Genomic DNA, 72089 nt, shown 5'->3' with positions numbered 1-72089 from the left:
GAACTCCCAAAAATCAAAATCATATGGAGTCACAAAGCCAAAGGGATAAAGAATGAATCACAAAGTCGGAAGCAAAAAAACAAAACGAGATTCTTCTCTAGTTACAAATATCCTGAAGACCCAATTTCTCAACTTATCATAGTTTGTTTCCCCTTTCTTTTTATTTCTAAACCATTACCTTAGCACAGTAATTCCTAATAAAAGACCTCTAACTCAACTAGGAATAGGATGGTGTGATAGTAAGTGGATATTGTGATCAATCGACCCAGTTTCTTTGGAAGTCATTCGAGTATGTGAGGAATATAAGTGCCCTCTACACTTGAGAAAATAAAACTTAAGTGAATCTATCAGAGAGTTGTGATTGCAACACACCCCTGTGAGAACCCAACTTAAGGACGCTCTCTAAAAGTTTTGAAAACGAATCTGCTTTTGCATTTCACCGCTAATGTTTGCACGTTTATCTTTAGATGATTAAATTACTATATATATATATATATATATATTATATATATATATATTATTCTAAGTTCAAATGAGCTTTTCTTTATTCCCCCGATAATGAGATATATAAACCTCTGAGAATAAATAAGGAAATGAGACCCTTTGTACTAAATAGAGGAAGTTTGTGAGTACCTTCTCTAGAAAACTCTCACGGGGATTAAGCTCATCCACTATGGAATTCCTAGTGGTTTAAGGTCTTGATACATATGGTCAATGCAATCGCACTCCATGAAACGAAACTAGTATAATAAATCACACATTTGTGATCTTAGTTTTTCTCTCTCATCTTTGCTTGAGGACAAGCAAAATGCTCTTTGGGGGTAGTTGATCAGTCCCCAAATACATTTTATTATCTTTATAATACTTCAATTATGCCCTTCTTATGTTTAATAAACAGACAACTTATAGCTTTTGCTATCGTTTGCAAGATACAGGCCATTTAGGACGTATATTCCTAATATGTGCATTTTAGCGCAAAAAGGATTGCTATTGACGCTGCTTGGGAAGATTTCAGCTTAGGAGCAAAAGTGCCAAAAAATCAAAGTCAACTCTCAAGGACTCAGGACTAAAATATGAAGACTCAAGGACTTGAGACTAAAGCTGAAGAATTAAGGACTTAAAGCCAAAATCAAGAATGCAATTGTATGGGCTTAGGTCAAAAGCCCACAAAGCTTAAAGGTTGTTTCTAGAAGAAAGGGCAAATATATAATTGGTGTCCTATATAAACCAAATAGATGTAGAGAATTAACCATCCAATGTATTAGGGTCCAAACCATTTGGCTTGTTAGGAGTAGAGACCTAGAGCTAATCTTTGGTCATTAGGAGAAGATAAAATGTTTTAATTTAATAGTATATTTTGTTATTTCTTTGTTTTCCATTTTTATGTTCTGCTTTAGTGTTTAAACCAAGTTCTTAATCTTTTCAATACAAGTTTCCATCTTCTTTTCAATACAAGTTTTCATTACTTTTCTATTCTTGATTCAATCCCACAAACACAAGTCATACTCATTTGACAAGTTCAAATAAGTATAACTTTGTGAGTAAGATGATAAATGCAAATTTATGTAGACTAACTATCTATGCGTAAACACAAATAATCAATGACATAAACAAGTGCTTAAATCAATATTCCTACTCTCAATTCATTATACAATATAGAGAGTCAAGATTCGTTCCACTCTTAATCTGTCAAGACTAAACGAATTCAATTAATCAAACACAAGGAAACAATAGTGAGAACAATGAGAGTAGTGTTATGATTTATTTAAACTAAAACTAATTATAAATTATTTAAACTAACAATGCAATAAACTAATTATAAATTAAACTAATTTAAACTAAGCAATTAAAAAGTGAATTTAATGAATTAGAAGAACATAGAGGAAGGATTAATCCATCTATGTGAAGCGATGATTATTCTAACTAGTTTCTCATGTTTTAATCTTAACCTTTATTAATCTACACAAGGTAAAATAACAAAAGCCACAATTTATTATTGATCCCTAACCAATCCTAGCAATCTCTGTACTAAGATATGATTAGCATAAGAGAAATTCTCCTCCACAAATCTCTTTGTGAAGTTTCCTTTCTCTAGTTCAACTTCTATAATCTCTATCTCTAGACAACTATAAAACTTAAACTTGAAGCACATAAGACAATAAGAAAACTAAAGAAGAACAATCATAGCCCTCACATAGACTTCATAAAACTCCTCTAATGGAGTTTTTAGCCTAGTTTCATTGGGTTCATTAACAATAAATAATAATAATAAAACATAATTAAATTAAACTAAACTTGATTAAAATACTTGAATTCGAATTTGAAGATTGAAATATAAACTAAGTATTTTATCCTAAGATTCAAAACTTGTTCTAACAACTAATAGAATTGACAACTAACTAGATTAATCTATATAAACTAATTTAATGAATTAAAACTAACTATTTGATCTAGACTAAGTAAAGCTAAGTAAAAACTAACTATTGGATTATTGGCTAACTAAAAACTAAGTATAAAACTAACTAAAAATTAAGTACTTATTGTTCTAAAACCAATTTTTATAAAGTAAAACTAAGTAACTTAAGAGCTAAGCTTTTGTCTCTTGATATAGAAGAGACAAGATCCACAAATTCGTGCATGGGCTGAGGAGCCATGTTTTGGGCCGGAAAATCGAGCCCAAAACCTCATTACTTCAGTCCACAAAGCGGTTTTCAGCTAGAAATGACTTCAACAACTTTTTCATCCATTTTTACCCCTCTGATTGGGTCAGGGCTTGGACCATTAGAAAGCTCTTTCCGAGCCGGTCGTTTTGACATAAGGTAGGCCCAATTTTGAGGTCTGAATCCAAAGATACAGCCTTCGGAAGTTCTGCTGACTTTTATATATTGTTTCTGCCCGCGTTGACTTTCACTTTTCAGCTTTGATCGGGCTTTAAAAAGGTTTTTTCTCCTTGAATCTTGGCAATTTATCATGGAACTTCTTAGCAACCAACCCTTGTTCCTTTATCTCGTAAAAGGGGCGCATTTCTACACATATTTGACTCCAATGCCTGAAATACATAAGAACACGATAACAGTACTAACTCTTACTTATTAATCACATAATTGGTCAAAAGTGATATTGTTAAAAGGGTTAAAACTACAGTTTTGGGCTTTTATCACAAGATAACCATCAAAACCAATTTCATTCCATGTTTGCAATCAAATCAATAGTTTATTCAAGAATTAACCCCATTCTAGATAAATAACTAGTGTTCCTACCATTAAAACTAAGTAAGAGAGACTAGAAAATAGTAGAGAGAGAGTTTTCCACCATCAAATCAATCCTCCAACCTAAGAATTTAGGATGAACAACAACAAAACTCACACCACTATTCTATAAAAGTCAATGGGCATCATGAAAAATAGTAGGCCAATAAAAACCGCATTAAAGAACTTTGGTGACACTTTTCATTCTACTAAACCCCACATGATTGTTCATGGCAGAAGGATAAGACTTCATTGTGCTCCCACTGGGGAATACAACGACGAATTATCTGATCCACACAATATTTAAAAAGATAGGGTTCATCCCAGTAGTAAAACTTAACTTTTGCCAAAAATCTCTTGCGTTCACTCTTGGACGATGTATCAAGAATGATCTCAGACACTAAAAAGTTAACAATGTCCGCATACCATGGTGCAAAAAAAATTGAATAAAGATGCTCATCCGAAAAAGAGTCATATATTGATTCGGAATCACTGTCATCCTCATTAGTTAACCTAGATAAATGATCTGCAACTACATTTTCAACCCCTTTCTTATCCTTAATTTCTAAGGTAAACTCTTATAGGAAAAGAATCCAACGGATCAATCTCTGTTTAGCATTCTTCTTCGCGAGAAGGTACCTAAGTGCTGCATGGTCTGTGTAGGCGATGGTCATAGAACCAACCAAGTAAGGATGAAACTTATCTAAGGCATAGACAACAGCTAGAAATTCCTTTTCAGTAGTATTGTAATTACGTTGAGCATCATTTAAGGTTTTACTAGCATAAAAAATTACGATGGACTTCTCATCTAACTTCTGTCCTAGCATAGCACCAACGGCATAATCACTAGCATCACACATAAGTTTGAAAGGTTTATACTAGTCTAGTGGTTGTATGATAGGTGTAGAGGTTAAAGTGGCTTTCAAAGTCTCAAAAGCCTGTTTACAATCATAATTAAAATCAAAAACATCATCTTTTAAGAGCAAATTTGTTAACGGTCTAGCTGTTTTGAAAAAATCTTTTATGAAACGTCTATAAAAACCTGCATGGCCTAAAAAGGCCCTAATTTCACATACAGCTCGTGGTATAAGCAAAGATGCTATCTTATCTAATTTATCATTGTCTACTTCTGTTCTATCTTTAGATATAATATGACCTAATATTATGCCTCTAGTGACCATAAAATGATATTTTTCCCAATTTAAGACTAGGTTCTTTTCTTGACACCGTGTCAAAACCTTTGAGAGGTTTGACAGAAAATCTTCAAAGGAGCGACCATGAATGGAAAAATCATCCATGAACACTTCTATGAATTTCTCCACCATGTCACTAAAAATATGAAACATACAACGCTGGAAAGTACCAGGTGCGTTACAAAGGCCAAATGGCATTCGTTTATATACATACGTACCAAAAGAACATGTGAATGTAGTCTTCTCTTGGTCGTCAGGGTCAATAACAATATGAAAATAACCAGAGTAGCCATCTAAGGAACAGTAGTAAGCATGGCCGGATAGACGTTCAAGCATCTGGTCTATAAATGGTAAAGGAAAGTGATCGTTATGTGTCATGGCATTTAACCTCCTATAATCAATACAAATCCGTCACGTTATAGGAACTCGGGTGGAAACTAACTCTCCATCAGTATTACGAATGACTGTAACACCTGATTTCTTATGGACTATATGAACTGGGCTCACCCATTCACTATCATAGATAGGGTATATAATACCAGCATAGATTAATCTCAAAACTTCCACTCTAATTACCTCTTTTATGGCAGGGTTCAAATGACGTTGTGGCTCACAGGAGGTTTTCGCATTATCCTCCAAATGTATACAATGTTTGCATACACTAGTGCCAATCCCTTTAATGTCGTCTAGAGACCAACCAATAGCATAACGATGTTCATGAATCACCCTAATCAAATTTACCTCTTCAGTAGTAGATAACTGAGATGAGATGATAATTGGATGAGTGCCATCCGGATCAAGATTAATGGGCTTTAACTCAGCGGGAAGAGGTTTAAGCTTAGGGGTGGGAGGAGTGGGTAGGAGGGGCTCGGGAGGTTCTTCCTCCTCAAAAATGCAAATTTGTTTAGGAATGAGTTCTTCAAACTCAAGAGCTAGATATACTGAGGGGTCATGGATAGGAGTAGACTCTAAAAGGGCATGTACTTCTTGGATGTAGGAATCATCAGGTACTGCCAAAGGAAAGGAATTGGTGCATCTGGTTTTCTAGAAACGTTTTGTTGAAATAATCTTGAGCTAGGCTCTCAATCATTCTAACTTTTCCACCTATAGTACAGTTTGGTGTCTGTTGCATCATCTTAAAAATATTTACCTCAACAGCAATGTTTCCAAATGAAATGGACACCGAACCATCACAGCAATTAATAAGGGCGTTGGCAGTTGCCAAGAAAGGATGCCTTAAGATAATAGGAACAGATTCATGAACGACTTCTATGTCGAGAATGACGAAGTCGGATGGATAGTAGAAGACTTGAACTTTAACAATAATGTTTTCAACTATGCCCCTAGGATACTTAATCGAGCGATCGGCTAACTGCAAAGTCATTTTTATTGGTTTGAGTTCATGTAAACCTAGTTGTTTATAAAGGTAAAACGGGAGTAAGTTAACACTCGCCCCCAGGTCTAGAAAAGCAATTGTGCTGAAAGTATCGCCTAAGGTGCATTGTACAGTAGAACGACTAGGGTCCTTGTACTTAACGATTCTGTTGTGTTTAGATAAAGAGGGAAACTTTTATGTTAAAAAGGCTTCCTTAGGTATGTTCATTTTCCTCTTTGTGATGCATAAATCTTTAAGAAACTTAGCGTGTTATGGAAGACATTTAATGGCATCGAAGAAAGGTAGGTTTATAGTTAGATTTTTGAAAACTTCTCTAATCTCTTCAAAATTATCGTTTTTCTTTATCATGGCTAGTCTCTAGGGAAACGGGGGTTTTTCCCTATACTTAGCATAAGGGTCAATAGGAGTATTGCCCTTGTCTTTAACTTTTTATGATTTCCCTTTCAGTTGAGGTTTAACTGGTACTTCTACAGTTGTAGGATCTTCAGTTTCAATTACGGTATCTAGTAAGGTTCAATTATCTTTTTCAGTTTGTGGGGAATCTTCTGGCATGATCACTTTGTTGTCAACCACTCTCCCCGAACAAAGAGTAGTTACGGCCTTTAATTCACCCTGGATTATATTTTCATTACTAGGATTACCGGTTACTTCGAAGGCTGTGTTTGTTGATTTTGAATTAGGTACGGGTTGACCTAGAAACACATCTTTTTATTGGGTCTTTTCTTAGACTAACTGTTGGATGGATTGTTGAATGGATAGTAATATCTGTTGTTGAGCTTGCATGTAGGCATCTAATCTATCAGATGGGAAGGTGGCCACGGGTTGTGTAATAGGAACTATCTCACGTTGATTATTAACTGGTGGATTATGATAGTTGTTATTTATCCGGACGAGACTTCTATTATCATTATAATTACATTACCCTTCTCCTTGCCTTAGTTGAAATTGGTTGTAGTTGTTGGTGGACCTAATATTTTGATTACTAAAACCTGGACGTGCGGCTTAATGGTGATTATTTTGCCAACTAAAATTGGGATTTTGTCTCCAAGGTGCGTTAGGGATATTAAAAGTGTAGACATCTTCTGGCTGTGGTGATGGTTGTTCATAAGCAAAAGGACAATAAAAATCTGAATGCTCAAGACTAAAACAAAAATTACAACGAGGAGAGTTGATTTTCATGACTGGAGTGGGTTTTGCTTCTTGTTTATGCACAGAGAGGGCTTCGACCTTTCGAGTGAGGGATTCAATTAAAGTTCTAAGTTCAAGATTTAGTTTTACCTCAAACATACTAGCTACCTTAGCTGTAGAAGAAGAAGGGGTGGAGCGGGAGTAATCGTTACCTCCCCAATTGTTGCTTTTCTTGGATTGATTATCTAAGAAGTTATAAGCATCTGTGGCTCCTTTCTTTAAGAAATTACCTCCGTTTATGATGTCTAACGTCTCCTTATGGTGTTGAGATAGACCTTTGAAAAAGGCACAAACGAGTGTGTCTTTTCCAAGGTTATGATGGGGACATTCTACTAGAAGATCAATGAAACGATTTCAAGCCTTAGAAAATGATTTTTGAGGTTTTTGGCGGAAGAAGTTAATATTTTGAAGCATTTTGTCAGTCTTCTGTGGTAGGTAGAATTGTTCCATAAATAATTCAACAAGTTTTTCCCATGTGTCGACAGAGTTTGGCTTTTGTGTTGTTAGCCAAGCAGCCGCTTTGTCAGCTAGGGTGAAAGGAAACACCCTAAGTTTTATTTGTTCCGGTCTTACGTTAGGATGATGAAATGTAGTAAGAACTTGTTGTGTCCTACGTAAGTGTTGATAAGGCTTCTCATGGTCTAAACCATGGAAAACTGGCAGCAGATTAAATATATTAGGGGGGATTCTAAAATCTCCCATAGTATCTACAAGAATGAAAATCTCTCGTAGTATCTACAAGAATGATGCAGGACTCAGGTCCATCGTTCAAAGCTTTATAAAAATCAAATAGGGGTTTCTCTGCTATTTCTTCACCCATTGCTACAAATGTAGTGTTGGTAGGTGTAGGTGGTGTGTGTGAATCTCTAGATAGGCGATTATTTTTTCGTATACGATAAACTAATAAGAAAGGTTTATGCGTACCAAATCTTAATCTCATACAAATTTTAAGTCTAATATGCAATTCCTAACGAGCATACAAAAATAGCCTGATTATTGCTAGATATATAATCCTCTTACAATAGATTCGAGAATGTAAAGAGGTGTTACCTGGAGCGACCTTGCTACCCGTATAAATAGTGCCTTCAATAGCCTTAAAGCATGTTTATAGTTACTTGAACAATTATACGAGTACTGGTCCAGGTTCACGAGGTAGATTGTAAAGTCCTGTAAAAAGTTTAACCTGATTAGTGCTAGAGATTAAGAATAAGGTTCAGGCTTATTACTATGGGCTTTGTGTTGGGCCTGGATGTCAGGCCTATGAAACGGGCTTTGGTAGTGGGTGGGCTTACTAATTTAACTACTAATCTTTTCAAACCAAAGGCCAGGCCACTTAAGAATTGAGGGAGGTTGTCCGTGCGTGCACGTTTCTTAATTAGATAACCCCAATTCTTTAAGTTTTATAGACACCGTATAGTATGAAAATTTAATTATAAAATACTGTAGTTGGTGGGCATACAAGTATTGTACTGTTCTCATGAGAAAATATTGCAATTATTATAAAAAAAAATATATATTCTACTTAAACTAGGGCGCGGGCGCGCTTGGGCTTTAAACATAGAACTCTCTCAGCAATTATCTTGACTTGTTTTCCATGTAAAATGGTCTCTTTAGTCACCTAATCAGCTTCAAGTCCTGAAATACACAAAAACACGTAAACAGTACTTACTCTCATTCATTGTAAACATAATTGGCCTAAACATAATACTATTAAAGGGTTAAAACTACAGTTTTGGGTGCTTATCAGTGCTCATTGGGGAAGGAATCACAAATAGGGCTAGAATCACTATCAGCATCACTTATGAGTCTTGATAAATGGTCGGCAATAACATTTTCGCAACCTTTTTTATCTCTGATTTTGAGAGTAAATTCGTGCAAGAGAAGGATCCAGCGGATCAATCTCTGTTTCGCATTTTTTTTCGCGAGTAGGTACCGACGTGCTGCATGGTCAGTATATTGAAGAACCAACTAGGTATGGAGGAAACTTATCCAAGGCATATACCATAGCTATGAACTCCTTCTCAGTGGTGGTATAGTTATGTTGAGCTTCATTAAGAGTTTTACTAGCTAGCATAGTAAATGACAATGGGATTGTCATCTCGACGTTGACCTAGGACAGCTCCAATAGCATAGTCACTAGCGTCACACATAAGTTCAAATGGTTTAGACCAATTAGGTGGTTGAATTATAGGAGTTATAGTCAAGGCGGTTTTCAAAGTCTCAAAAGCTTGTTTGCAATTGAAATTGAAGTCGAAGACGACATCTTTAATCAGGAGATTTGTTAAAGGTCGAGCAACCTTGGAGAAATCTTAAATGAATCTCGTATAGAATTTGGCGTGGCCTAAAAAGGCACGTATGTCTCGAACCGTTCGTGGTATAGGGGAGAGATGCAATCTTTTCAATCTTTGCTTTATCAACCACTATTCCATCCTTGGAAACAATATGTCCTAGAATGATTCCTTTGGTAACCATAAAATGGCATTTTTCCCAGTTAAGGACTAGATTTTTCTCTTCACAACGCGCAAAAACCTGGGAAAGATTTGATAGGCATTTATTGAATGAGTTACCATATATGGAGAAATCATCCATGAAAACTTCCATAAAACGTTCAACCATATCACTGAAAATGTGAAGCATACAACATTGGAATGTACCAGGGGCATTACAAAGGCCGAAAGGCATTCGTTTATATGCAAAGGTGCTAAAGGGACAAGTGAACGTTGTTTTCTCTTGATCAGCAGGATCGATGACAATTTGAAAATAGCCTGAATATCCATCAAGAAAGCAGTAATATGCATAACCCGCTAAATGTTCAAGCATCTGGTCAACGAAGGGAATAAGGAAATGATCTTTTCATGTGACCGTATTAAGTTTGTGATAGTCAATGCAAATTCTCTATTTCACTGGGATGCAAGTGGAGATGCATTAATCCTTATCATTTTGCACAACTGTAATGCCAGATTTCTTGGGGATAACGTGGACTGGACTTACCCAAACACTATTAGAGATAGGGTATATAATACCCGCATCAATTAACTTTAAAACTTCCTCCCGCACCACATCTTTCAGGGTGGGGTTCAGATGATGTTGCATTACACGCGACGTCTTTGCTCCTTTTTCAAGATGTATGCGATGGGTGCACACACTAGGGTCAATACCCTTAATGTCATCTAAAAACCATCCTATTGCAGACCGGTGTTCTGAAATGACATGAATTAAATAGACTTCTTGATCGGCAGTCAATTTAGATGAAATGATAATTGGATGACTGCCATCTGGATCAAGATGCATGTACTTCAAATCCGAAGGAAGGGGCTTTAAATCAGGAGTGGGAGGAGTGGCAATCAATGATTCATGAGAAAAGTCGTCTTCCACAAAGAAAATGGATTTATGTTATTCAAAATTGTTAGTCATCACGATAGTAGGGTCAAATAGTATTACTAACTCTAATAACGTGTTGGCATCATTACTGTATGAGGCAACATCAAATTCGGAAACACCAAAAGAAATAAATTGGTGCACTTCGTTATCAAGAAAAGAGTTTGTTAAATACTCTTCTGCAAGACTGTCAACCATATTAATCTCACCATCAATGTTAGCATCTAGAATTTGTTTCATTAACTTGAAGACATTGACCTCGACAAAAAGATTTCCGAAGGACATGGTCATTGAACCATCCCGATAGTTTATGAGGGCATTTGCAGTTGCAAGGAAAGGACATCTTAAGATGATAGGAATAGAGTCACAGGCAACTTTTGTATCCAGAATGACAAAATTAACTAGATAGTAAAAGTCTTGGACCTTTACGAGGATATTTGCCACAATGCCTTTAGGATACTTGATAGAGCGATCGGCTAACTGCATAGTCATGTTGGTAGATTTGAGCTCATGTAGACCTAGCTGTTTGAACAACTAATATGGAAGCAAGTTTACACTTGCTCCTAGGTCTAGTAATGCAGTAGTAGTATATTTGTCTCCCAATACCAGGGTCCTTGTATTTGACAATACCATTAGATTCATTGATGGAAGGGAACTGTTCGGTAAGGAATGCTTGTTAAGGAACATTGGTTCTCCTTTTTGTGGTGCACATATCTTTCAGAAAATTTGCATGTTTTGGCAATTGTTTGAGGGCATCGAGAAATGGTAAGTTGATGGTCAAATTCTTAAAAGTTTCTCGAATCTCATCAAAATTTTCATCATGTTTGTTCTTTGCCAAACGTGCAGGAAATGCTACTTTGGGTTGGAATTTGGTGTACGGATTGGCTTGCTCGCTTCCTTTAGTCGTGGACTTTAACTTGATTGGATTTGGTGCTTCCGACGTTGGTTCAATGTTAGAAACAGGACATTGGGAGTTTCAGCTGCAGTTGGGTGATCATCCGGCATATGTATTTGATTATCCACGGTTTTGCCAAATTGAAGAGTAGTGATTGCATTCACCTCACCCTAGTTTGGATTACTTGTACCTAGGGCATTGTTGAAAACAAATGCAGTGTTTGCTGGCTTAGGGTTTAGAACTGCTTGTCTAGGAAACACGCTGTCTGACTCTTTTCCTGCGCTAAGAGTTGAAGCGATTGTTGGATAGACGTCAGGATTTGAGACTATTGGTTCATGTAAGCCAAGAACGTCTCATTCGTCTTATCGGTAGCAAGTTGCACAGGTGGTGCAACAGGAACTAGTTCACAGTTATTGTTGATGGGTTGAGGATGATAGTCATAACTTGGATTTGCTGGAACAAGGCTGCAGTTGTTTTGGTAGTTAGGATTGGAATTATTTGGAAACTAATTTTGACCTTGTTGGTACTTCTGATTATTTCCTTGACGGTATGGAGTATAGTTGGTGGATGGTCTAACAGGCAAATTGGCTAAACTTGGAGGAGCCATCCGTTGGGTATTTGGTCGCCAAGCAAAATTTGGATTTTGTCTCCAAGGTGCATTAGGGATGTTGAATGCACAAGCCTCTTCAGATGGTTGAGAAGAGGAATCATATAACAAGGGATAATAAACATTAGGATAGTCAGGACTTAGATAAAGAAGACATGGTAAGGTGTTAACATTCATGACCTATTTTGGCTTTTGATCATTCACTTGAACTACGAGGCATCTACCTTCTTAGTCAGGGATTCTATCAGGGTTTTTAATTTTGGATCGGGTTTTACCTCAAACTTAGAAGTAGCTTTTGTAATAGTGTCTTTAGATGATCTAAAAGAATCAGTGTTAATAGGTACCTCTTGTTGCTTGTTTTTCAAGAAAATTGTATACCTCAGTAGCTCCTTTATCCATGAAGCAACCACCGTTCATTATATCAAGTGTTTCTTTTTTATGATCAGAAAGTCCGTTAAAGAATTAACGAATAAGGACAGCGGTGTCGAGCTGATGATGGGGACAATCTAAAAGAATATCGGTAAAAGGACTCCATGCTTCTGTAAAGGATTCATGAGGATGTTGGCAAAAAAATTGGATCTTCTTAAGCATTTCAGTAGTTTTCTTCTGAGTGTAGAATTTGATCATGAATGATTGCACAAGCTTTGGCCATGTGTCGAGAGATTGTGGTGTTTGTCCTGCTAGCCAAACTGAAGCTTTATCAGCTAAGGTGAAAGGAAACGACCTTAGCAAGACTTGTTCATTGGAGACGGATGGATGTTGGAATGTGGTGGCTACTTGCTGAATCCTACGAAGGTGATTGTACGGTTACTCATGGTTTAAACCATGATAAACAGATAACAATCCAAAACCGTTGGGTGGGATTTGAAAATCACCCTCAATATCCTCGAGTATTATGCATGAAGAAGGTCCTTCCTGTAAGGCAATATAGAAGTCTAAAAGGGGCTTCTCAGCTGGTGGAATTTTGTCGGCCATAACGAATGGAGTTGATGGCGACAAAGGATTTTTATGATTTTTATTAACAAATGAAGAACTTTGTTGAGGTGAGAACTTACGCAATTGCCTATTGTATTTTCTCATACAATAAGTATGTTCAAATTCCTTGATATGAACATATCGTAATCTCATGCAAGCACAAGGTTGAAATCTGAGGCACACGAGGAACAAATTTTTACATATATTTAATCATTGACGTAAGCATTAGAAGTGAACAACGTAAGCCTAAGCTATTGCTGATGTAGCAGTGAAGCGAGGAATACATGTGCATAAACCAATAGCCAGGTCACAGGAGAGATATGAGGGAGGTTTTTGTAGGAACTGTTATGGTTTCATGTAATGATTTACTACAAACCACGAAAACCCACGCGCAGCGGAATAAGGGGTGTCCACGATTTGGTTTAGAAATCATACCTTTGATCAGCTATGATAACTTTGAGAATCCAATTCTTTCTACAAATCAGCAACCTCTTGATCTTCTATTGTATTCCTATCTTTGGAATGGACATTGTGTGGGCAACGATCTACCAGCCCCTTCTTTCTCTCTTGGCCTCTCTCACTCACAAAGTTGGAACCAAATTTGGAACTCACTTTTCTTGAGCAATCAATCAGTAAAAACGTCTAAGAGAAATAGGGTTCCTTTATATAGGCTACAACAGGGACCATGAGGAGAAATTAGGGTTAGGTCTCCTGACGATAGGGGTGCAAGTGGATATCCAAATATTCGAATTCATATTCGAAAAATCGGATATTATCCGAAAATTTCGGATTCGAATTCGAATTTGGATATTTTTTTTATGTCCAAACTGGTTTCGGATACGGATTCGGATACTGACATATCCGCATCCGATAATATCCGATCCGATTTAAAAAATTAATAGTTATTATATATAATTAATTTATTCATTTTTTATTGTACAAAATATTATATAAAATCATAAACTAATAATATAAAACTATAATAACAAAATAATAATAATAAATGACAAATATAATATTTATACTAGTTTTTATAGTGGTAAAATGAATTATTCAAAACAAATAAAATTTTAATTAATTTTAATTTTTGGATCAGATATTATCCGATATCCGTTTCGGATATCCGAAATCGGATTTGGATAATTTTTTTAATATCCGTCGGATTCGGATATCGATATAAATTTTCGGATTCGGATTCAGATACAGCCATATCCGCATCCGAACCTATCTGTTTGCACCCCTACCTGACGGGCTTGGGCTTCCCATGTTCGCCCAGAACACACAACCCAAGTCCGTCAACAAATGGCTTATTCCACTAACGGACATTGTTGCACTACTGCCCTAATCCCAAATTACGTGTATTACGTTTATGGGCTCCATAATATATGCTCGTTGATCTCTCCGTATTTAAGATATCGAATGCCCGTTGATTAAGTCAAGTTACTGACAACTACATTAATCAACTTCGTATGTCCTTGAGTAGTACCACTCAACCTCATTGTCATATCGGATTAAATCCACCTGCAGGGTTTACATGACAATCCTTATGAGCTCCTCAAGGGGACATCATCAACCCGACTTCCTGCGGGTCACAGATTCCTTCTATAATTAACAGCACACCTTACATACAATGTCATTACCCAATCCATCGAGTTTGTTGATTCACAAATGAATCTCACTCATTGATGATTTAAAATAATGTACAATGCACGTAAGTGCCTATTATTATATCTGGATTAAGAGGACAAGCATCCATAATAACAGAGGTGTTTGTTCTCTTATATAGTCAGTATAAAGATAAACAACCTCACTTGGTAATGTTCAATACACACAAAGTATACTAGTATAATCATGTAGTCAAGATAGACTAATACCAGATTATATTACAACCGTACCAATGGTTTGTTCAAATCCATCTAGGTTGTGAACGTTTACTTATACTTTATAAGGTACTGATGATATGATCTTCTGTGTGTCACCACACACCATATTATCTACAACATAAAGTATTAGACGCATGCATATAACTAATAACATATATAATATGCATAACATTTGCCCATATGATTCTCATTCAAAATATAAAGAATTAGAGTTATTACAAAAGTAATGCTTTTAGTATATAACCCTATCAGTTTTCCATGCAAGCACGTTCTTTAATTAGAGAACTTCAATCTTCCAAGTTTCCTAGACACCGTTGGAATATGTTTATGATTTATGATTTTTATTTTTATTTTTTTGTTATTTTTTTATGTTGGCACAAAATATATATATATATATATACACTAAAACACAAAGCATGCAATATATCAAACAATGTACATAATGCTAAAAACATGTATCACAGAACATGTTATATACACTACACACTAATCATGCGATTAACAGATTCCTATCATGCATCACTACTCAAACTAATCATGTGATATAACATATCCACTAAACATGCAACGTATTACGTACCTGATATTATACTAGACTAGACTACGCATGTATCGTATAAAAAATGGATTTCGTCAATACTCATTGAGATTGTGAATGTCATATAGAGAGCAACTTCACCCCGAAGGGATTAGAAACAATTTACCCAACTCAGATTTTAACCCTCGTTGGAATGTTCTTCTCTTTCTTGACAAAACCCACTTATTATACAAACATTCTACTCATACGTATAAATAAACATAAGCAGGCAATTCATAATCACTCAAACGTATATATACATTAACATGCATACACACATCATTTACACATATATCTATCCTAACATGCAAATAATAATCCATTATATATTATGTACTATATACGAGATAAACATAGTGAATCATGCAAAATTATATTAAAATTAGAACCTGTGAGTGTCCCGCCACTACAACAGAAAGGCTCATTTGCAACACCATACCCTGTCGCTAAATGTGTTAAAAGGCGTTGCAAACTAGGCGTTGTTGAAAAGTGCGTCTCAAAAACTCAATTGCGACACACTATATGGCGTTGCAAAAACATTTTAGCTTTTGCAACACCCCAATAGCGTTGGTACAACATTTTTCCGTGGCTACTTGTGTTTTCGAAAATAAATAAATTCCCAAGCCATTTCAAACTATTTGCCACGCTAGGCGTTGCAACAACTTGGTTTTCCCAACACTCTGAGTGTCGCAAAAGGTGTGCCTATAGCTGCACCAATTAGCGTTCCAACAAGCAAAGGCTTTTGCTACACACTTCAGCGTTGCAAAAGATCGAGTTATTAGCTACAGGTCTCGCATTGCAAAAGATTGAGCTTTAGTTGCACTTTTTGTCGCTGCAAATGATTGGGATCGAACTGTGGCTAGTTCTTAAAACTTTAGATGAAACGGCTTCCTGTTTTGCATATATAGCTAATTGTAGTGACTATTTTTATTTTTTAGACTCCTACCCAAATTCATCACAAGAATCACATCAAAATAAATTTCATTAATTAAAATCATCCATTACAAAAGTAATTCAAGCATCCAAAAAGGTATTTTCCAATACATCGTCTGAATAATCTTCACAAAGATCAAATTAAATTTAGACAAATATCTCAAAACTTGATTTCTGCAAAATTCACAAACGTCCAAAGTTTGCTGAATTTGAATAGCAACAACCCAAGTCCTTTCATAAATCTACCCCATCAACTAACTCTAGTACAAAAAATTAAAAAAGACATAAGTAAACTTATATATCCAAGAAAACAAAGCTAAAATGCACTCAAGTACGAATGCATATGAAAATTGAATTATGAAGTCAAACCTATGGACTTAGGATGTAGAAACAGGACTACAACCTGCCACATTTGGTCATGATCAAGACCCCTTTTGTTGTAATAATAGTCTGCCATTTGAACTACATCCATCCACATTTTCTTCATTAATCTACTCAGCCAATCTGGTACAACAAATTAAGAAAAAGATGTAAAGTTATGTCAAGGAGAACACAATTTATAAGCACGTGACTCAATTGGGATTCAAAAATACTCGCAACAAGTTTACATGCATTTCTTGGTAGCTAAGTATTGCTTTAAGATACTGCACAAAATCGAACATTTGTGACAAAAAATGACACCAACTTAAGACATTCTTCTTATTAACTAAGTACGGTCTTAAGAAAAAGGAAAAACCAAGAGCATTAACACAGGATCAGAAACCAATATTTTCTACTTGCTAAACTTCTCGAACAAGAGCAACTCATATTTTTTAAAATGTGGGAAACTTGTAGTTTGATACAAGTGGGAACAAGGGCAGGATACCAATTCATGGTAACCACCTTTCTTGGTTCATATACACCTTTTAGATCAGATCTCCTAAACAACTTATAATCACCTAATTTAGTATGAAGATCCGGTTCTGTGCAAGACATCCTTAAACAAGGGTGAGTCGAACTCTAGAACCTACTTCAAAAGTTAATACTCTAGGCGGTTATAATGGAATCAAATACATAAAAATTCAAATATATCAGCCTACATGTTGACCAAAACTACTACCCTAAAAAAGAAGCAAAACAAGGCAGAGTGAGCAAGAACAATCATACAATCCAACGATTAGAGAAGTCTAATACTACCAATCTTAATGACACAGATGGGAGTCATACTGAAGTACATGTAAAGCATAAGATAACCTGCTTGCCTTAATATAATCAGTAGCACATATCTAACCCAAATCCATAGTTCTAGAGTACGACCTAGGACAATATTCATAGTATACCCGAGGACAATATTCACAGTATGGTGAACATCTCAAAACAAAAAAAAACTTAATAAGGAGAAAGCATGTATGTTATATGTTAATCTAGATTGGTCATGACATGACTCCGATTCTACAAGCTTAACTTTTTCAAGCAACTCGCAGCATATTATACAATACAACATGAAGTGGCATGCTTAGGAAAACTATAGAGGATGGTTCTAGAGGGGTTTTCCTTAAGACCTTGCCCCATTGTGTTGCGGCACATACAAGGAATTATATTCAAAGCACAGCGAATATATTCGTAAATGCAGTCTAAGCACTCAATTTGTTTCCCACGACATAGCAGAGACCATTAGAAAAGCACAACAACCAATCATACTCATCCAATGACATCTACAACATAATATATAGCCAAAGGAAATGTGATAATTCATTTTTTATTTTTAAAAATGTCCAAAGCACCAAAACCAAGAACAAATACAGCTGAGAAACAATGGTGAACAAAAGGAGCTTCACTGGCACATAGCGGTTTAAATATGAAAGATCCACCTAGCGTTCTTACCTTTGGATGGATGAAAAATAGGGGCAAGCAATACTGCAAACTATTGTTACTATAACTTTGGACCCGTATTGCAAAATAAAAATCATCTCTTACAAAAACTTAGATTACATGGTAGAGCGGCTTTGAAAAACTCCCATTGCAACATGATAGAGGGAATGTGAGACACCAACCACTCAGCAGTCAATATATAGTAAACATAATGGGATTAATTACCTTTATACACCCCATTACATATATATCAAGCATATCCCATGACACACTTTAGAGACAAGAAAGTAAAAGATTAAGTTCTTGAGGATGCAATAGAATTCAAAATGTAGATTCGGTGCAAAGAAAAAGAATAGATGAATACTTGAATTAGTTGTCAATGTCGATGCAGCCAATTCCAACAGAAATAAAAAAGGAGACCTAAAAAAACATAGAAAGATAAGAATTAGATGCCAAATAGTATAAGAGGATAAACAAAAACTCGATTAATAATATACAGTCAAAACTCAATAATCATAGACCTAAAACAGAGATTGAACTAACCTGATGAACACTAATCTAACATTATCAAGGAAGACATGGATGGAAAGTTGTACTTCAGAAAAAAATTTACCTTGCTACATGTTTAGGTCCGCTTTAACCCATGCTTAAGTTTTAAAAAAAAAAAAGAACAGACCCTGAGAAGAGATTAAATACCAAAATCCAACAGTTATAGGCCAATTTAATTAAGACTGAAGGATTATAAAATGTAAAATCAATTACAGTATACAATTGAAACAAATTAAAGCACCTAAAATTAGAAATGTAAGAGAATACCCAACCTGGAAAATTAAAGCTTCAAACTTTTCTTCTATAGTAGTAATTACAGGTTCTAACCAACCTGTGAAATAAATTAAAATAACCTACCTAAAAAATTAACCCGAAGAGAATCAAAAGCCCGAAAAAGAGAATAAACTAACCTGAAAATCGAAGTTTCACCGGTGGTGGAGTAACACAAAAGCAAAATTAAACCAACTCCATAAGGGGGAGGGGAAGGTAAAGATCCTCCAGATTGATATTTAGTTCCAGATCCCAAGATGACTACCCCTCTCCTTGATCCCTTAAGACCGAGTATGTCTAGCAATAATATCTTTAACAAAATCAAGGAAGACAGCCACTACAAGAGATCAATAGCTAAAACTCTTCTGGTTACTAACTAATGAGTTGTTTCGTTCCCTTCTACAAAAATCTGCGACAAAAGAGAATGCATCTGACAATTTGTGAAGACAGTTATAGTAGCTTATAGTCTAAAACTCTGAATGACTGATCATTTGTTAAGGAAATCATACTTGAATGTGCTTTTAGGATGACAAGCGGTTCCTACTTTCAAATTGATTAGTTGTCATTTCTGGATGATAGCATCAGTCACTATGATAGTACTCCTTTTGTTCTATATGTGAAAGTTCATGGATGTACTTTATATATACATAACAATAAATGATTGTAGATCACATCTCACCTCTCTTTTGGAAATATATTTCCATTGTTTTAATCGTCTATTAACATGCTTGCCCTTCCACTAGAGAAGACCCCACCCTCACTTGAGAAGCTACCCTATTTTGTTTATAACAAGCCTGCCCTTCCTCTTAACTAGGAGTTCAGTCATGCCATGAAAAAGAACCCTCACTCATACCAAGAGAAGATTCCCGCGCAGTAGAAGCAGATTTTGTACAAAAAGAGAGAGAGTTGATCTTCTCTTTAGGGTCAACGTCCCGACCCAGATTACACAACCTCATAAACATGCCAAATAACCAAATCTTACTATAACATAAGCCACTAGAAATAAAAAATCGTTACAACCCCCGAACACTCCTAGAATATAGTTACTTCCAAAGCAATCATTTAACCAGCACATCCAACCATATAACTTAGGGACTTGAAACTATAATAACTTATTAAAGTTGTGACTAACACAAAACATCACAGAAGGAATTACTCGATCAGGCATGCAACCAATCAATTTATTACATACAGTTCATATGTACCAGGGAGAACCGCCATTGAACTGTAGCATCCAAGCCTCAAACTTAACTTGACGGACCACCATCTCCTCTATTTTACTTCTAGCTAGATGACTCTGGTAGGACCCCATGCCCAAGCCCTTTGGAGTATCCAGACCTTACACCCAATACTATAATTTCCTCCTCGGTCTTTGCCTCACTGCCTTCTACTTCAGATTCATCTTTAAGATGTCGCATTCGGTCCTATAAATTTAAATTGGGTATAAATATATAAAAATATAAGTATCATGGCAAAAGCTAGATACAAGTAAATTTACTTACATAGTTTTCTTTAGCAACATGACTAGTCCATCCCTTACTACTACTAAAGTGGGTTCGATGATAGAATTCGATCTTGCCAATAGGTTCCTGAGTCTCGGAGTCACGCTGTAAAGATTTGAAAACGTATTCCTTTATAATTTACTTCAAATAATATCAAATTGCGGAAAAGCAACCAAATGAATGTAAATAAAAAATATTACAGATTCCTCCAAGTATCCTCGGAATGGCTTTGAACCACCACAATGGTTTGTTGGGAGCTTTTTGAATTTTGCTCGCTAATTTTCTGCAATAAAATAAATATAATATCAAAACCAAAGCTAGAAAAAAATATAAACCATACACAAGATTGCCATCTGTAATGAGCAATGCTAGCATCATTTTAACAGAACCCTTATTATAAACGTAATACTTGGAAGACATACACACTCCCCATAGTAGTTGCCAAATTAGCACAATAAGGTATATTACCTTGAAATCTTCTCTTCTAAACCAATCACAACATGCATTCCATTTTTCTTGTGCCAAGCCACTCTAAGGGTGTGATCGTGCGATTTCATCATTTCTAAAACTCCTATAATGCTTGTGAAGATGACACCTAAAACCTCTTAAGTGTGCGCCTAATATTTTGTCCACAACGTACTTATCGTGTGCAAGGAGAAGAAAAAAGCGAAAAAATAACGATGGCAAAGACGAAGAAAATGGACAAGGCCAAAGCAGCAGCCATGGTAGGAGCACAAAAGGTAAAGAATGGGACATCAGTAGGTATCAAATGGATCAAGACCCAATGCCAAATCTATACACATGATAAAAAGTTTTACAACCAACCAAAATCAGAGAAAGATAACAGCAACTCGGTCTCACACATAAGTCATCTCACAAAGCACGCACATGATGGAAAGTTGGAAACCAACAAGCACCTACTTCACTTTTTTTAATTTAATCATCCTTAAATGGAAACCATTACCAATTCAAACCACTTCAGTTACATGGTACGTAACAACAAAAACCAAAGAAAACTTTTTTATACCAATAACTTAACCTGACACATATATAACACATTTAAACAAAATAAATTGAACAAATATGAAACAAGGAGAATCATATAGAAAATTCAATAATGAACTACCAAACATCCAAAGGTCAACCAAGGAACCAATAATACACAAAAACCATTACCATAAATCATTCATACTCATAAATTAATGAGAACATCACTAAGAAGTTTATTAAAACCTGAAACACTGCAGGGATTGTGTACATAAACAATGGAGAGAACCTTAATTCCTATAGATAGACAATAAAAAGGTAAATAAATAACGATAAGGGGTTAAGAGAGAATGGAGTATGAAATAGAATAAACCACTGCAAAATATTCGAGCTTTGGTAACTTCAAACTTCAATTCGTTTAAAGATTGTAACTTTAATTCCAAAATTCAAAACCAAAAATCGGAACTTAAAGTATATAAGCGAAGAGATTATCTCAATTTAAAGGACGTAGCCGTCGACAATCAGTAATCAAGGAAGCTTTGACGTTGCCGATTCACCTGATTTAAGCTAAAACAAGACCAATGGTCTAATTAAGAATGGACGAAATCAGCAAAAAAAAAAAAAAAGAAAAAACATTACAATGAAAAACCAGTTTAAAGAAGAAGAAGAAGAGATTAAATTAAAATATCCTTACATATTTTGTGGTACGCTCGGTTTCGTCAGTGTCAGTCAGTGAAGAATGTTTTTTTTTTTTTTTTGATCAGTGGTAGTTTTTTTTAGGGTTTCTTTTGGTTTCCCAAACTGTTATCACTTAGAATTTTAGTGGGCTGCGAAAACTATTTCCAATGAAAATGATCCCGCCCAATATTAAACACTTATTGGCCTTATGTGACACCAATGGACGTTGCAATTACTATGGTACAGAAAAAAATTAAATTGGGCGAAAAAAATATAAAACTTATTAAAGACACCAAAGGCGTTGCTAAATCCAAAATACCTTTTTGCAACCATTGCAGCGTAGCTAGTGCTCAATTTTTTCAATAAAAATGAAATTCTACCTAACAGAAAACTTCAAATGAAAGCTTTTTAGCGTGGCAACAATTAAATCCCAATAAGGTGGTACTAATAAGACCGAAACATTTTAGCAGCCCCATTAGGCGTTGCAAATGTTATGCTTTACCAACAAAAATTAGGCGTTGCAAAAGAATGTGTTGCAACAGACCCCTTCTGTTGTAGTGCGCAACTCCGCCTTAGAACCAAAACCGTCAGTTCACCCACGTGAACGTGTCGAAATCCTGAAGGTATTGGAAAAATCCAATACAACTGCAAATAACTCAGAACAATACTGGAGTGTTATAGAACGGGAGGTTCTGTTGTTGAAAAATGATTAGAATCCGGCACAAAAAGCCAGCGCATGCGACAGAATGAGAGGCGTGCGCGAGTTGTATGACTCGCATGGGAAACTTTTTGGCTAGCGCACGTAATCCAAAAATTGTACAGTCGTCTAAAATTTTCACAATTGTCTTAGATATTGGTGTAGATTCTGTTCTAGGTCTGAGTTAGAGGTACCTATGAGCATAAAAAATGATAGTAAATGGATCAGTAGTGAAAAAAGGTAGAGGATTAATCCTACTCATTCAAAGTTTAGCTACATATCTTTTAGAAAATATGGTCACTACCATCTCTAATCCATTTTGGGTTCATAGACAAACCCGAAAATAGACTTGAGTATCGATCCATAGCAAGATGTACTTATCTCTAAATCCATCTTGCTAGCATAAGGAGTTGAACTGATATTTCATCTCTAAAATAACCTTTCAACTCCTGGTTTCATCCTACACCAGTCGGTCAAATATAAGGGTCCGAATTCACCAGGGACTCGCGTGCGCGCATGCGAGCTCATCTCGAGCTCTAGGCTCCAAACTTGGTTGATCACTGTCATTTTGTGATAGGATGTAAAATGATTTCTAAGTGCTTAAGTAGTGATTTTAGATTCTAAAGTTGTAGCCTAATCCTCACATGAGCATCATTAACCCTCCACCTGGGAGGGTTTTAGCTCATGTTCATGGGAATAAAAATGATATGCAAGTGGTGCTATGCTTAGTTAAGAATGAAAGAATAAAAAGAATGAAAATAACTAAATTTTATCTTGAAGAAAACATATTTTATTTAGAGGAGAACAAAAGTTACTCCATTAACACTATTACAAGAAAACTTAAAGCTTTTCTAAAAATGAAACATGCATGAATGGAATGTAAATTCATAATTCCAAAATCAATACATATAAGAGCATTCTCTCATTTCCCACGTGAAATCACCTCTCACCATTTACTCACATTTATTACAATCTTATCTCCAATTCAAATCAAGTCAAAATTAGCAATATTTTAGCACCAAAAGTCTAGTCAAGGTAGTTAATAACATGCAAGGTGTCAATTTGTGCCAATAATTTGCTAATTTTGTCTTGACTTGCTATATGATTGATGACTCATCCCATCTCGTGGGCCCACAGAGTGGGTCCACGTGCTGTGTCCAGTGGCAGATCTACAAGTCAATTTCTACAAAATCTGACCTCAGATAGAGTTTGTCACACTGATCGTTCTGATGGTTCGCTTGCCGGATTTGAAGTCCAGGTTCAAAAGATATGAGCTTCAGAAGTTTAATGTTTTCTAGCACGTTGATCCTGTTCTATCTTGGAATCGTCCTGTTTGAGTTCTTGGGCTTTAGGCGGGCTTCATTGAACTTTGTATGGGCTAAATTGGAAAGCTTCACGTAGACACTATTCCGTGCTTAAATAATGGTTTTGTCCTCATTTTTACGTTGATTTCTCAAACCTGCAAAAGCATGAAAATACGATTATTTTATGATTATTAAACACATAATTAACCAAAATGTTATGTCTCTACGGGGTTTTGTATTATAGTTTTAGGTACTTATCAATACCCTTGTAAGGTATATATAGAGAATTACATAAAACTCTAATAGAAATAAAATCCAATATATCCTAAACATTCCTAGTCTAGAATATTCTAGAATATAATTTCCATGCACCACATATTCCATAATATTTGACAATATACTAATTGATATTGTCAAATCTTGTATATTCTTCATCATTCCATTGTTGACGACAATTTGATGCTCCTCATCTCATTGTATAATTCATCATTCCCATTCAAGCTCATAGTGATTGAAAATCATTGTGAGCTTGCATAATATCACAACTCCATCAACAAAACCTGCACCAAAAAAGAGACAAGAAAAAAATATTCATCACTAAACAAAAATAGGCTCAATCTAAATTCTCTCATGGGCTCAATTATTGGCCATAGCCTCATTGGGTCAGACTTGGCCTCAATGTGGCTCCATCTTAGACTTAGTAATTGGCCAAACATGGGACTGGATTTATAATCCAACAACCAAAAGTAATTTGTCTCTCTGGAATACCAATAAGGGTGAAGGAGAATGTATGTAAGAACTTAGAGATTTGAGACATTTTATGATAAGAATGTTTTTGTAGTGGTGGAAAACAAACTTATTATAAACTTTTATTATAGGTTGTTGTGGAAATATTGTCCGGCGACGGTGGAGGCACCGCTGCCAGTGAAAGATGAACTCCCTGGAAAGTGCTCCCGATAGAGCACCTACTCCAATACCATGAAAAAATTTATAATAAGATGGTTTTATTATTTCTTGATTGCGAACCATTATGCCCTTATAGGGGTATATATAGAGAATTACATAAAACTCAAATAGAAATAAAATCCAACATATCCTAAACATTCCTAGTCAAGAATATTCTATGATATAATTTCCATGCACCACATGTTTCATAATATTTGATAATATACTAATTGATATCGTCAAATTTTCTATATTCTTCGTCATTCCATTGTTGACGACGATTCGATGCTCCTCATCTCATCTCATCTCATCCTATAATTCATCAAAGAACACATTGCCCATGGGAAGAATTACCAAGTATACTTTCCATATGAACAACTGAGTGGCAGCTGGTACATAACTTGGCTCTCCATATTTGGTGGAGGACTTTTTGGTTCACAATTGAATCCTGCCCTATCCCATTGTTGTTTAGTAAGAATTTGTAGGCATGCTTCCATATTTATCCTCACACCATCTCATGATGTCTTTACGAACTCCCCAAGGGTCTCATATTTATCATCACACCATCTCATGATGTCTTTACGAACTCCCCAAGGGTCTCACTATTATATATATATTTTGTATCTCTTTCCTAATGATGGGGCGGAAGGAATTGTCCACGAGGTTGATATTCCACCAACTCCCATCCATCATGTGATGCATGCAGATCGATTCTCTAAGTCAAGGTTCTCCACATACATCAGCCAAGGGTCCTTCTCCCATTGCCATTACTCCATATATATATATACTAGCATCATGCACGTGCGTTGCACGTACGGCCACTGGAACAATTACCCAGAAATATTTCAAGCTCTGATTTGGATATATGGCATAGCCAAGCGAATACATAAACGCAACAAAAGGACCCAAATGAACCATGACATTGTCAAGTGAGGTTAAAAAACAAAAAAACACGCAAAAACAAAAAAAAACAAAACAAAACAAAAAAAATTGTAAATACACTACTACCACATACAAATGTACAATAGAGACACAGTCTCTTACATGAGCTTCTTAGATTTGAACTGAAATAGTTTACATGAACTAAAATAATAGTTTACATAAACCATACACAAACTGAAATTCGACTCCTTGCAAATTGAAATACAATTATATAGCACACTTTTGATTTTGTAGAGTGTAGGAGAACATGCATGGCATCCTTGCAGAGAACACCATCATCAGGCGTGTAAGATTAGACAGAGTAATATTATCTTCTGGCCAAGTTCTGCATCCTTAACATTAAAACCAATTGATTGCTCCTCTGTCCCCTCAGCTTCTCCGTACTTCAAAACCTTTTTCTATTAGCTCAAACCTTGTTGGATTCCATATTAGCTTCTGCAATGCCAAATTCAACTTGATTGACCATCATATTCATGAAGTAAATAAGTAAATATAGCACTAACCATGCTATATTTGATGCATAAAGTAAACTAAAAATCCTAGAAGGAATATTTTGTCATTAAGGTTTACAGTATTCTACAATTAGTAATAACCATGCATGTTGCGTAAGGTGTACGATCTGTGTAGAAATGAGTGGGAATTGATGGCTCTATACACAGGGAATCATAATAGAAATCAAGCACGTTATATGCGTGCAATTGTCATTTTAATTGTCAGCACACGATCACAATGGCCATATTCAAGCATCTCTCTCAACAGTACCAAGTAGTAAAAAAGAAATAGTAGCTTAAGATTTCACACCTAGACCATAAAAAAAACACGTATTTATTGGAACCAGATGTCATCACATTAGAATACTAAATGGACGCAACCACAGTGACGAAAACATTATTCTCAAAATCCATAAGTTGGATTAAAATCACTAATACAATATTCAATAAGTTCATTATTGTTCATTGTTCATTATTTTAAATTCTTCATTCAATATTCAAAGAAAAAATGGTCAATTTTTTTTTATCCATAAGGAACATGTAAGTGTGTCACACAAATAATTTATTACTAACAGTGTGTTAACCAACTCCCTTTTCAATAGTGATGCACACACATTTCTCATTGTTTCACAGCTAACATCAAGTTGTTGCATACACAGTGGAAGACAATTGACATTTTCCAGCTTAGAGATAGCCAAGGCAAGTGGGGACAGCCATGACGACCTTGATCAATACTCATTAACACGTGAGTTTTTTCGGTTGCTCCGCCCATGACTCTTAACACAATTCACATGATGTAAATTATAAAATGTGGACACTGTAATATTAAACTCTACTATACTCAATTCAAATCACCTTTTTTGAAAAGTTTCATCAGTAGCAAAAAATGGGTTTTGACAAATAGCAACACACACACCTTTGAAGGATCTAATCATAGGGTACACATGAACCTCCCACATCAACAATCACCACCAAATACTGGAGCGTGACATGCCTAACATACCATCAAACCCATTTATCTAAATACGATATCCTGGGAAAATTGAAATCTGAACGTCTTTTAATGACCATCCTTAGCCAAAACATCATCTAATGGTATTGTATATCTAATAGTACTCATCAAAGCATGTAAAATAAATAAATAAAGAGTCTGGGAGAATGTGATGCATACAGAGAAAAGAGTTGAGGAAGTAAACATATACATATAATATAAGTAATTGAGAAAAGAATTTTGAGCAACAAAGATCGGGGGTGGGGGATTAAGTTTTACAATAATAGCTCTGTTTAAATGTTAACAACTAGAAAACTCACCAAAATTCAGAGAGTGGATGTACTCCACAAAATTGAAATTGGGTAATGATTATTCTCCAATTTTATGCAAACAATAATGATAAGAGATTAAGAGCCACGGCATTAAGATTAGAATAATCTATAAATGGACAACAACCAAAATACCTGTTCAGTTATTTTGTGATTGAGAATCTTCTCTTTGTCAAGTATGTATAGGGCCAATGGTCCCCTGTCTCAGAATTCCTAGCGAACCTCACATTGGCAAATGTTCCCTCACCTATTATTCTCCCCACCTCATACGTACTATACCCACCTGGAGCTCAACTTTAGCTGTGCTCATTTTGTATCAAAGGAACTGTAGGAAACTTCTTAGGTTCAGATACCAAACCGTTCTATAGTTTTTCACCTAGAATCAAAACAAATCTCATAAACCTAAACCAAGACTCAAATAAAGCATGGTAGTACCACATTTTGAACGTTTATCAATTCAATCTCATATTTTATAGATGAATGACAAATGGAAACAACATAAAATAGCTTACAATGGTTGGAACACAAATATCCATCATCAATATAGACATTTATAGGGGGGGGGGGGTTGGGGGACTGAAATGTGATCAAATACAACTCAACAACTCAAACTCGACAAATTGTTTTAGCTCTAGAGATATGAACTTTGAATGCTAAGCTCAGAAATTCGCCAACAGTATGATGATCTACTAAAACAAAATTAAGTAAATCTATTAATGTTTGCTTAAATTATCACATATATCAAAGATTTTAACAATTGTTGCACATCAAGAGAAACTTTCAACCATAAGGGTGAATAGTACATAAAGATTAAGAATTAGATCTTTTAGATACAGAAGATTCCCCTTTTTTTTAGTATGTATGCCAATGAAAAAGAGAGAGGAATCATACAGCCTCCAAAACCACTATGTTGAAATCAGAACAAAGTGGCCGAATATATCAAATCTTTTGCACACAAAACAACCCAAACCTAAAAAAAACTAAACGAACCACACACAGTTTTACCAAAGCCCACTAACATGAATAATGAGGCTAACATATAGGCACTTCGGGGGCTAAAGGCAAGTTCACTACATTTGACATTCAAAGCTGAAAATCTCATTAAGGATATAGATTAAAAAATAAATACAACATTGTCCCATATGCTTAAACCTAAACTTCCAGTTCACATACAACTAAGATGAGCTAAATATGTAGCAAACTTTACAATCAGAAGCTTAAAATACATCATCCAAGAAATATAATTGAAGCACATACTCATAATAAGCAATTATATTGAAAAGCAACTAATACCAATAACCTTCAAAATGAATCTCTACAGCAAAATCCCACTTTAAAAGATTTCCTGTCTCAATAGAAAAGTGACAACTAACAAACCAAACCTCAAATTTCAAAACCCACCTCTAAAACCACTCTTAATAAAAATTTGAAGTACACAGGATCATGTATAGTCAAAGACTTGGAAGGTATGAATCTTAAAAGAGATTACATAAATAAAGAAAATTACCTTGTAGGCCATAATGTCAGAATGTATGGCTAAGCATAAAAATGACTGCCATTACAACAACCACAATAGAGATCATATGAAATTAAAACCATGTCTTTCAGTATTCATATTTTTCCTATAGAATGGTCAAAGGAAATAAGAACTAATATGCAATGTGTTGTTATCTGCTAATGCTATCACAGGCATCCAAAACACATATGGTCTGCTTCTAAAGCTCGTGTCATGAAACTTTTATGAAAGGGAATGTTGGGCAAAAATAAGCATTGTTAAAGTTCATGCACCCCCTTAAGCGATTGCTAAATGGAAGTTTCCAATGCACGTCTAGCTATGAATGAAGGATTAAGATAGTAATTCCAAAAAACTTTGTGCTACCATATAATTAGGCATCGCAATCAAAGCCAAAACAAAACACGAAGAACTTGAGTGGACTATTGGAAGAAAATCTAACTGAGCTATAGGGCAAGCAATAGAAAAAATTATCCAGTTAACAAAGAAATGAAATATCTGAGTACTGAAGAGGTATGCCTCACATAAGATGCCTCTTATTGGAACTACATTAATGTATAGCTTATTATGATGAAACACAAGTAAGCTATGATGGTGGTAAGAAATATTCACTCCCAACGAAATAGTTGTTGTAATAGTTACAACAGCTGAATTAAGAAAGCACTTGTTGAAATTCAAGAAGTGCGCCTATAGTATTGAGAGATCTGGTTGTTGTTATCACGGTTAAAAATACAGCAAATGCCCGGTAAAAAAATACCTCAATAGCATCGAGAATGATGGTGGCATGTCATATGTAATTTCTTCAAAAGTCTCATCCAAGAAAAACACTATTGTTGTAAACTAAAAGCCTAAAACAAACTGAAATAAAGTGAGAAAAAAATATATCAAAACCTCTCCAAACACAAAACCCGACAATATAAAAAGAAGAAAATAATATAACTTGAATGAAACCTGTAAGAAACCGAGTAGAGATAGAGAGAGAGAGAGAAAAAAAACAATTTTGTAGAGAGAGAGAGAGATAGGGCGGAGAGAAAAGCCGGCGAGCTTGAGAAGAGAGAGAATGAGGGAGACGAAGTGAGAGAGAGAGAAAGGAAAAATCGTGAAATGTGCAGAAATTTTGTTAAGCGCCTCAATTTACAATTTTGCCTCTGTGACAAACATAAACGTGACACAAAATCACTATTCCTCAACCACCACATTTTTCTATAAAGTAAATATATATATATAAGACCTTCACTAATGAGGACAAAAGTGAAGACAACAATCTCTCCAACCCAAAGTTGATTATATAATGGGTCTGTATTGGGCACTCATCAAATTGGATTGGGCAACCCCCCAAAAAAAAATTACAAGTTTGTCATCGAAGTCTAGGCCCAACAACAAATCCAACCGGTCTCGCCATAACAAACCCCTCACCATGTAGTTTGAGCATACACTCAAACAACCTCACCATGTAGTTTGAGTGTACACTCAAGTAGTCTGCGCGTGTCGTTTAAAACAAAATTCTTGGTTTTTTACTAGACGATATGGTGGGTGATAAGTGCCTAAAATTGTATATTTTATATATAGTTTTATAGGCACTTTATAATATCATTTATGCTTAATGAAGTATTTTTAACATAAAACCATACATTTGCTTTATTACATGGCATTATGCACATTTTTTGGTCATAAAGGTTTATTTGCATATATGTGCATATCTTTGGAAAAGTCCCATGAAAAATATGTTTTATTAACTTGGTTTAATTTTTTTTAGAAAATAAAGATATTGGTCAAAGCTCAATCAAAGCCCGAGCCCATGAGCCAAAAAAGATCATTTAAAGAATCAATAAGTGAGAGCTCATGGAATAAATTCTTCTATCAAGAATGGAAGGAAATGTTAGAGAATTGATAATTATAGAAGGAAATCAAGAAAGGATAATCACAACTACCACTATATATCTTTACCATTTTCACCCCATTAAATATCCTCATTTCTATTAATCATTTATTCCCTTGATTTTATCATATCAAATCATTTCTTAATACCTTATATTTTTTCCACCATATATATTCCCCTATATCCTCCATATTCTTGCTAATCACTCCATTCATAATTCAAAACCATATCATTCCATTTTATCCTTTATTTGATTGCCAATTTATATTTCCTTCCCTCATCATGCCTTGAGAATATCTCTTATATATTCTATTTCCAAAATTTCTTTATCTTATATTCTCTTCCCATATCACAAAGATTGTTTCCATTTCATGTGAAGATATTATGCACCAAGATATTCTTTGTAGAAGCTATAAATAGATAAGAGAATTGGCATTGAAGACATCCAGACTTGAGAGAAAAATATAGCAAGCTAGTTCTTTAGTTAGTTCATTTTTGTTTTAAGGGAGAGAGTTTTGAGAGTGTATTAGTTTCTCTTGTTCTCGATCAACAATCAATACAATAATTCAAGTTTCAAGTGAAAGTGTGGCATCTACTTCTTATCTATTTATGTGTTCTAAACTCATGATGGGGTAAAATCTCTACCCTAATGGTGGAAGATGAATCCCCTATCATGAAGATGTAGGCTTATTTTCTTGTATTTCCAATTTTTATTCTCCAGTATAATCTTTAACGTTTCCAATGATTTTCTTCATATGATTTAATAATATTGAAACGAAATGTGCACGAGTTCTATCACCATAATAATTGGGGTATTTCTCATTGTTAGTTTCTTTCACCATTATTATTTTTATTAAAGTTTATTCAATAATGTTTTAGTTGCCTATCCTTGATGACTTATACTACTTTAATTTGTTTAAGTTGATTTGTCATGCTTAGATAGCTTCTTATAATGCTTGAAGAATTTGAGAATTTATTCTTTTAAAAAAATGTTACTAGCGTCCATAAAATGCATTTATTGAAAATCATCCATTAAACTTGCAATTAGCGTTGGAGTTTATTTGATAAAATTTATAAAATAGAAAGGATAATAAATGTTTGAAAATATATTAAATAATCTATTTTTTAAAAATAGGGGTGAAGTCATTCACCATTAGGATTTCTCATTAATTGAATTCTTGAAAACCAAAAAAATTTAGTTTAATTAGTTGATAAAATATAAGCAAATTTTCATTCTTAGATTAAATTAGGTTGATAAAATCAAAATCCAAAAATTATTTTAAATCTCACATACCTAGTTAGTTACTGGTTTATTAATTCTCTTCGCTCTAATTTCTCCATTTCAAGGTGTGGTTCGACTCTAACTTGCCACTATTCTTTTTAATTGTTGCAAGTTTGAAAATTATATTTATTGATTTGCAGGTTCTAAACGACAAGAATTTGTGCAATTCGAGCAGGGTCATTTGGGCAGTCTCTAGGACAACATGATGGGGTCGTTTGGGGACTCTCTTGGGTGACATGGCTGGGTCATTTGGACTTAAAAATTTTGGTTTGTTTGTCACGATGTTCATTTTAAAAATCAACTTCCACTTAATCAACCCAAACTTAAACTCAAACTCGAAAATGACTTCATCAAGCTTGGGCAAACTCGAACTCAAGTTTAATCAACCCAATCTTCCACCCAAACTCCAAAAAAGCATCAAGTTTGAAATCATCAAGTTTAATCAACCCAATCTTCCACCCCAATCAAGTTTAATCAACCCAATCAAATTTAATCAACCTAATCAAGTTTAATCAACCCAACCAAGTTTGAGTATATACTCAAACGGGACACGACTCAAATTGGGTGAAATAGCCAACTTCAATTCCCATTGTTAATTCACAACTCAACACTCGAAGTATAAACACGATAGAAAACTCGATTTTTTTTTATTTTATTTTTTTTTGGTTCAGTCTCGCAAGAGAGATGATACCGGCTACAAAAAGTTTGAAAAAAATGATAGCCGATATGCGTTGAGGTGAGGGGAGTATTATTGTTGGACTTAGTTGTCGAATCAGGCTTGGACCGGAGGCTGCCCAATACAATTTGATGAGTGCCTGATTAAATCAGCTTATATAATTTGTAGTGGCTAGCTTCTTTTCAACCCCACTAATCACGTATGCGTGACATCTTTCTTATTAGGGTAAATTAGCGATTGCCCCCAGTTTTGAAGATTGGTTTTGCGATACCCCCACATAATAATTTAATTCGGATTACCCCCCATATTCTAACTTTTTCCGTCGGTAGTTTAGTTGACTTCGTTGACCGTGGTCAAGATTTTTGTTCAAACTACATGACGAAAATGCCCTTGATTAAATGTGGGGTAATTAAATATTATTAATTTCTTCAAATCGGGGCACCGCTAATTTACCCATGATAAAAGTATAAAAGTAGGGTAAATTAACTAAGTTTTTGAAGATTGGTTTTGCGATACCCCCACATAATAATTTATTGGATTACCCCCACATTCTAACTTCCCCGTCGGTCAAGCAGGTTAGTTGACTTAACCTGACCGTGGTCAAGATTTTGTTCAAAGTACATGACGAAAATGCCCTTTATTAAATGTGACCAAGAAAGAAAAACCACGGAGACCTCACGCGTTTAACCACGTGACACGGGTTTCTCTGATTAGCGCCTAAACAACCCAATTACTTACGAACAGACCAAAAAAAAAAAAATTACCCAAAAAAATCGAAAAAAATAGAGAGTAAAAAGAGTAAAAGATCCATTGCAAAACAAGAAAAGATGAAGCTAATCAAGAGTTGTTTTTACCAAAAATGAAGGTAATTTAGATAAAGTTTGTCACTTTGATTAAATTTATCACTTTTGTTGAATATAGGGTTTGAATATATGAAGGTAATTGTTGGGGCGTCCACTAAATCATTCACGATTTTATGTTTAGGGGCGCCCCCTTCCACAAAGACACGGCCCCTTTTCTCTTTGTTTTTCTTCTTTCCTCATTTCTGAGAGCATCTTCTTATAAATTCACTGCAAAAACAAACAGTAATGTCATTCTTAAGGTTGTAGATGTCTAGTTTTATGTAGAGGCTTTTGAGAAATAACTAGAGACAAAATATGCAAAGAGTGATGGACACAAGAGTTAAGTTGAAGATACTCTAATGCGAGATTCTATTGTTGAGTATGGTTGTTTGTACATGCTTCTTGAATTTTTATCCATTTTATGTGTTAATTCTTTAGAACAAGGGTGAGAATGTGGGTAAATTAGTGCTCCATTAACTTACTTTTATTAAACTATATATATCATGGGTAAATTAGCTGATGCAATCTTATTGAAGGTATCTAGTGCTCCATTAACTTACTTTTATGGGTAAATTAGCGATTGCCCCTAGTTTTGAAGATTGGTTTTGCAACGAGTTTTGCAATACCCCCGACATAATAATTTAATTCAGATTACCCCCCACATTTAATCAAGGGTATTTTCGTCATGTAGTTTGAATAGAAATCTTGACCACAGTCAACGAAGTCAACTAACTGTTTGACTGACAGAAAGTTAGAATGTGGGGGGTAATCTAAATTAAATTATTATGTGGGGGGTGTCACAAAACCAATCTTCAAAACTGGGGGCAATCGCTAATTTACCCTTCTTATTACTAAGTGACTGCAAATTCATCATTTATCACTCATCACTCATCACGTATGCGTGACATCTTTCTTATTTTTTTTTTTTTTTTTTTGTCCCCTTCTTCATTTTAGTATTTTTGACTGCAGTCTAAGTTCGACACATATTGTGATTGCATGAACGAGTGACTATTTTGCGCCTCTGAGGCCATGCCAAAGTTGTACTTGAAGTGAGATAGGCTGTTGCCCTCTTCCCAGTTACGACAAACATTGTGAGTCAGTTCAGCAGACTGTAATCTAGATCACTTAGTTCGTGTCTAGTTATTTTCAAGAACCGAACCTATATTGGAAGGATACGTATTATTTTTATATCTAGAAACGAACCTAAAATATCTAGAATCGTAAAACGTATTATTTTTATCGCTTTAGCCTGTAGTACAATAATAATAGAGTAATAACAGGCCCTTGGAAGAATGTTCAACATGTACTAAAACTTAGAATAGAGTAAAGAATCATATTTTATTGTTGTAATATGTGAACGAAACATGGAAGCATGCAACTATGCAAGTGTTTTGTCCTAAACATACTCACAAACCAACATTGCTCAAAAAAAAAAAAAAACCAAACAAACCAACATTGAATGTCATTATTGACCTTGTCAACATTCAGAGATCGTATAAAAACTTCTCAAATAGTTTCATATGGTCAGGCTGCAAAGAAATAGCCAATGACAAGCTTCCATCATTTGTTGGGCTCGGAAGCATAAAGGCCAACCCTTCATAAGCGATCCCACCAGGCCCCATAAATATGGGTCTGCCCCATCCAAAATCTGCATCGTGAATGGGAAGGCGAGACCAACTAGTGATCCCAATATTTGGGCACCGAAATGAATGTGCTCCGCGAACAAGGGCTGATAAATCTGACTGCATTTCCAAATAATCAAGAGCCGATCGGAGATACTTGTCATCCATACGTGCCAATGCGTCGTGAATTTTACCCGCAGCGTAAAATAATGGATTTGAGTTGAGTTGACCGGATACAGCTATAGGAGTAGTTGTGAATATGACATTGCCGAAGTAACCAGGAGGAAGTGCAGGACGCAATCTAGACCGTCCATCGGTAGCAATGTACAATTTAGTTTCTTGATCATCAGGTAAGCCACGGGCCTTGCAAGCGGACCGCCAAACGTGTCCCGAAAGCATTTCATAGGAGCTATAGTTAGTAGTGTTGCCACCTTCTTTGGACTTGGCTTTGAGAATGTTAAGATGCTCCCGTGTGATTTTAAAGATGGCTACAGCGGTGCAGTTGGAATCTGATGGGGTTTTCATGTAAGGAGGTGGTTGGTATTCAATGTGTTCGAAGGAGGGGGTTGGAGGATCCCTAGCTTTCAAGAACGTACGATCAATGAATGGTGGGATAGTGAGGTCAAGACCGCGTGCCATATCGGACCATGTGTTAATGAAATGAAGACCAGATGCTCCGTCTGCAATGTGGTGTTGCATTCCCACTCCGAGTGAAACTCCACCGCACTTGAAATGAGTCACCTGAATTTTCATGTATCCAACTCAATATCCTCTTTTACTGGCAGAAGATATGCCCACTATTAAGCAATGGCAGTTCTTCCAATAGTATAACATAACAACTTAACACTTACGGGTTGTTTGTTCAGAGCCTCTTAAACTTAAGTTTTAAGCATTCAGAGCCTCAAAACTTGTTTATTTTTTTAAAGTAGTTTAAGCATTCAGTAGTACTTTCAGCATTCAGCACCAAAATTTCTCCTGAATGCTGAATTCTAATATTTGAAACGAGAAGTCCCTTCTTGCCCTTTCTTAATAACTCATTTACTTTTTTATCTTGACTTTTATGGCTTCAAAATAGGTTCTTCAAAATTTGATGTTGGCGTAGAGTTTTTTCATTTTTTTGGGTGAATGATATCCACTTTGTTAAAAAATAGAATTACATATATATTTTCTGAAAATAAACAAAATATGAAAATAAATCGTTAAAATATATTTGTGAAAGCATATTTTAAATAAATTTATTTATCATTTCTTTTCTTCGATAATCCATCTCCCCTCCTCAAATATAATATATATTTTGTTTTACAAGAAATCAGGTTAGTGTTTAAAATAGATAGCATTAGTAAAATTGTCCGAATGATTTATATTCAGCCTTATAGCCAGGTTATGCTAACAGAAAACAAACATGTTTTTCAAAATTCAGCATTCAGAGGATGGCCCATTTAACATCCAACATTTAGCATTCAGAGGTTGAGCCATTTAACATTCAGCATTCAGACGTTCAGAAAAACAAATGACCCCTCAGAATATATGAAAATTTGATACTTAACTAATTTATAATCGTTGGAAAACAACATAATTTCAGATTTTATTTATATTATTAAGGGTTTTATAGATCTATACCCCTATTTGAAAACAAAATTAGACTTGTCTCCCTAAATTCAGAGAAATTAGACTTGTCTCTCCAAACTCACACACCGTCTCAGTCAACGCATTTTGATCGTTATCTCATGGTGAAATGCCCCACCTACCTTTTAAATATTTTTAGGTATTTTAGGTATTTGGATTTTATAGATCTGCACCCCTATTTGAAAAAAAAAAAAAAAATTAGACTTCCCCAAAACTTACACACCGTCTCAGTCAACACATTTTGATCGTTATCTCGTGGTGAAATGTCACAAATGGTTTTAATCTCATTATAAAGCCATGAGATTAAAAAGGGTAGTTGGGACATGTGTAATGATTTTTCCAAATCTAGAAACACAAATATTTTGTTGATGATCAAAGAATAATGAAAAATATCCTACGTATCCTGGCTGTGAGTATCCTACACTTGAAGCTTAACGCTCGGGTATTTTGTCACTTGAGTTTCTTCACAATAAGAGTATCCTTATATAAATATCATGGCTGTAAGTATCCTACAATGTAAGATAGTGTAGGATACTTAAAGTGTGTTCTGATACTTCCTACCCACACTAAGTCCATACCTGAGCATTAAGAAGATATTGTCACGTGTCACATATTCATTTGCTAAAATATGTACACACAGGATATTTTACCACGAGATAACGGTCAAAATGCATTGATTAAGACGGTGTGTGAGTTTGGGGGGAGGGGGAGGGACAAGTCTAATTTTCCTAAATTTGGGGGGGCAAATCTAATTTTGTTTTCAAATAGGGATGCAGATCTATAAAACCTTTTACACATAAAAAGGTAGTTGGGACATTTTACTAGGAGATAACGGTCAAAATGTGTTGACTGAAACAGTGTGTGTGTGTGGGGTGGCAAGTCTAATTTTCCTGAATTTGGGAAGCAAGTCTAATTTGTTTTCAAATAGGGGTGCAGATCTATAAAACCATTTTATTAAAAATTTAAAACTTGTTAACAAAGTGAAGAAATGTTCATACTTCATTTCACATTTAGGAGAATACATTTGGTAGTGTAACTTGAATCGTGGTAGAGTAACTTGAAATTGTAATGAGACGATATCGACCAAAACTTTGAAACAAAATATAATTGCACCCCTGTTTGTGTCAATTAATTTTAAAAGATAGTTTGGCCATCATAGTGGATTGGAGTTGAACTATTTTTTACTTCTCATTAACACCGTCTTAGAGCATCTCTAGGTGGTTGTAGTATTTCTTTTAAATTTGAAGACAAAATTTGGAGAAATTGGACTAAAATTTTGACCAACTCTAAGTGGTCGCAAATATCATTCACAAATTTAGAATAGGCCTACCTTGCGCGACATTGATACTGTCGCCCCCAAGTTGAAAAAAAAAACTCACGCAACATTCCCACTATCGCACCAAATTGAAAAAGTTAAAAAAAATAACTCGCGCGACATTAGCAATGGCGTGCGACAGTACCACTGGCACGGTGTGCTGGTCAAAGTCAAAAAAAAAAAACAAATTGGGATGATATTTGCAATGGCGTGCAACATTACCGCTATCGCTCTGCATCCGCATCCGAAATCCCAAATTTGCGAACAAAAATGCGGCTAGACAGGTGATGCGACCGAATTTGCTTTCATATAGAGTTGGATATCTACGAAATTCCGAGTTTTGAAAACAAATTTGAAAAATTTGGAAGGTGATACTACCACCTAGAGATGCTCTTAGATCTTTTGAATTGTAAAATGGGGCATGAAAACAATTTTCTATATCCACAAAAATCATGTATATATACATCTTATTATATTAGAAAAATATGGGGTAGGAAGAATAGTGTTTTGGTGTCACATTTGTCTTCGTCACAGGAGCAAAATGGTAATTATTTGATTTTCAAAGACTTAAAAAAACCAAAACTGATGGTATAATGGTAAATATTTGAATGTTTAAGTCTTAAAGATAAAAACGGTGGGCCAAGCATAATAGTGTCCACACATTATTTTTTATTTTATTTTTATTTTTGGTTTTTTTTTATCTTTTCTGTAGATCCCACTAGAATAAAATAATTAAAAAAAAAAAAAAAAAAAAAAAAAAGAGAAATTATATTTTTTTCTCTCTCTAACTATGAGCTCCACGTATTCTAAATATTTCTTGCTCACGTGAGCACGTACTGTTTGCTAGTATTTGTATATATTTTTTGAGAAGTCAAAAATCATGTATATTAGGACAGCTGTTGTTCACTTGTTTCCACGTCTTCACTATGGACTAAGGGTAACTCCTCGTAGGTATGGTTAGATTTTGCTTTGGTATGCAGGACTCCAGGAGTTTAGGTTGTGATGTTGTATACTTGTAGGACCAAGCAACGTAAGAGACTAAGAGACATACCAAATGTCCCCATCTGTTGCAGAGAATGAGAGCGGGTTCACAGCAGAACCCTGTTAATTACCCATTGGCCCTAACTTACCCTAGCATTAGCTAATTTGATAAAAGTAGAATCATAGGAAATTAATTGTAGGATTAAATGGAGCGACCAAGCAAAATGGAGCGACCAAGCAAAACATGAGCTGAGTTAGACAATATTTAACCAAGTAATGAACTCTTAATTTATAAGTATTTCTACACAATGTCAATGTTGGTTTCCCCTTAATACCAGTAGTAGGGCAGGGAATTGGGTCGGGATTGACCCCAATCCGACCCAATCTGAATCCGAATAGTTTGAATTTGGGTCGATTTTCATATCCGTTTATTTATTTAGATTCGGATTCGGATATATTTTTTGGATTTTTTTTTGTATTTTTAGTGTTATCTGATCGGATTTGGGTTGGATTCAAATATAAAATTTCGGTTTTATTCGGATTCGGGTTTGGATTCAGATATAGCCATATCCGACCCGAACCCGCCCCATTCCCTGCACTAACCAGTAGCATATGTCACAAAACATTAATTTCAGGATCAAGAAAAAATGCTTGTTTACTGACCATCAGAGCGTTTATTTTTTGGTCTCCAAGGTGTTAACTACTATGTGATTTCAATTCTAAAAAGTCAGAACAACAGCCAGAATACTAAATGAGAAGCATTAACCCTGACTTACACAATATTTTTTTTTGGTGGGACTTACACAATATAAGTAATACAACACTGATTAAACTAAAGAATATGGTATTGGCTATTTGGTTATGTCCAACTTTCATATCCACCAACTACCCTGTTATCAGCATCTCTAAAGAAGCTTTATACTAGATATAAAAACAAAAAACCAAGAAAAATGTCAATATAGGCTGCAAAGCAATCATTATGTATATTATCTTTCTTAATGAAATATTCATATTCAAATTTGGCACTGAACACCTGATTGCTTTCATTATATTCAGTATACTTTAATTAAAATAAAGTTCATAAAGACATACCTGTAACACGAGGAGAGGATATGAAGATATGTCGCCAGAGTAATCAACAGCAGGAATAAGTTGCCGGAGTTCCAAAGTAGGCGCAAAATCACCAAAATCATCGATAACTGACCCTGTTACAGCCTCGACAAACAAGATACCCTCTCCGTTGCAATCAATCTCAATTCGACCATCTTCATCCCTCTTCAACCTTCCACCCATTGGATAGAATGGTACTTGAGCCTTGCTTAATGCCTCCTTAAGAACAGCAGCATCAAAAAAATTTGGTGAACCATTTGGCCCATAGAAATACACACTTGGTGTGTGCATTCTAGGCACCACCAAGTCGACGTTGGAGTTCCAAAGGTTCCGTTTCGGCGTTTCCTCCGCTGGACGCACCATGGTGGATTCCTTCACGTCAATAATCATCTTTGGTGTTCTTTAATTCTTTCAACACCCACTTTACTTCACAGCACTAAAACAGAACAACAACAAACATACTCGTATTAATAATTTAATATTAGAAGAAGAGAAACATGCTGACATGGTACCAATGATAATGACTGCAACTATTTCAAGAAATAAAGTTTGTACTGGAATCTACAGTTTTTGTTTACCATATTGATCAAAATTTCCTTCATTAAGAATTGCCATATTTAATAACAAAGAGGGACATTGGAGAAATCGCCAGAATCTTGCTTTTGCTTATTTTGATTCAACATTAAGAGGTACATTAATGTGTGCTAGAAAATTTTTGATCCCCACCATTAGCTTACAAATGTTATATATGTTACTTTTTTTTTTGATATCTTAAACATGCCAATTCTTCATAGCTTAGTTGGTGCGTCATGTCATGTGTGTGATACCAAAAAATGGAACCATTCATTCAGATTAAACCATACGAAAACAGCAAAAAATTGAAAAATATTTGAATTTAAAGTACCTGGCCTAGTAAGAGATGTTGGTATGGATCAAAATATCGCGTAGAATATTAAGAACATGAAGAGATGAACATGCAACGGAGACTAAAGAGGAAGAAGAAAAAAACTGCTCAAGGATGTAGGTGAGAATGAGAGTGCAGGTGGCCAGGTGGGGAGGTAATGGCTTTGGATCCTCACCAACTACGTTTAAAAATCTGTATTTAAACACGACGAGTAAGAGGGAGAAAGAAAAGCAGTAATGGGTGGGCTACTTACCTACCGCGCCCACTGACGTGGACGGGTGACCCAACGACTTCCACCACGAATTCGGTCACAAAAAATAGAAAATCTAAGTACCGTCTAGACTCTAGACCTCCTTTGTTGTTGGAATGTAGCCATTGCTACCATTCTCTCAAAAGCGGAGGGAGTGACGGTGGTTTTTTTTCCCTATCTCTATATAACTCCTCGTATATAGAGAGTATTATTGAAGAATAGAGAGTGCATTCCACACTAGTTGAAATGGCGTGGTTTGTAAAAACCCAAATAGCTTGGAATACAAAATACAATTTCATACCGCGCCATTTGAAATGGCGTAGGATTGTTTATTTTATTTTATTTTTGGTTTTCATTCTGTGCTGGTCGAAGTGGCGTGAAAAAAATTGGGTTTCAAACCGCGCCAGTTCAAGTGGTGTAGGATTGTTCAACCCATTGCTCACCCAAACCTACTCTCAATCCGTATAACACTGTTATTTTGAGGGATAGAGATAGAGAGTGACAAACCATTGGACTCAGCCTAATAGCATCTCTAGGTGGTGGTAGTATTTTCTTCAAATTTGAAGGTGAAATTTGGAGAAATTGGACGTAAATTTTGACCAACTCTAAGTAGTCACAAATATCATTCGCAAATTTGGAATAGGGGTAACTTGCACGACATTGATACTGTCGCCCCCAAGTTGAAAAAAAAAACTCACGCAACATTACCACTGTCGCACCAAATTGAAAAAGTAAAAAAAAAACTTGCACGACATTATTAGCAATGGCATGCGACAGTACCACTGGTGCTTGGTGCTGGTCAAAGTCAACAAAAAAAATTGTGGCGAAATTTGCATTGGCGCGCGACATTACTACTGTCGTTCCGCATCCTCATCCGAAATGCCAAATTTGCGACAAAAATGCGGCTGGACAGGTGATGGGATCGAATTTGCTTCTATCTAGAGTTGAAATTCTGAGTTTTTGGAATTTTGGAGGTGATACTACCACCTAGAGATGCTCTAAGTTCCTAACGGTGGACTCCAAACCTATATACTTTTAGGGAATTTTGACTTAACCCCCAAAACTATGTAGCGTTTTGACTAAACCCTCCATTTTAAAAATTATTTGAGTTTCCCTCCACTTCGTCAAATTTGTGTGTAACAAATGTTGGTATTTTACATATTGGCTATTTTACCCTTATGAAATAGCCATTGGGTTATTTTGTTGTTTTGGGGTTTTTTTACCTAACCCCCCAAAACTATGTAGCGTTTTGACTTAATCCCCCATTTTAAAAATCATTTGATTTAGCCCTCCACTCCAGGTTGATATTTTATTTTTTTTACAACATTGCATTTCTTCTTCATCAACCATGGAAATAAATCTCTACTACCTAAAAAAAAATGTGATAAATTCCATAACAGGTTATGTACTATCCACACTAACCCCAAATCAACTCAAAATTGAATCCTGATATTGTAATTGGTGCACAAAACCTTTTTCTTAGAGAGAACATACTATTTTTTTTTTTATTGAATTGTTATATCTTTGCGAAAAACATAAAACATGGAATTATAAGGTTTGTTTATATTTATTGTGTGTATGAGTTGGTTTTTACCTTTATTCGTGTCTTGTTTTGATGATTGGATCACCATTTTTTGGGAATTAATTTTCATAGTTGATGACTTCATGAAGAAGAAGGGCAATATTGGCATAATGTAAAATATCAACCTGGATTGAGGGGCTAAGTCAAATGATTTTTAAAATGGGGGGTTAAGTAAAAAAAACCCAAGTTAACCCAACGACTATTTTATAAGAGCAAAATGGCTAATATGTAAAATATCAAAGTCTGTTACACACAAATTTGGTGGAGTGGGGGGAAACTCAAATGATTTTTAAAATGAGAAATTTAATCAAAACGCTACATAGTTTTGGGAGGTTAAGTCAAAATTTCTCTATCTATCTATATCTTAATATTAAAGCTCCCATAAGGGGTATTTTTCTAGTTCTCTTAAAATTCCACGTCGTCAATTATAGCAATTATAACACTTCTAATTAAAACGGAAATCTTTCTCCTATTATAATGTAAATTTCTCCTCTATAAAAAATAAAAAATCTAACACTTCTAATTAAAACGAGAATCATTATCCTATTAAAAACAGGAATCACACTTTTAAATTAAAACGGGATTCCTCTCCCAATTAAAAAACGGATTTTTAAAACTTAATTAAACCAATTTGTTGATAAATTAAAACGGGTTTTAAGAACTTGATTAAAACAATTTGTTAGCAAATTAAAACGGGTTAGCGACAAAAATAGAAATCACGATTTGTTAGAAAATTTATATATGTATAGTTATGATTGTTGAGTAAAATTTTAAAAGAGTCGGTGCGTATGCACGGGTCTATTTTCTAACAAGGAACAAAATATCGCCGATATATCCGATATAGTGCCGACATATATCGTTTTGTTGGTACACCGATATTGATATATCCGATATATATCCACCAAATATTGAATTTTTTTCCGATATATATTGAAATTTTCTATATAACGATATATATCGACCGATATATCCGATATAAATTGTTGACTTTGACCGATATTGTTGACTTTAACCAAATATTGTTGATTTTGACCGATATATTATAGATATTTCTGATATAATAGACGATATTTCTGATATAATCGACGATATTTCCGATATATCGACATACAAAACAAAATTTTGACTGGTCACAAAAAAACTAGATATATCCGATATTTTCAATATATATCGGTTTTTGGGTACACTGATATATTCACCAAATTCGATATTTTGATCCTTGCTTTCTAGTACTTAATGTTTCTTTACCAAAAAAATATATATATATTATACTTAATCTTCCAAACCTAAACATATCAAAATTCATCTAAAAAAACTCAAAAACTATCTTCAAATTTGGTCTTTTGAGAGTGGCTTTTAAACCCATTTTGACGGCTATTTATCGGTTGTATCAAGAGTAAAGTTACTAAAATCAAACATTGGAGATCACCCAACGGCTGACGTTTAGGGCTGGATGAAGTGTAAAATTATTGAAATTATACATTCGATGTCACCCTTGTGAATATATGAGTTACTTTGATCAACAATTGGGTATACCATTGGGATGCTACAAGCCTCCAAGTCTCCAAGTCTCTCACCACCAAGAGTTTAAGTCCTGTTAGATAAAAATTTAATTATGTTCTCCTTTATTTTATTCTCGTTGGGTTTTTTCGCAATAGGATTTTATTAAAATCTTAGAGCATCATCAACGCGTTGTTATATCTCATTTCTAATGTGACAGATGGAAATGATTTTGGCAATTTCGATCCTCAACGTACTGCCAAAACACAATTTGTATTTTAACAATTGTCAAATTTCAAACCAAATTCGAGAGAAAAATAGAAATGAGCCGCACGGGACAAATTGTCCTGTCCCACAGTGGGACGGGACAAGTTTTGCCGTCCAAATTTATTTTATTTTTTGTAATTAAAAAATAAAAACATGTCGATTTTGGATGTGGGGCCCAAAAAATTGGAAGGGGAGAAGTTTTGCTGTTCATAACTTTTTCAATTTTATTTTAATAAAAAATTAAAACGACTGAATTTTTTTTGAACCGAATGGATATATTTAAATTGGAACGGAACAACTATTTCTGTCCGAAATAGAAACTTCAAATTTTGTCAAAATGCGTTGGTACTTGACACATTTTTAGCAATTTGAATCGATGAAAAAAACTGATGCGTCACAAAAAAATTTAGCAGCATGTTGATGATGTTCTTACGCTTTGTTACAATGAAATTCTGAATTCTCAGTAAATATTCTCAGTAAATATACGTCCTAAACCTCCATAACAAGAAAATCAATTTATTCTAACATCCATTTTTCAACTACACAATAATAGGGTTCAAATCTGTTTTGACAATAGTTGTAGAAATAGTCTCTTTTTTTTTTTTTTTTGGATATTTGTAGAAATAGTCTCCACTTGAGTATTGACTTGATATAATCTTAAGAAAAAAGTGTAGATAACAAAAAATAATGTTATTATTATCATAGAATGTAAAACGAAAGATTTGACAAGAAGAAGAAGACGGAAATATGAAATTTACCCCAAAAAAAACAAAAAATATGAAGTCCGCGCTAAAGTTGGTGGGTCGACGACAATTAATGATATCATTGGGGCTAACTTTCGGGTCATTTGGCAAGTCCCTCTCTCACCAACTCTTATCCGGAAACCTCGTGAGTGATTTATCCACCGAACGTTGTCCTTAAGTTCTCTCAGCCCAAACTCCAAAAGACCTAAGACTAACTCCAAAGTGCAAACCATGACCAAACTAAACCAACCTCCGACCAAGGACCGTCCACCAAACTGTTATATTACTAACCTCAGTGAATATGATTCATATGTAGCATTGATTTTAGCATAATAACAATTAGACTTAGTAGGGGTGGTAGTTTTGTATACGACCTGCTAACCCAATACGAATCCGACATGAAATTAGTGGATTTGGGTTGGGAAAAAAGGTTTTTGGATCATTTAAAAGTTGACCGCCAAACCCGTCAAATAAATAGATTGGGTTAGAGTCACATATGTTAACCCGAATAATCTGTTAGTAGACCCGATTAATTTTTAGGTCTAATAGGTCGGGTCATCAACCCGTGACATGTATAACCTATTTTAAGATAAGTTTCATTCTTTTTTAAAATCTCACTATCCTAACAACCTAAAAAAAACTACTAAAAAGAGAAGATTAACCATCATATTGATTCATTCGATAAATATATGTTTCGTTATTCAATTTTCATTAATATGTAATTGGATTATGGATTGTTTTTTAGAATTAATATATATATGTTTTTATATATATATATTTTTTTATAAATAAAATCGTGAAATATTAAATATTTTACATACAGGTTGTCTGTGAATCCGATCCGAAAATGATCTGAAATTGACCCACTGACTTAGCAGATCACCCGTTAAATAACCCATTATATAGGTGGGTTGGGTTTGGATTTGACAAACTCGACACGATTAGTAATTTGGTCGGATTTGAGTTTGCTCTCCTAACACGTGACCCAAATATGACACGACTCGAACCCGACTCATTGCCACACTCCTAAACCTTGGCACCACATGATATGACATGTCAGCTGAGGCGAGAGGAAACTGACTCTTGAACCGTTGGAGATGAAAATGGCATCCTGCTATAGTCAAAAGTATAAATTTGCCCTGATAGAATAGCATTATTTCACTGAACAGTTGGAGATAGTCAAACAGCAGGCCCCGCTTTTGCATGAATTTGGTCACCCACTCAGTCTATCACCCAACACGTTTCACGTTTGTAACAGTAAGCACCAAACACAACTTGAGGCTTGAGCAAGAGGATTATTTCAATAAGAATACTCTGCTAATCTGCCATTGCGCATTTTGCCTAAAATAGATGACTTTCTACTCTGATATTACTCATTTTGCTTTGAGTTATGCTAAAACATATTTACCTATCACGCCATACCGGGCAAAGAAGATCAAGAAACAACACGTAATTATCATACAAAGGCCATATACTTCCCTTCGAAATGAATGAAGTGTTACCTAAACTTTGGTACACATCAAACCACACAACATGACTGATTCCAAATCAGCAAACTGACCTACAGCATTTAAGGTCAAAACAATGTGTTACGGCAATGTCCCAATTTAGTCATATAACTATATAAGTCTTATAAAGATTTGCTGCACCATGTCTGCTTGGAAAACGAACCTAGTCATATAACTATATAAGTCTTATAAAGATTTGCTGCACCATGTCTGCGTGGAAAACGCAACAACCCAACCATGATAAGTACCCCTAAGCCCATCAATTAATTCCACAAAAATCTTACCACAGCAACTGAATCACTATGCAGTCAAAGGCCAGCTTAGGCACCCCTAGATCCATCCCTGGCTTTAGGTTCATCCTTAGCGGGCCTCGTGCCTAGTTAGCCCTTCGCCATTTAACTGCACAGCTGCGCTGCGTCAGTACCCTTGCTCAAATTGTTAATCCACTCTACATAAATAAAACTAAAACTGTACATTTAAGGAACATAGATCGGCTCCTGCCCATGTCTCAAAACCCCAGCCTCCATAGTTTTGAGGGCTTGAGGGGAAATACAATTTTTAACTGCAAAGGACATATACGTGGAACGACTCCCAACCATTGATGTAAATCGAAATCTAAAAGGATCACTACCTCATTCTAAAGAACGATCTAACAGTTAAATGGCTGCTGACTAACTAAATAACTAGATTTGGATATCAAACTGCAGATCTACACAGATGCAAGAAGTTGAAAGGTACACGAAATACTTACACTGGTACTTCTGAGTTCTTATAATACAACAATTCATAACTTACTAATGAGATGGAACAAAGATCCATAATTTAGATAAAGCAAAATCAAAGGAAAACACTTGAAAGCAGCTAGTCCGATACATTCGAAAAATTCCAAACACAAGATTTAGGGCTAAGCATTGATAGGGCGCCAGTAATCGGGCTCGGGTTCCTTGTTGACAGCAACAATAACATAAAGTGCATAGATGATACCAGGTATGTACCCTAGAATCGTCAACAGCAAGCAGATCAGGAACTCCACCTGAAACAACCACAACCAGTTGGTTAAAACATTTAGCAATGTCTAAGGATTTACTTCTAACAAAAAACTTTCAATTATTGGATATTATTCAGTGACTATTGTCCGAACTTGGTACTAGGAAACTTGGACAGTTTCACTTGAACTAATATGAACTTGTGACCACGTCTGGTTTAGGCATTTGAATGCGAGGTACTTGGATCAACACAGTCTCTTTAGTGGGTGACAACTTAAGAGGCCGTTTGTTAAGAAATCTGAATCTTAGATTGAATCTATAACTAAGTTTCAAAATGCCTACATAGCAATTTCTCCCTTCTTAGTTGCGTGTTAAGCAAGAAAAAATGTTTTGGTCTCATGAGCTCAAAATTAGTAACCAGGGGAGAAAGGAAATTTCACTTAAATACACAATTGAGAATTGCATGACTGACTATTTTGTTGGTGTACTTCGACTTCTAAACTGTCATCTCTCCCTTGATTCATCTCTATTTTTCTTTTTCTTCAATCTCTCCTGAAACCAGGGGAAAAAAATAGAGAGAAAAAATAATCCAAAAACAAACAGATGAATGCCTATTCATCCTTCTTCAAGAATAGAGAGCCAACACTTTCTTAAACTCTTTACCTTTCTTGCTTTATCTAATATGCCTTCCAGCCTCACTGGATATCTTCATCCCATCTGTTTGATTTCTCTTAGGTGTTTCTATGTAAACGAAAACAAAAGGCTTCAATAGGAACAAGAAACAGGCATGCAGTTGCCCATCTATGAAGCACTAACATTGACACCGACATCGATCTTATCCTAAAAAAGTAGGATGCGGACACTTGCCAATGCCACAGATATTAAATGATATTTAAAATTTATTTGATATTGATGTCACATTAGATTTTAAATCATATCATAATACTTTAAGATTCATAAACAAAGTTACAACAACAAGAGTCATAAAGACATCTCGCATTAACTATATAAGTCATGTCCGCGTCCATGCCGTGTCCAAACCGCGACGTGTCTAAACTACCCTAGCACGTAGGACATATATGTGCTGCATTGGACACACGTGGGGACACAGTGGAATTTGCCCATCCTTCCTTCTTTAAAAAATGGCACTTTCTTCACCTATCTTCCTCTAACTTCATTTCAATTATATGCTTCAGTTGATCTCTTCATCTGTCCTATTATCTCTTCCATCAAATTCTCGTAGGGAGTGGTTTCTCAACCTTTGCAATAAAAAACCGATTTAGTAGGCTATTCTCTTCTATTATTGGTGATACCCTTAAAGATTGTAATCAAATGGTAACTACAGACACTCTTAACACAATACCCTTATGTCACCAACTCCATATATCAATTGGGTATATTTGCATGATTCTGGTCAATACATGAATGATAGATAGATAAATAAGATAGAGAGAGAGAGAAGTCTTACACTGCAACAGCCATGCCTGAAGCAAACCCCCAAAGGAGGAAGAAGGATTGCGAGTATAATCTCGCAGCAGATTGCAGCACCGCTCGGCATCACTAATTCCAAGCTAACAAAACAGAAATAAAAAACAAGAAAATAAAACAGAAATGATAAAAGCCAACTTACAAACTAACTATTAAAAGGGGTCCTCTCTGTAATTGGAATAGAGGAATAGCTGTATAGATTGGAAGTCGCCTATTTATGACGCGCGTCACGTGATCTCACCGACGACCTGATATTTTAATTTCGGTATGTGTCGTCGACACTCGACACTATATATATGATGTTCCACCACGCACATGTCCACTTGGTAAATATATTATATTTACCATATATAAGTTACCGCCTTTTTTTTTACTCTTTCGAGATAAGATGGAATTTTATTAAGTAGAAAAGAAGAAAAGTTTCTCTCTCTCACTTTAGATTCTCACGTAAGTATTTGCTACTTTTGGTTTTTTCTGGATTATCTTGATGATTAAGATTAAATTTTCTTGATTTGGATTATTTAGATACAAGTAATGGGAATATATTTAAGCAGTCCAAAAACTGAAAAGTTATCAGAGGACGGGGAGAATGGTAGACTTAAGTATGGTTTATCTTCAATGCAAGGGTGGCGTGCAACTATGGAAGATGCTGTGAGTACATATATGTTTTTTTTATTATTTGATCATATCAATCTACTTTAAATGATGATCATTTGTGTTAAATGTATGAGATTTTTTTTTTTTGTTAGGATGGTCTTTAGATGGGATGCAGTTGTATATGTTGGAATATTAGCATTTGTGTTTTGAATTCTTTGTCTCTCGAGTTCATATATTTGAGTGCATAGATTTTTGCATACGTGATGAAAAACGTAGCATACGCCATAACTGGTAGGTTGTGGAGCTGGTTGAAGAACAAATAGGAACTCCACTGACTATGTACACGGCTAACGGCGTTGTCAGTATCAAGTTTGCTAGGAGAGCTGTGGATCACCTCTAAGGAAGCCCCAGAGGTTAGTTAGGACTGCAATATATCTCTAAAGGAGATCTAGGATCCAAAAAAAAGGAATATCAAAAATCGTGGTTAGAAGTTTATTTGAGCATGGCTTTCAAAGATACTGCTCCCCCTCTAACCTTTTAGTTTTGGGGAAGGAGTCGTAGGAAAACAGTAGTTTCCTCTTCCTCTTTAGAAAGAAAATCACATTCTAGTCACCTTTGCCATGTCTATATGAAATTGGAAAACCCCACTAGGTTAGATCATCTAATACCAAGACCACCTTTTTGACCTAAGGTCCATCACTCCTTGTCCAATATTGTAGAGGTGATGATCGTGTGGTGGAATTAATTTCCAATATATATATATCCCACCAAGTTGTTATGAGGATTTTATGGAGTATACTTTGACTTAGATGTTATGCTCATGATTCACTTTCACATTCAACAGTGTGATTCGTATATGCAAAGCATGTGAAAGCCAAAACAGAAGGAAACACAATTTTGGCGTAGAGACAGTATATGTGACAAAAACGGGTTTTCAGAATTTGTCAAAAGTTTAAGATTTTGTAGCTTTTGATCTTAAAGTTCTTTTATTGATATAATTATATATTTAAATAACTCTCAGTTAGATATTTAAAAAGAGTGCAGTGATGAAATGAAAAGAAGATTATATATTTTGATGGTGAAAACACGTAGCAGGGGGTGATAGACTCATAGACTAACACTAAGGTACATTTGAAGAAATTTTCATTCATGAGTAGATTCATTGGGGAGCGTAGGCATGAGAAACCAGAAGTACCCGTGTTACAAATTAGCATTGCATAGTTATGGTAAAAAATTGTCTTCTAGTGTAGCAAATAAGGCTGATCTTTTTGTAGCATGCTAGGAGAAGGTGGAGTTTTACAGCTATTGTGAACATTTATATCTTGATATTTTTTGTTAACATTTTCCCGTGGAACATTATAGGAATAGACAACTTCTAGGTCTATATGGATATCAAGCATGCACAATGCTAATAATGTTACTTTGGAATGTTAATTAAGACAACCGGTCAATTTTTGTAAGAAATGCAATTTTTAAATGTTCTTTTTTATCTAGTTTTATTATGTAGATTAATTTTCAGAGCCTATATTTAATATTCAGTGATTTGCACCGCCTGTATTTTATATGTATCATTTCTATAAATACTATGATGTTTATTGACGATGGATATTTTTTAAATACTAAAGCAGTACTTTGTAAAAAAAAATTGTTTGTTCTCTTCCTTCAATGTATCTGATCACTATATGTGATGTGCATGCATTCTAATCACAACATTATTGAACTCTCGTAGTAGTTATATACTTATATTATTGGCTAAGCTTATACGGTGCTCTCTGTAGCATGCAGCTTTCCCAGACCTGGACAACCGTACGTCGTTCTTTGGTGTTTATGATGGCCATGGAGGTAAGGCTTTTTATGATGGTCATCTGTACAATTTTTACGTGTGGTGCGGTTGTTTAATCAAAGGGAAGAAATTGAACCTTAATAGTCCACATGCTCTGATTGAGGATCCAGAAGGTTGTCTGGTGGAGTATGGTATTGACTTGAGTGAGGGGCTTTTGGATTTTGACATTATTTTCTCAGGATTTTCTTCATTAAGAAAATTCCTATTCTCAGTATGTTACTCTATGCTTCTACATTGGTTCCATATGAGCAAACCTTACTGTCTAGTACACCCTGTCTGCTATGTAATGTTGTAATATAAGAGTTTCACAAGGTCCACCGGCATGAGTATACAATGTTAAAATCATCAATTTGAGTTCTTTTTTCAGATTCCAATATGTATGTTGCTTGGCGTGGGAAGGGATGGGGATCGCTATGTATAGAGTAGCTTCTAATAAAAAAAACACAGATTAAAAATAAGAATGAATCCCTTTCTTTGAGAGCCATAAATGCCATAAACAAGGTGGAGAAACCACCGTGGTATTGCTTGGATGTGGTGGCGTCTATAGAAGTGAGGAGACAAAAGTTTAGATTTATTTCCTTCTCACATGTATTCCGAGAAGCTAATAGAGTGGCAGACTACTTAGCCAGTCTTAACCAGGAAAATAGTTGTTCTACTATACATTTTGGGCCTCCATTAGACCAGGTATCACAAGGTTTTGTAAATGAGGATGCAAGTGGCCAAATGTATTTAAGAAAATTTTGATTATTAATACAGGTGGGGTCTGCCTAACCCTTGCTTATTTGTTGAAAAAAAAAAAAAATATGTTCCCTCTTCCTGATAATGAAAGGGAAAATGGAAAACTTGGTTTCCGATACCTTCATAGGTTTGCGTATTATCTGCTTCCTTATTAAGATATCTCATCTTGGAGTCATTACCTATCTAGAAAAGGAATACGAAAACAAATCATACTCAAACTTTCTGTCCTGAACTGCACGTTTTTTTGCGATCCTTTTATTTGCCTAAATATGCATGAACTGCTTCTTCAACTTACATCTTATGGATAGCGACATACTTTCAAGTGATGATATGAACTGAGTTATCAGTGACCTATGGTCATGTAGGTTGTACTGTGACCAGTTCTTTAGAATCAATGCTGTCGTTCTTTCTTTACCCAGTTTTGTGAGAACTGTAAATGGTGATGCTAGGAGAGTTGTAACATTATCGTAATAAAGGAAACCAGTAATAAGATGAAGAAGAAGAATAAAGGAATAATGGTTGGGGAAAGATTTGTAGAGATTGTAGAGAGTTATCTTATCTCTCTACTCTACAAGTATTTATAATACTAGGAACCTAATATACAAACAAGGACAGAAATTATACTACCTACTCACTTACCACATTTATAAGATATGTGGTAGTATAATACAAAATCATTCCTAATATGCAGGATATAAAATCTTTCCTAATACCTAGATACAATATCTTCCTAATACAGTAATACCTATGATGCACCGATACGAATACAGGTACAGATACGGCGACACCGGTACAGGGTATGATACAACTCTTTTGAAATATTAGGATACTGGTACAACCTATGGGTACGGCTAATTAATATGAATATTTTAAAATATATGTATATTCGGAAAATTATGTTATTAGTTCTTTGAGTAAAGTTAGTCAGGAACATGTGAAAAACTATTATAACACATGTCAAAGTCAATACAGCTTGAAGCCTCAAGAACAATTTACATTTCAATGGAGTAGAACTATTGGATAAGGTCTATTTCAGGGATTCCAGTACCCTAGAAGTATCCAGTACCCGTATTGGTATCGTACCCGACCGATACGGGTGCAATGGCATTTTAGGAGTATCCGTGCATCATAGAGTAATACTAATATATTTCTTAACAAGAACCTTTTTAATTTATTGTCTAAAATGTATTTTTACTTATGAAAATGGCCTCAATGTCATTAATTTCCACTTTCCAGGTAAAGTAGTTGCAAAGTTCTGCGGAAAATACCTTCACCAACAAGTGCTCAAGAATGAAGCGTACTCAGCTGGAGATTTAGGCACTTCTGTTCAGAAAGCCTTTATTAGGTACCTTTCATCATTCTATTTGAAATTTAGCTGTTACATTTGCTCTGAACTTCTGAAGAGATTTCAGTATATTCATAGGCAAAATAAAGAGGTGGAACCTTTCTGGGTTGCATCACCCAAAAACGGCGCTCTTTGTTCATTGGTAGCTTGAAGCAAGGCAAAACTCATAGTTACATCAGTTTCCTACTATATCTAAATGTAGCATTCTTTCTATTGAGCAGAATGGATGAGATGATGCGGGGCCAAAGAGGGTGGAGAGAGCTAGCTGTATTGGGTGATAAATTTAACAAGTTTACCGGTATGATAGAAGGTCTAATATGGTTTCCTAGAGGTGAGGCTAATGACCATGTGGATGATTGGGCTTTCGAGGAGGTACATTGATTAGCTTATGAACATGGACTAGCTATTTTAGTATTTTTAGCCAGATCTTATTCAAACAAGATTACATGACATCTATTTCCTTTGTTGTTATTGTTATTGTTGAGTGACATCTGTATATTTCTTTTTTTCATGTCAACATGAACCTGCTGTGAAAACAAAGATCAATTTTGTATATTTTAGTTCTTCCCTCTGGATTTTGGTTTAGCATGTCAATTCTCCATTAATCTTATGCTATTCAAACATTTAACTAGGGGCCCCACTCTGATTTTTCTGGACCATCTTCTGGAAGCACTGCCTGTGTTGCAGTCATACGAAACAACCAACTTGTTGTTGCAAATGCCGGTGATTCACGCTGTGTCATATCTAGGAAGGGTCAGGTAAGACTTAGTAGTTGTTGTTTACGTATCTCCATACTGTGTTAAGAAAACTTTTTTGGTTTCTAATCTTTGTTTTTATGCTATAAGTGTGCCCTGCTTAACTTCAATTAACGGTTAAATTTTTGGTTTAGATCCCCCTCCCCCCCCCAGACCAAAAAGTAGAAATAAGATTAATACAGTTACTGGCCCTTACTGTCTAAAACTTTTAATTTGTTTGTTGAACTACTCTTGCTCCTAATATCCCAAAGAACTTTTTTTTCATTTGAGAAAATATATAGTACTTGACTCAATATGACTAGATTGTGGCCGTTCTACAGATGATAATTGGTAAGTGCGTTGGTAGTTTTTTTGCTAAAGGATAAGTTAGTCTGTAGAGAGTAGAGATGCACTGGGAGGTGTCTTGAGATATATAACATGAAGGGAAAAGAATGATTAAATGCACAAAATGTAAGGAAGAATAAGTTATTGGCAACACACTGTCTCTAACTCTTCTGTAAATACTAAAGAGCTGGTATATTTGATGCTCAATTTGGAAATCTTTTGTAGGCGTACAATTTGTCAAGGGATCACAAGCCTGAGCTTGAGGGTGAGAAAGAAAGGATCCTTAAAGCTGGTGGTTTTATCCATGCAGGGCGTGTAAATGGAAGCTTGAATTTGGCAAGAGCAATAGGTACGTACTGGACTGCTTTTGAGATCTATATATGCTAAGACCTTAACCCCCTGAAGTAAAAAGGAGATGAGAATACCTGGTACTTGATTCTTAGAACCTCCTTTCGGTTGGTTGCAGGAGATATGGAGTTTAAACAGAACAAGTTTTTACCTGCAGAAAAGCAGATTATAACTGCCAACCCAGATATAAACACTGTATGTACCATATGTTATTTTCTGCTAATGAGGTGGTTCATGATAAGTTCAGTTTTTGTTACTTTCTTCCTTGGGTATATCTTACATTTAAGAACCTGTAGCTCATTTTCATAGCTTCAAATCCATAGCTTGCGTTAAATCTCATATACTATAATTTTTCCAGACCGTTTGCATGACTTTGATAAATGGATGATATGGTAGATCGAGTTGATTGAACTCATGTAATTTTCTTTCTTCTTTCTGTTTACTTCCATCAAATTTTCCTCTTTCTAATCAAAATTACCCTTTCTCAAAAAAAAAAATTGATTGAGCTCACAGATAATATTTGTATGATAAGAAATGGTAGATTGGCAAACACTTTATACCATAGTACAGATTCATCAAGAATTGTGGTTTCAGCAAGATGTATTAAACGAAATGTTTTCAGATAGAATATTCAAATTAACTCTATTTCTGGATTAGTAATCTTGCATTATAGTTCCTGAATATTGCAGTACCCACATTTTGTGTTCCTCTGCATCTATACTTGAGAATAGCGTGGGGAACTGAAAATTCTATTTTCTTTTGTCAAGAATGTTACTTCTTTATGAATAGCAACGTTTCTCTCAGCTGTATTCATTCTTCTCCTAAGGTCTTTATTTTTCTTCTTAGGTGGACCTCTGTGATGATGATGACTTTCTTGTGCTGGCATGTGATGGTATTTGGTAAGTCCTGTTCGCGTAGTGTTAGTTCGTAGAAGATATTTTCTTTTGATCCCAGAAGCTTACATTTGATTAATCTGAGGTTTTAGATTTCTAGTTGGATTTATGCATATTGAAACTCTCCACTTGTTACATTGGATATTGTGTTTTCTCTGATGGGGTAATTTGTTAAGTTCCATTGTTTGCTTAGGACGTTGAATTTTCCATGTTAATCTGCTGGTGAACTTTTAATATATGATAAAAAGTTGAAAACTATAGTTCTGTAATTATCACCTTACAAAGGCTTAAATGTTTGCGACATAATTAGTGTAAGGTGAATAATAATCATAATAAGAAGGATGGCCTTAAGGAGGCAGACACAGGAAGCTTCTCTCTTTCCTATATCACGTCTGGAAGAAACTGAACACTGTCCTACATTTAATATTCATCGCTGGACATAAAGAAGACAAAGATGTTTGAATTTTAGTAATATTTTGGGATAATGAAACAGACTACGCTGCAATCCTGCATTTTTCAGTAGATATATTTTCGATTTTGGTTGATGATTTTTGTAAGCTCCATTGTCTAAAGGATTAAAATTCAGAGCAAGGTTCGTCATATAGTCATCATATTTGCTCCACTCAGACGTTTCTTTATATAACTTTTTCTCTACTTGGATTTGTCAACCACAAACACAGAACAAGAAGTCAAAGGTCACATGAATGTTATGTTGTCTGTGTGTGGCATTTCTAATTTTTATATGTCAGATGATTAGTAATGATTAAGTTGGTTATTCAATTGGCTTTTGAATTTGCTTCTACTTTCTGTTTTTTGCTGAGACCTGTTGCATGTTTCTTTCCAGGGACTGCATGTCAAGCCAGCAACTAGTTGATTTCATACATGAACAGTTGATCTCTGTAAGTTGGTTAGATCCTCTTTGCAGTCATACAAGTTGAATATATATAAAATGTGAATCATTTGCATATGGAATCATTGATGCATTGGTCCGGCTTGTTCAGTCAACGTATTTTGCATGGTCAAGAGATAAAATCCCAATTGAGTGGGAAAGAAAGAGTTGTTAATGGCTCAACAATAAAGATTAGAAGTCAGTAATGACTAGTTTAAAAGACTAAAAGCAGTGATTCATGTATCTAACAGTCTGGATCAGTGGATATAGATCACATTTAAAGGTGCAAAAAATTATGGGTTGTGAGTATGTTATTAAGCTAATCAAACATGCAGGAAAGCACACTCTCGGCAGTATGTGAAAGAGTGTTTGATAGGTGTTTGGCTCCATCAACAGCTGGCGGGCAAGGGTGTGACAACATGACAATGATTTTGGTGCAGTTCAAGAAGACCAGTCAATCCAAGCTACCTGTGAAGAAGCAAACATCAACATCTGAACGAGCTTCCCGGCCAACTCTCAAAATTGTCCAGTTGGTCTCTGGAGAGTTATGATCCTCATTTTACACGATCTTCCAAACACTGGGGTGGTTGTAAAACATGTTTATAGTTGTATATTGTTTATGAAAACTAGATTAACTTAGATGAGCGTTTGATTTTGTATTCCTTCTTGTTGGGCTTTTGTTACTTTTGATATTTTTCTGTTACGCTGTATAGATCTTCCTGAAAATTTAGACTTAGAATTCAGATTCTCGATTTGTCCGGTTGCTCTATTTCCACCGTAGTATTTGGACATTGATTATCAAACAGAACTATGCATCCAAGTTTTCCAATCATCAAAGGTAGCCGCCACTGGCCTGGTTTATATATGTCAAGGTTTTCAATATCGAAGTATAGAAAAAACCGGTAAAAATCAAACGAAAATTTTGCAATATCGAAGACCCACAAACTCCACTCACAGTAAACGTGAAAACAAACTCTCTAGTAAAGCAGAAACTTGGCTTTTCTTTCCGCTGGAAAAACATATATTACTATCTATATACTAAAGGAGAGAGTTCTAATGGAGGATTTCTCTCTCCTATGTGGCACTTTAATATGAGAGTTAGGGGCTATTTGTTTTTTTGGGTTAAGTTATAAGAGGGTCTTATAAGATGGTCTTATAAAGTGGTTTGTTTTTAATTTTAAGTTCATCTTATAAGCACTTGTAAAAATAGAAACAACAAATACATGACATCTTATAGATGGTTATTTGACAAATATAACCCTACTTTACATCACATTTAACTTGAATATATTAATTTGAAATAAACGTATAGTTTGATTTTCGGTTTCAAATCAATTTTGATAATTAGAATATCAATTTTAGAAAACTACCTTAATTGGGTGGTGGTAGTGGTGGTGGTCTTAATAGCACCACGGTGGTGGTGGTAGTGGAGGTGATGATATTGGTTTTAATAGCATGGTGATAGTGATGGTAGTAGAAGTGGTGGATGTCTTAATAGCGGTGGTGGTGGTGGTGATAGTTTTAATAGAATGCGGTGGTGGTGGTAGTGGAGGTGATGATATTAGTCTTAATAATAGTGGTGTGGTGGTGGTGGTGGTGGTGGTGGTGGTTTTAATAGCACGGTGGTGGTGGTGATAGTCTTAATAGTTCGATGGTAGTGGTGGTGGAGGTAATGATGGTGGTGGTGGTGGTGGCAATAAGTAATGGTGGTGGTGGTGGGTGATGGTGGTGGTGGTGGTAGGTGGTGGTGGTTGGTGGTTAATGGAGTTATTTGGAAAATAAGATAATGAAAATGGAAAAAGAGATAAATGAAAGGGGTATATGGGCCGGGGTGTTTGAGTCATTTTTGAGTTATAAGACTTATAGAATTGAACTAGATCTAATTTTGGTACTTATAGAATTGGAGCCTCTTATAAGACATTTCAGTAGAATGCCTCTTTATAAGAAAAAAAAACAAACCAAATAAATGTCCAAAATCACTGGGCCACATCTTATAAGAGGTTATAAGACCTCAAGGTCTTATAAGAGGCAAAAACAAATGGCCCCTTAGTTTTTTCTTTCCTATGTTGCACTCTAATATGAAAGATAGTCTTTTCTAATAGCCTACAATCCCATGTACATGAAATCTCTTTGGAGAGTTTGAGTGTATTTCTAATTCTTATATTTTGAAAATTTGAGTGTATTTCCAATTTTTATATATTTGATCAAATAAAAAAAATTACTAAAAAATAGGTGATTTGTAAAAGGTAATTTCATATTACGAATCAAACACTTTTAGTGTTCCAATTCTTATCCGTGCATACGCAGTATGCACGACACTTTTGAAAACATTTAGATTTTTTTTAGAAAAATGGGAACATTGTTTTAGTCGCTAACCTGTTTTAATTTTATAACAAATTATTTATAATTAAGTTTTAAAAACTTGTTTTTTCAATTGAGAGAGAGATTCTGTTTTAATAGGAAAAAGATTCCCGCTTTAATTAGAAGTACTAAAATTTGTTTTAATAGGAGAATAATTCCCGTTATAATAGGAAAATAATCCCCATTGTAAAAAAGAATTTTCGCTTTTCAAATAGGAGAGAAATTTATGTTTTAATAGGAGATGACGTAGAATTTTAATAGAGCTTGAAAAATACCATTGTGGGAGCTTTAATATTAAGACTAACTTATAGGCCCGCCGTGCATACGCACCGGCTCTTTTGAAAATATGTAGATTTTTTTTAGAAAATTGGGACTACCGTTTTAGTCGCTAACCCGTTTTAATTTTCTAACAAATTATTTTTAATGAAGTTTTAATTGAGTTTTAAAAACCCATTTTTTCAATTGGGAGAGACACTCTGTTTTAATAGGAGAATAATTTCCGTTATAATAGGAGAGGAATTCTCATTGTGAAAAAAGATTTCCGTTTTCAAATAGGTGAGAAATTTATGTTTTAATAGGAGATGACGTAGAATTTTAATAGAGCTCGAAAAATACCCCTTGTGGGAGCTTTAATATTAAGACTAGTTTGTAGGCCCGTGCATACGCACTTGCTCTTTTGAAAACATTTAGATTTTTTTTAGAAAATTAGGATTACCGTTTTAGTCACTAACCCGTTTTAATTTTCTAACAAATTGTTTTAAATGAAGTATTAATTAAATTTTAAAAATCCGTTTTTTCAATTGGGAGAGAGATCATTTTTTAATAGGAGAATAATTCCCGTTTTTAATTAGATATGCTAGATTTTCTCTTTTCAATAGGAGAGGAATTCCCATTTTAATAAGAGAATGATTCCCGCTTTAATTAGAAGTGTTAGAATTATAATAATAATAAAAAAAATCTCGTTTTTCAAATAGGAGAGAAATTCCCATTTTAATAGGAGATATCGTGGAATTTTAATAGAGCTCGAAAAACACCCCTTGTGGGAGCTTTAATATTAAGATACTAGCTTGTAGGCCCGTGCATATGCACCGACTCTTTTGAAAATATTTAGATTTTTTTTAGAAAATTGGGACTACCATTTTAGTCGCTAACCCGTTTTAATTTTCTAACAAATTGTTTTAATTAAGTTTTAAATATTCGTTTTTTTCAATTGGGAGAGAGATCATGTTTTAATAGGAGAATAATTTCCGTTTTAATTAGATATGCTAGATTTTCTCTTTTCAATAGGGGAGGAATTCCCACTTTAATAGGAGAATGATTCCCGCTTTAATTAAAAGTGCTATAATTTGTTTTAATAGGAGAGAAATTTCCGTTATAATAGGAGAGGAATTCCCATTGTAAAAAAAGATTCCAGTTTTTCAAATAGAAGAGAAATTCCTGTTTTAATAGGAGATGACATGGAATTTTAATAGAGCTCAAAAAATACTCATAGTGGGAGCTTTAATATTAAGATATAGATTTGATCAAATAAAAAAAATTGCTAAAAAAGAAGTGATTTGTAGAAACTAATTCCCTATTACAAATCATACAGTTTTAGTGTCTATGATAAAGTACCGACTTATTTCGAATATATCCTTAACACGGCCTCAAAACATAGTTAAAAACAATTATACAAAAAATAACATCACAAAATATATAATAAAAAATGAAAAAAAAAAAAAATAACGGCAAAGTAATAATGACAAATATTTTAAAAAATATATAATACTAAATGAAACTACGTCAAATAATCGGAAACTAGATGCAAATGCAACTTTATCAAATAATAAACTAGAAATCGAAAACTATATGCAAATGCATTAAACTAATCTCACAGAATAATTAACGGAAAATTAGAAACTGGATGCAAATGCATTGAACTGACCTCAACGAACAATTAACAGGAAATTGGGAATTAGATGCAAATGTATTGAACTAATCGAAAATAATAATTAACGAGAAATTAGAAACTGGATGCAACTGTATTGAACTGATCTCAAAAAATAAATAACGGAAATTGAAAATTGGATCCAACTGCATTGAACTAACCTCAAAATATAAATAACGGAAAATCAGAAACTAGATGCAAATGCATTGAACTAACCTCAAAACATAGTTATGTTATATGTTGTGGGAATGTCTCGATAAATATAGTTTTGCATTTAAAATGGTGTTTATCTTATCTCTTTCCGTATGATTGAAAACTCTTTGCTATTCAAGTAGCTTCAATATATATTAACTTTACTTTATTAGGCAATCTCACAAAACTTCAATCAAACTTCTATTATTAAACAACAAAATAAAGTTGAAGGGTTTTATCAATGGTGAGTTCTGTTTTTTTTAATAGAGAGTGAGGTTTTCACGTTTTATAAGAAATTTCGTTCAATGATCAATATAATATTAATATATAATAGCTCCGCATATTTGCAAATATTTTTCAGAATAATTAATATAACAACACCCGTTCGTAGATAATCTTTGAAGATTCTACATAGTGAGTCATGCATAATTTAAAGAATAATTAATGAGAAATCGGGAACTGGATAATCTTCGATGATCCCACATGGTAAATCAAATATAATTTACTTTTTATATCATGTTTGCAATGACACTACAGCTTGATCAATAGAAATTGGTATTACACACCACATTGGATAATATAATTAAAATGAAATCGGAAATTGGATTCAAATACATAACTGAACTCAAAAAGTAATTAACGGGAAATCGGAAATTTTATGCAAATGCAATAAACTAAACTCAAAAAGTAATTAACTAGAAATCGGAAACTGGGTGCAATTTCATTGAACTAATGTTAGATAATAACTAACGAGAAATTAGAAATTGGATACAAATCCTTGAAAAATATTTAACAGGAAATCGGAAACGGTATGCAAATACATCAAACAAACTTCAGATAATAATTAATGAGAAATCGGAAACTAGATGCAAATGCTTTAAACTAAACTCAAAAAATAATTAACAGAAAATCAAAACCCGAATGCAACTGCATTGAACTAACCTCATAGAATAATTGGTGGGAAATCATAAACTAAATGCAAATGCATTGAAATAATCTCAAAGAATAATTAACGGGAAATCAGAAACTGGATATAATTGCATCAAAAAGCATACATAATCAGAAACTAGATACAGATGTATTGAACTAACCTTAAATAGTTATTAATTAGAAATTGGAAACTGGATCCAAATGCAATGAACTAATCTCAAATATTAATTAACGAAATATTGAAAAATAGATGAAACTGCAATGAACTAACCTAAATGAATAATTAACTGGAAATTATAAATTTGATGTAACAACATTGAACTAACCTAAAAAAATAATTAACAGGAAATCAGAAACTTGAGTCAAATGCATTGAACTAACCTCAAAGAACAATTAACATAAAATCGGGAAATGGATGCAACTGCATTGAACTAACCTCAAAGAATAATTAATGGAAAACCAAAAACTGGATGCAACTGCATTAAACTAAAATAAGATATTAACTAACGGTAAATCAGAAATTGGATGCAAATGCATTGAAATAACCTCAAAAAATAGTTAACTGGAAATCGGAAGTCGGATGTAACTGCATCGCACTGACCTCAAAGCATAAATGTCCGTTTTTTTAGCCTTCTCACATGAGTAATTACGAGTAATTAGGAACCCAAAATGAAAGTGAGTTTATAAAAAAGACTCTTACATGCATGTATGCAAACTGTATAGAAATTAGAAACTATCGAACTAACCTAGAAAAACAATTAACGGGAAATCAGAAACTGAATGCAGATGTATTGAACTAACCTCAAAGAGTAATTAACAGGAGATTGGAATTTGGATACAAATGCAATGAATTAATCTCAAATACTAATTAACTAAACATCGAAAACTGGATACAACTGTACTGAATTAACCTTAATGAATAACTAACGAGAAATCATAAAGTGGATGCAATTGCACTGAACTAACCTCAAATAATAATTAACGGGAAATCGGAAACTTAATGCAACGTACTACATTAAACTAACCTCAAAGAATAATTAATGGAAAATTATAAACTTGATGCAAATGCATTGAACTAATAACCCTAAAACATATTTGTATTATATGTAGGGAGAATAAATGTCTCGACAAATATAGTTTTGCATTTAAAGTAGTGTTTATCATAATTATTTTATTGTAATTGGAAATGTCTTACTATTCAAGTAACTTTAATATTATCTTCGCCATATTTGGTATTCTTACAAAACTTCAATCAAACTTCTATTATTAAACCTAACAATAAAAAGAAGTCGATGAGTTTTATCAAGATTTGATGCTTCCTTTTTATAGAGAGTGGTGCAAAAAATTTAAATGAGTAATTAATATAATGTTCATATCTCATAGCTATGCATAGTTGCTAATATTTTTTAGAAAAATTTAATATAATGGCACCCGTTTGTAGAACACGTTCATGTGATAAATCCTTTTAAGTGGGAGTAGTGTATTCTTTAAGGATATGGAAATAATCAATCTGTTTTAGTGATTTGTACATATTAGTACGTAAGCTGAGCGGTGATGATTTACTGCTAAATCACCATAAATGTAATAAAACTATTATACAAGCTAGATCGAGTTTAGGATAATTCCATTTGAAAATTACGGATTAATATCCTAAACCACAAAGTGAAGAGGCTATCTCAATTTGATCCCTTAGTGTCCAAGTACTTATGCACTATAATTGCTGCTCATTAACGTATTTCGGTTTATTTTGAATAAAAATATATTCTGATTCAAAAATTTGCCGCTAAATCACCATAAATCTAAGAAAACTATTATACAAGCTAGATCGAGTTTAAGATAATTCTATTTGAAAATTATGGATTAATATCCTAAACCACAAAGTGAAGATGTTATCTCAATTTGATCCCTTAGTTCCCAAGTACTTATGCACCATAATCGCTGCTTGATAAGAGCCCAAAACTGTAGTTTTAACCCTGTAACAGTCATACTTTTAGACCAATTATGTGAGTAATAATTAAGAGTTAACACTGATCACGTGTTTTTATGCATTTCAGGTTTCAAAGTCCATTATGTACAGAAATGTGCCACTTTAGCGAGATAAAGGAGCAAAGGTCGGTTACTAAGTAGTTCCGTGATTAAAGGCCAAGATTCCAGAAGACAAAGCCTTCCTAAAGCCCGGTCAAAAGATGAAAAGTCGACACGGGCAGAAACAGCACACAAGTCAGCAGAACTTCCGAAGGCCGTATCTTTAGACTCAGACTTCGGAATAGGGCCTACCTTATGTCAAAACGACCGGCTCGGAAAGAGATTTCCAATGGTCTAAGCCTTGACCCAATCAGAGGAGCAGAAGTGGACGAAAAGTCTGTTGAAGCCAACTGCAGCTGAATAGGCCTTTTTGGACTGAAAGAATTGGGTTTTGGGCCTGATTCTCTGGCCCAAAACATGGCTCCAAGCCCATGCATGATTTTTGGATCTGAAAGTATAAAAACCAAAGCTTAGCTCTTTGTTAATGGTAGCTAGTTAGACCTAAAACAATATAGATAATTCTAGATCTAGTTTTCAGTAGAATAATTAAGTTTTAGTTCCATTTTCAATTCTTGTTTTAGATTAAGTCTTTGAATCATTGTTCTTGATTGATTAGATAAATAAAATAGTTATTTTGTTAATTTCGATTTTTGTCATCTCAATTTATAGATCTAGTTTTAATTCTTGTTGATTATCATTTCGTAGTTTAAGTAGATTGAAACATTGTTAGTTAATTTAGTTAAGTTAGAATTTTAATATGATGAGTAGTTATAATTCCATGGGAAATGATGGTTTGATGACTCAAGGCTAAAACCTCCATTAGAGGGGTTGATGAAGCTTTGATGAAAACTTAGTGGTATAGTGTAGAGACATTGTAGAATCTATTCCACTCTAGAAGGTCGTGATTCGCCATGAGAATGGGTGGACGACCTCACATGCTAGTTAGTATTTGGTAGAAATGCCATGAACACTAGGGATTAGAACTCGAAATTCTTGCCGTAAGAACGTAAGAATCGAGATACAAGAATCTATGCTAGGTTATTAAGTTGGATTCGAGGTGGATTCAATTCCCCTCTAATCCTTTATCTAGATTTAAAAACAATCATATTTCCATAGCATTCGTAGTTAAATTAAACATAATCAATTTCATATTGTATCGTAGTATAACACCCTTCGTAAAGCTCTCATTAGATTTAAGACCGACTAATTAGATTAGAAAACATTCCATGCTAGAGCACTAGGAGTGGAACGAATTTGTGACTCCACTCTATTTCAATAGATTCGAGAGTAGAAAACAAATATCTTTGATAAATATAGACACGTAAATAGTTTGTAGTTTACTTACGTTTTGAGTTCATCGTTCATTTCGTAGGTAAAACTAATCAATTTTATATTTTATCAAATGGCGCCGCTGCCATCCTAGTGCACTTTAGCATTGTTTTCATAGTAGAATTAGTCATTTTAAAGTCCCATTAAACCCACCCACCCTTGTTTGATTCATACTGTGATTATCCGTTTCAGCGTCGAAAAATTCCGCGACAAAATTACACTGAGCGCGACCCGCCCTCATACCGAGCGCGACCGCGCTAAGTCACTGGAACAAGGAGCATGACCGCGCCCTATGCAAGCGCACCTGCGCCCTAAGCCAAAAATCCCGGATTTCAACAGGTTTGTTTCAAACTTCGATTTTTAAGTTTTTCAGTGTTCTAACTTGTTATTTACACTGAACACGCGTAAACAAGACACTATTCATAAGCGAAGCAAGGACGCTATCAGGTATTCCTTTCTTCCATACCTCGCATCTCCAGTTAGAGGTTCATACTAATATATCAAGATTGTTTGGATTGTTTTCGTATTAAGACTTAGACTTGCATGAGATTAAGGTCTGGTCGGAGAAAAACACCGAACGTAATTAACTGTCAACGTCAACAAACAAATCTATTGAGTATACCAATTACTACACCTCTAACTACTATCCCACCAACCACACCTGACATAATGGTTGAAGAAAGAGAGACTCCTCTCTCCGACTTTTACAAAGCCTTGAGCGATAGCCCTAAATCTTGCATCGTTCTAGCAGACCCAGTGGGGGATTTTCGAATTCCCCCAAACATATTTAATTTGTTACCCGTTTTCCATGGTTTAGACCATGAAAAACCTTATCAACACATGCGTAATATTGAACAAGTCCTTACAACATTCCATCATCCTACGGTTGGTACGGAACAAATTAAACCGAGGGTATTCCCTTTCACCTTAGCCGATAAAAGGCGTCTTTGGTTAACGCCCAAAGCGCACTAACTCGTGGACTCGTGGGCTAAACTTGTTCATTTGTTTATGGAACATTTTACCCACCCCTAAAGACGGATGAGATGCTTTCCAAGATTCATTTTTTCCGACAAAATCCTCATGAATCGTTTTCGAGGCTTGGAATCGTTTCACCGATCTGCTTATTGAGTGTCCACACCATAACCTAGCAAAAGACACGTTAGTTCGTGCCTTTTTCAAAGGACTTCAACATCACCATAAAGAAGTCCTTGACATAATGAATGGGGGTAGTTTCCTAAGTAAAGGAGCCTCGGAGGCTTACAAATTTTTAGAAGATCAAACTAAACGTAATAACAATTGGGAGTGACGATATCCCCCGCGCAGTTAGTTCTTCTTCAATAGTTAAGGCCGCCGGTATGTTTGAGATGAAACCCGATCTAGAACTAAAAAGTTTAATCGAATCTCTAACTAAAAAGGTTGAGGCTATTTTTGTGCAACAAAAGCCTACCCCCGTCATGAATGTTAACTCCAACCCATGTAATGTCTGTTTGAGTCCCGAAAGCACCTCGACTTCTATTGTCCTCTAGCCTATGAACAACAATAATTAGAGCAAGATAATGTTTACTCCATTAATAACTATCCTATTCCTAATGCCCCATGGAGACAACATCCCAACTTTAGTTGGCGAAACAATCAACAAGTTTCACCTCCAGGGTCTAATAACCAAAATGTTAGGCAAGCAAACAACTATAATCAAGCTCCACCTAGGCAAGGCCAGGGACTAAGTCAGGGAAATTATAATAATTATAACAACCAAGCGCAAACACGACAAGGTTTAGCACAAGGTCAGGGTAATTATAATAGTTATAATACCAATAGAGGTATCGTTCCGGTTAACAATAGTAACTATCACAACCCACCCATAAATAATCAACGTGAGATAGTTCCAGTCGCACCACCTGTGACTACTACACAATCACATCCGGATCGTATAGACGCCTTTATACAGGTTACCCAACAACTTTTCCAATCAATGACTCAATCAAACCAACAGATCTTACAATCCATAAATCAGGGCATACAACAGTTAGCCCAAGAGAAAGCCCAACCAAAAGGCGTGTTTCCAGGACAAGCCATACCCAACCCTAAAACAACAAACACAGCCTTTGAGGTAAACGGTAATACTAGTACGAAAACGACAATAGTAGGTGACCTGAATGCCATCACCACTCTCCCGACGGAAGAGTGGTTGATAACAAAGTAACTATGCCTATAGTTACCCCATCAAGATTCTCCTACACCGGATATCGAACTAGATACCGAAATAGAAACTAAAGAGCCTACCAGCGTAGAGGTACCCGGTTAAACCACAACCTAAGAAACGAGAAAGCCAAGGTAACACATCAAGTCGAGCCACACGCTAAATATAGAGCAAAACCACCATTCCTCGAAGTTAGCCATGCTAACCGGGGATACAAACTTTGAGGAGATTAGAACGTTTTCAAGAATCTAACGATAAACCTTCCTTTTTCGAAGCTATTAAAAGCTCCCCTAACCACGCTAAATTTCTTAAAGAGTTGTGCACTACTAGGCGTAAGACCAACATACCTAAAGATGCCTTTTAACCGAAGCGGTTCCCAACTTTATCCTAAAAATAATGGAATCGTTAAGTATAAGGACCACGGTCGTCCCTATCGTAAAATGCACCTTAGGAGATTCCTACACGAAGACCGCTTTATTGGACACGGGGCGAGTGTTAACTTACTCCCCGTATTACTTGTATAAACAAATAGGTCTACTGTGAAATGCAACCTACAAAAATAACGTTGCAATTAGCGGACATGTCAATTAAGTATCCTAAGGGTGTAGTGGAAAGCGTGCTTGTTAAGGTTCGGATTTTTACTATCCCGCTGATTTTGTTATCCTCGATACGTAAGTCGCCAACGACTCTGTCACCCGATCATCTTAGGGCCCCTTCTTAGCAACCGCCAACGACTTATAAATTGCAGCGATGGTTAGATGTCCTTATCTTTTGGCCATCTTACGGTTGAGGTAAATGTTTTAAAATGATGAAGCAATTACCGGATTCGTCTATAGATGGGGAGGTTAGCATGATCGAGAGCTTAGCTCAAGATTATTTTAACAACACGTTTCACGAAAACAATATGTACAAATTCCTTTCTTTTGGAACTTCAGATTTTGTAAATGACTCCTACTTAGAGGAAGTCAACACCATCCTTGAGTCCACACCAATTGTAGACACCGGGTTGCTCCACATATTGAGTATGAAGACTTGCTACCTAAGCAAGTATTCATTATGCAAAATGAGGACCCCGACCGAAACATCTATTGATTTTCCTTTCACCCCAGTGCTTAAACAACCCCTTCCCCCAGAGTTAAAATATATTCAACTTGATCTGGATGGTAGTCATCCGGTAATTATATCTTCTCTGTTATCTAAGAATGAAGAGACACGTTTAATCCGGGGTGATTAGGGAACATCGGTCTGCGATCGGTTGGTCCCTAGCCGACATTAAGGGAATTGACCCATTTGGAGGATAACGCGAAGACTTCTCGCGAACCTCAGCGTCGCTTGAACCCAGCCATGAAAGAGGTGGTTAGGGAAGAAGTCTTATGATTACTCGATGCGGGTATCATATACCCCATCTCTGATAGCGAATGGGTAAGCCCTATTCATGTAGTTCCTAAGAAATCGGGAGTTACCATGGTACGTAACGGGAAGGGTGACTATGTTGTCACACAAGGCCCTATGAAATGGAGGATCTGTATTGATTACAGACGTTTAAATGCTATGACACAAAAGGATCACTTTCCCTTACCTTTTATAGATCAAATGCTCGAGCGCCCTAGTCTGGTCATGCTTTTTATTGTTTTACGGATGGCTACTCGGGCTATTTTCAGATTATTATTGATATTGATGACCAAGAAAAAGACTACCTTCACATGTCCCTTTGGAGCGTATGCCTATAAGCGAATGCCTTTTGGCCTTTGTAATGCTCCCAGTACCTTCCAAGTGGTGTATGCTTCATATATTTAGCGACATGGTAGAGCGCTTTATGGAAGTTTTCATGGATGATTTTTCTATCTATGGAGACTCCTTCACAGACTATTTGTCTAACCTGTCTAAGGTTTTGACACGGTGTGAAGAAAAGAGCCTCGTTTTAAACTGGGAAAAATGTCATTTCATGGTGAAAAAGGGCATAGTACTAGGTCACATCGTATCTAGTGATGACATCGAAGTGGATAAAGCCAAACTAGATAAGATAGCGACCTACCTAAAACTTAACCGTCAGTGATATTAGAGCCTTTCTAGGCCATGCGAGGTGTTTTATAGCGGTTTATTAAAGACTTCTAAAAAATAGCTAGGCCTTTAACTAATATGCTTTTGAAAGATGCAATCTTTGATTTTAATTTTAACTGCACGCAAGCTTTTGAAACTTTAAAAGCCGCCCTAACCATCGCACCCATTATACTGACCTCCGATTGGTCTAAACCTTTCGAACTCATGTGTGATGCTAGTGACTATGCGGTTGGTGCGATCTTTGGGACAAAAACTAGATAATAAGTCCATTGTTATTTATTATGCTAGTAAAACCTTAAACGATGCTCAACGGAATTATTCAACTACAGAAAAATAATTATTAGCTGTCATTTATGCATTAGATAAGTTTCGTCCTTATTTGGTTGGTTCTAAAACGTTAGTTTACACGGACCATGCAACACTTAAGTACCTTCTTGCAAAGAAGGATGCTAAGCAGAGATTAATCTGATGGATCCTTCTCTTGCAAGTGTTCACATTAGAAATAAAGGACAAAAGAGGGGTCGAAAACGTAGTTGCCGACCACTTATCTAGACTCACAAACGACGATCGAGTGATTCTCGAGTCCATACGGACTCTTTTCCCGACGAGCATCAGATGCTATTTTTTCAGCACCATGGTATCTTTGACATTGTAAATTATTTAGCGGCTGATGTTATGCCTTATAATTGGTCAAGAAATGAACGTAAGAAGTTCTTGGCCAGAGTTAAGTTATACTACTGGGATGAGTTCTATCTTTTTAAGTATTGTGCGGATCAGATTATTCGTCGTTGTATTCCCCAGTGGGAATACAATGAAGTTCTATCATTCTGCCATGACAAAGAGTGTGGTGGCCATTTTAGTGGGATGAAAACAGCCGCTAAAGTGCTTCAATGTGGTTTTTATTGGCCTACCCTTTTTAAGGATGCCCAAGTGCATTGCAAGATGTGTATTCATTGCCAAAAAGTTGGGCGAATCACGAAGCGTAATATGATGCCATTAAATCCAATCTTGATAGTAGAAATTTTTGACGTTTGGGGCATTGATTTCATGGGTCCTTTCCCTGTTTCCCACGGTTTCATTTATATTCTAGTTGCCGTGGACTACGTGTCTAAATGGATAGAGGCCCTAGCTTGCCATAGCAATGACCATAAGACCGTTGTATTTTTTATTAAAGAATATATTTTCTGTCGGTTTGGCATTCCTAAAGTCATCATTAGTGATGGTGTAACACATTTTTGCAACAGAGTTGTTGCATCCTGAAATCGCACGCAACACGTAATTAATTGTGTCGTTGTTTGTGTTACGTATCTTTTGCAAATCTTACTTAGCCTAATATATATTGATTAGTATAGTGGCTAGCAAGGTATCAATCCTACTCTAAGTAATTAGTTGATAGTAATAGAAATTCCTAATCTAAATTACTCTAATGGATGCAAGTAAAAGATGTGG

General features: G+C 35.1%; 3 protein-coding genes and 2 long non-coding RNA genes across 13 annotated transcripts; 1 reads left to right on the top strand and 4 right to left on the bottom strand.

The window, feature by feature from the left end:
* Nucleotides 1-20444: 20444 nt before the first annotated feature.
* On the bottom strand, nt 20445-22188 carry LOC147509983 (uncharacterized). 3 transcript variants are annotated; one of them, XR_015216691.1, is made up of 4 exons: nt 22127-22161; nt 21679-22018; nt 20646-20728; nt 20445-20550 (listed from the first exon to the last, which is right to left on the bottom strand). It is a non-coding gene; the product is annotated as an uncharacterized LOC147509983 (long non-coding RNA). The 3 variants fall into 3 exon arrangements; XR_015216690.1 differs by lacking the exon at nt 21679-22018 and having other exon boundaries at nt 22127-22188; XR_015216692.1 differs by lacking the exons at nt 21679-22018; nt 22127-22161 and adding an exon at nt 20914-21059.
* A 13132-nt stretch (nt 22189-35320) lies between these two features.
* Nucleotides 35321-41961, bottom strand: HCT (hydroxycinnamoyl-CoA shikimate/quinate hydroxycinnamoyl transferase). The gene is made up of 3 exons (XM_086602107.1): nt 41560-41961; nt 40638-41091; nt 35321-36364 (listed from the first exon to the last, which is right to left on the bottom strand). The coding sequence occupies exons 2-3, from the start codon at nt 41043-41045 to the stop codon at nt 35486-35488; spliced, it is 1287 nt and encodes a 428-aa protein (XP_086458233.1). The 5' UTR covers nt 41046-41091; nt 41560-41961; the 3' UTR covers nt 35321-35485.
* A 5378-nt stretch (nt 41962-47339) lies between these two features.
* Nucleotides 47340-47823, bottom strand: LOC147509981 (uncharacterized). The gene is made up of 2 exons (XR_015218671.1): nt 47694-47823; nt 47340-47462 (listed from the first exon to the last, which is right to left on the bottom strand). It is a non-coding gene; the product is annotated as an uncharacterized LOC147509981 (long non-coding RNA).
* A 319-nt stretch (nt 47824-48142) lies between these two features.
* LOC147509980 (PMP3 family protein At4g30650-like) lies at nt 48143-50085 on the bottom strand. The gene is made up of 2 exons (XM_086602106.1): nt 49864-50085; nt 48143-48442 (listed from the first exon to the last, which is right to left on the bottom strand). Exons 1-2 carry the CDS (start codon nt 49951-49953, stop codon nt 48314-48316), a joined length of 219 nt encoding a protein of 72 aa, XP_086458232.1. The 5' UTR covers nt 49954-50085; the 3' UTR covers nt 48143-48313.
* LOC147509979 (putative protein phosphatase 2C 60) lies at nt 49496-58362 on the top strand. 7 transcript variants are annotated; one of them, XM_086602105.1, is made up of 12 exons: nt 49597-49730; nt 50409-50534; nt 52259-52322; nt 52434-52534; nt 54298-54406; nt 54628-54778; nt 55039-55164; nt 55711-55834; nt 55952-56028; nt 56680-56732; nt 57571-57625; nt 57951-58362. In XM_086602105.1, exons 6-12 carry the CDS (start codon nt 54629-54631, stop codon nt 58164-58166), a joined length of 801 nt encoding a protein of 266 aa, XP_086458231.1. In that variant the 5' UTR covers nt 49597-49730; nt 50409-50534; nt 52259-52322; nt 52434-52534; nt 54298-54406; nt 54628; the 3' UTR covers nt 58167-58362. The 7 variants fall into 7 exon arrangements, 5 of the variants coding, with proteins under 5 accessions (XP_086458229.1, XP_086458230.1, XP_086458231.1 ...); XM_086602103.1 differs by lacking the exon at nt 52434-52534 and having other exon boundaries at nt 49496-49730; XM_086602101.1 differs by lacking the exons at nt 49597-49730; nt 52434-52534 and adding an exon at nt 50180-50330.
* The last annotated feature ends 13727 nt before the right edge of the window (nt 58363-72089 follow it).

Source organism: Coptis chinensis, chromosome 3 (genome assembly GCF_015680905.1).
Source record: "Coptis chinensis isolate HL-2020 chromosome 3, ASM1568090v1, whole genome shotgun sequence".
NCBI classification, from domain to species: Eukaryota; Viridiplantae; Streptophyta; class Magnoliopsida; order Ranunculales; family Ranunculaceae; genus Coptis; species Coptis chinensis.
Note: the sequence above shows the minus strand (reverse complement) of the source record. Positions and strands in the feature narration are given on the sequence as shown.

What these genes read in the sequence shown, in the direction of transcription:
- LOC147509980 (XM_086602106.1), bottom strand. Translation starts at nt 49,953, where the DNA reads ATGCCGAGCGGTGCTGCAATCTGCTGCGAGATTATACTCGCAATCCTT. An exon ending in TCAGGCATGGCTGTTGCAGT is followed by an intron (nt 48,443 to 49,863) that starts GTAAGACTTCTC and finishes TGGTTGTTTCAG; the next exon opens with GTGGAGTTCCTGATCTGCTT.
- LOC147509979 (XM_086602103.1), top strand. An exon ending in GTGCAACTATGGAAGATGCT is followed by an intron (nt 50,535 to 52,258) that starts GTGAGTACATAT and finishes TGCTCTCTGTAG; the next exon opens with CATGCAGCTTTCCCAGACCT. An exon ending in TACATGAACAGTTGATCTCT is followed by an intron (nt 57,626 to 57,950) that starts GTAAGTTGGTTA and finishes TCAAACATGCAG; the next exon opens with GAAAGCACACTCTCGGCAGT.
- HCT (XM_086602107.1), bottom strand. Translation starts at nt 41,045, where the DNA reads ATGATTATTGACGTGAAGGAATCCACCATGGTGCGTCCAGCGGAGGAA. An exon ending in ATCCTCTCCTCGTGTTACAG is followed by an intron (nt 36,365 to 40,637) that starts GTATGTCTTTAT and finishes ATGAAAATTCAG; the next exon opens with GTGACTCATTTCAAGTGCGG.